The following is a 72,089-nucleotide window of genomic DNA, read 5'->3' on the forward strand; positions in this document are numbered from 1 at the left end:
TCAGAAATCTGATTAGAGGGGCGCCTGGGTGGCTCAGTTGTTAAGCATCTGCCTTCGGCTCAGGGCGTGCTCCCAGCGTTCTGGGATCAAGCCCCGCATCAGGCTCCTCTGCTGGGAGCCTGCTTCTTCCTCTCCCACTCCCCCTGCTTGTGTTCCCTCTCTCAGTGGCTGTCTGTCTCTCTGTCAAATAAATAAATAAAATCTTTTAAAAAAAAAAGAAGAAGAAGAAATCTGATTAGAGAGATTTTGGATAAAGACCACAGCTCATATTTGGCCCTTCCTCTTGATCTCCCTAGAAGGTGCATGCTCGTAAGCAAAACACACTGTCCTCAAAGCCAAGGCGTATCCATTTGTCATTTTTTATTCCCATCCTTCGTGCCATGCAAGACATTTACAATTTAACTAGATATTTGTTTATTGCCTTTCCCTGCCCTTTAAGAATGCAGGCTCCCTGAAGGCAAAGATTGTGTCATTCTTATTGACTGTTTACCACAGACACTAGGAGAATTCTTTTTTCATACTACACAGACGTAGTACATTATCTGTTGGATGCTGAATATAATCCTCTTATCCTATGCTTAGTTAATCCACACTTTTGGCTATCCCTTAAATATTCTCTAGGTTTTCCCACTGTCATGTCTTTGTTACGCTATTTCTCCTTGTAAGGCTCTTGCCCTTTACTTCCCACCCTCAATCTCATTACTTTATTTCTGAAACCTTATTGATCCCTCCAGGTCTAGTTCCTTCTCAAATATCCTCAGTGATTCCCCTCCTGATAAACTCAACCAAATATGATCTACTCCTATAAACACTCGTAACATTTTTCTTCTATTTCTCTGAAGGACTTTATCATGTTTTGTCTTAAATTTTATTCAATCTCATGCATGTTTTCTCCCTTCCTTTGGATTACAATTTTTTAAAAGATTTTATTTATTTATTTGACACAGAGAGAGAGAACACAAGCAGGGGTAGTAGGAGAGGGAGAAGCAGGCTTCCTGCCGAGCAGGGAGCCCAATGCGGGGCTCAATCCCAGGACCCTGGGATCATGACCCAAGTTGAAGGCAGATGATTAACGACTGAGCCACCCACGTGCCCCTTGATTACAATTGTTCTGAGGATAAGGACTGTGTTTTAGTTATCTATCTCCAGAAACATCTGGAACCTAGTGGGTGCTTTATAAATATCTGCTGTGCTGGCATTGCCAGCATAACTCTATTATTTAAACTTATTGAATCCACGGAGTCAATAGCAAATATAACTGGATACTTAAATCATAATTTGATTTACTTACATTACTAAACAATTTGTATTGATTTTCACTAATTATGAGACTTGTGTATTTAATAATTTACAAAATGTGACTTCTAGCATGGTACATGTATGTTCAGTTTCCCAATTAAGGAAGTTGTCTAACAATTTTGTTATGACTACAGAGTGGCTGGGCTGTTACCCTAATTATAAGAATCTTTACATAGGCAGGTTTACTCTTCCACATTATTGAGAGTTATAGTTGATCTGTTATGTCTTTTTTTAATTTCAAAAACTTCTTAAAAAGATGTATTCTAATATTAAAATGTGAGAGAATTATGAAGGAAAAGACTTTCTTTTCTCATTTACGAGAACTTGGACTCTATAAGGCATCTGGTAAATATAAAAATGACACTTTCAAAAGCTATAAGAAGATGAAGATTCCTAATTGCCAAGGATTTTATTTTATTAAAACACATAGCACCAGATAACGTAAGGAGAGTCTTTATCCTGCTTAAAGCTGGGGACATTTGATTTACTGCTCCCTGTCAGGGGAGAAGCTGGCATCCTCCACTCACATAGGTATGTTTCACCAATACTGTAAAACTGCTCAAATGGGCTATGCTTGTCAAATCGTTCTGCAGTCTTATTGTTTGGTGATTTATGACAATTATACCCAGTCATTCAATGTTAAGTCAATTTAAAATGCCAAAAATACAATGAATATTTGTGCACATGCCTTTCTACTTAGATATGGGGTACTTATTTCCACTGCGAACTATTCATCCAGAAAATGATCAAGATGATGTAATAATTTTACAATTATATTGTAAAATTTCAATTGCATTTAGGATCTGTGCAGTGTTTGGGGCTGCTCTTTCTGAGAACTAACATCCTACAATCTGGTAAAGCAGCATTCATCTAAGCTGCCTGCATGTTCTCTTACTCACCTTTTCCTACTTACAAATGGCGATCTATTTTCTCTTTTGAGGCTGGCACATATTTTATGCTCTATCTTCTGACCTTCATTAAAGGAAGTTTGTTTTCCGTATCACATAATGACATTTGTATACCCAGCTCCTAGTGTGCTGTGGGAGGATACTCTATTCAACAAAGCTTTGCTGTTCTCCGTTTTATCTTGCCATGTCAGGAAACATATGTCATATTAAAATTAAAATAATTCATAAAAGGTGGAGAGAGTTACTTAGTACAAAGGATTAGTTTGGGTGTAGGGGAACCACAAGAGATAGGGCAATAGCCTAAGTTTAGCAACAGTGGAGCTGTCACCACCACTAGGTCCTAAGAAACAAGGGAGAAGTTACTAAAAGCCAGAACATGAGAAAGGTGTATAGAGTTGGGTACCTCAAGAAGATAATTTGAGGGACAGAGCCAATCCAGAGCAACACTGTAAGAAAAGATCTTGAGAAATAAATACCCTGTTTGCTCTCTCCTTCTTCCCTTCAGGCTCCCAAGCTCCCTATAGGTCAAATCCAATCAGAAGCCAGAAAGTGGATGAGCCCAGCTAATGTGATCTATAGGAGCACCACAGCAAGGAGTAGGGAAGAGAAAGGATGAGAGTATATCTAGAGAGGAAAACAGCAGAAATCCAATATGGCTCCTTACTACATGGGACACAGTAAACATCACATGTCCCTGACCTTTCAACCTTTCTTACAGGCAAAGCCTCAATGAGATGTATCCGTATAATAATGGGTAGGTGTGTACAATATTTTTCAAGACCTGGCCAACAACTTTTGTTGATGAACTGGCATAATTTTGTAGTGTTTAATTATTCCCATCTGTGCTCATTTGTTACTGGGTGCTACTTAACTACCTAAGAATTTCTGTTGAGGATTTTTCGTCTTTGAGTCCATAGCTTTGGAAAATTTTGGTTTTCACATTAATACTGGACTATCATTTTTTTCAAGTGGGGCTCAACTACATCTTGAATTCCAAGTCAAAGTCAAAAACAAAGTCTGGGAACTAAAATTTTTAACACCCTCAGTTTAGCATTTTCACCTATAATATCTCCTCTGTGTAAATTCATGCCCACAAAGCTGAATAGAACATTAGCACTCACTCTTGTGGATTGCTGGAGGAACATGATGAGACCCAGCAATCTGTGCAATATTCTTATATTTTTAACACCACTTTGTGCATGGAGCCTTTCAAGACCTGCTTTCCCTCATTCCCTGGCAATCTCCTTATAACCTTTTCCTTTTAGCCAAAAAATAGAAGGAAGTGCCAAGGTGATTAGCATGCCAGCGTCAGTCGAGGCTCTGCTGCCAAACCCTTCTTCATTTGAATTAATGAAAACATTGTCAGCTGTGTCAGCAATGGAGTTCTCAGCACTGAGAGGACACAGCCCAAGAAGAAAGGTCAAAAGGCTGGAAGAAAATGGCCTAATACCACTTTTAAGGGTGTGTCACTGAAAAGCAACCTTCCTTAAGAAATGGACAGGGTTTGCTTCCTCATACCCTTCAGGTTCCTTGGGGATTGGAGGGGGGCAAAGTCTTTTCTGATCACTCTGTTATAATATTCTCCACAGACATGTGACATGCCCTCAAGCTATTTCACTCAAGTCAATGTGATTTACACTAATGGAGCATTTAATATGTGCCAGGCTCTGTGCTAGGTGCTAGTGGAAACAAGACGAATATCCCACTGCTAATAAGGAGCCTGATGCATAAATAGACAAACACAAATGACTGGTGCTTGTGGAGCTCAGAAGAGGGAAAATAGAGTCTTCACTGGAGACAGAGGAGTTGTTTCGGCTGGATACTGAGCAACGAATGAATATGGCATGATCCCACAGATGGAGAAGAGAGGAGAGGAACTTCCAAGCAGAAGGAATAACTACTACAAAGACTACAGTTACTAACAGAGTAAAGACAGAACAAACATCACAAACCCAGTAACTTCAGTAGGTAATGAATTACCATGAAAATATATTGATACAGAAACCATATATATAGCATATATATGGTATATATATATAGTATATATATATATAGTATATATATATATATACTATATATATATAGTATATATATATAGTATATATATATAGTGTATATATATATATATATATATATACACCATTTTTTATAAAGTGTCAGTGTCTAGCACAGAGTCAGCACTTAATAAATGTTGATATAAATGAGTGGTCATTTAGCATCCTATAAAAAATGTTTTTATTTCTCTTAAGATTGAAGCACACCATAAATGTTTTTAATTTAAATTCAGTTAATTTTTTTTAAAGATTTTATTTATTTATTTGACAGAGACAGCCAGCAAGAGAGGGAACACAAGCAGGGGGAGCGGGAGAGGAAGAAGCAGGCTCCTAGCGGAGTAGCCTGATATGTGACTTGATCCCAGAGCACCGGGATCACGCCCTGAGCCGAAGGCAGACGCTTAATGACTGAGCCACACAGGCGCCCCATAAATTCAGTTAATTAACATAGAGTATATTATTAGTTTCAGAGGTAGAGTTCACAATTCATTGGTTGCATATAACACCCAGTGCTCATTATATCACGTGCCCAGCTTAATGCCCATCACCCAGTTACCCCATTCCCCCACCCATCTCCCAACAACCCTCAATTTCTTTCCCAGAGTTAAGAGTCTCTTATGGTTTTTCTCCCCCTCTGATTTCATCTTATTTTATTTTTCCCTCCCTTCCCCTATGATCCTCTGTTTTGTCTCTTAAATTCCACATATAAGTGAAATCATATGATATTTGTCTTTCTCTGAGTGACTTATTTTGCTTAGCATAATAGCCTCTAGCTCCAAACACATCATTGCAAATGGTTAAGATTTCACTGTTTTTGATGGCTGAGTAATATTCCATTGTGTATATATACCACAACTTCTTTATCCATTCATCAACTGATGAACACTTGGGCTCTTTCCATAGTTTGGCTATTGTGGACACTGCTGCTATAAACGTTGGGGTGTGGATGCCCCTTCGGGTCACTATGTTTGTATCCTTTGGGTAAATACCTAGTAGTGCAATTGCTGGGTTGCAGGGTAGCTCTATTTTCAACTTTTTGAGGAACCTCCATACGTTTTCCAAAGTGACTGTACCAGCTTCCATTCCCACCAGCAGTGTAAGATGGTTCCCCTTTCCCCGCATCCTTGCTAACATCTGTCATTTCCTGACTTATTAACTTTAGCCATTCTGACCGGTGTGAGGTGGTATCTCATTGTGGTTTTGATTTGTATTTCCCTGATGATGAATGATGTTGAGTATTTTTTCATGTGTCTGCTGGCCATTTAGATGTTTTGTATTTCCCTGATGATGAATGATGTTGAGTATTTTTTCATGTGTCTGCTGGCCATTTAGATGTCTTCTTTGGAGAAATGTCTGTGCATGTCTTTTGCCCATTTCTTGACTGGATTATTTGTTTTTGGGGTGGTTAGTTTGATAAGTTATTTATATATCTTGGATACTAGCCCTTTTTCTGATAAGACATTTGCAAATATCTTCTCCCACTCTATAGGTTGTCTTTTGGTTTTGCCGACTGTTTCCTCTGCTGGAAACACACCATAAATTCTGAAGTGACCAGTATACTTTGCAATCTTTACTGAGTTGGACTAAATAAGAAACATGATAATTTACTTGATAGTGAAAGAATACTGAAGAAATGTAAGTGAGGATTTTTGATGTAAGACTCTCACATCTTAAGTCTAAACATTTGGGATTAGGAAACATCAAGTAAACTTTACATCCCTATACATTTTATATTCAACCATCTCTTTCATATTAATCCACAAGTGTTCTATGGGGCCAGGCAGACCTTACTCTGGGACGACCCTGAGTTCTCTCTACTGTACCTGAGGCCGGCAAAGGGAGAAATTATGAGAGCCCCTTGGCAACTGTGCCTGAGCTGCACTGTCCTTGTCAGAGAGTGTGCTGCGTATTTGAAGAATATACCTGATATCTCTTGATATGCACAAGCTTCCACCACGGAAACACTAGTCTGTGCACATACAGTGTTATATTAGGTGGCTCTGCTTCTTCCTCTTGGGAGAGATGTCTTTTGGAACCACAGATGCTGAAGCTTAAGAGAAAGGCTAAAATGCTTCTCCATCTGACACAAATCTACCTTCCTGGCTGACAGTGCCATCAATAAAACCTAAGACTCCGCTACAAAGGGAAAGAGGAGTGGCATATACAAAAAGAATATGCTATCAGCAATGCACTAAGAAAAGCAACAAGCTTGGTATGTTTTAGAGACTGAGTAATGAGAAGGCCACAGGAGCAAAATGAAAAGTGAACTGTTGGAAGAATGTTCAATAATGCATTTGCTCAGATCCACAGATTGGAAGCTCTCAAACACTATGGTGTGAATTAAAGATATGCCAAGCAAAGGAAATTAATTATTAACAAAGTCAAGGCAATACAGGAATCATAAGATTAGTGACTTCAATTTTAAAGTAAAAAATTACAAATAAACTATCTATAATGTAAGGAGAAGAAGTTGTAATTTCATAGCTCCTACAATGCCACCCCACTGAGCACCCAAATTCCTCCAAATTGTCCTCCCACTTTCCTTCAAAAATCAAAACGACTTTGTTGTCATTGTTTCTAAATCATAAGTTTTTAACAGTAACTTTTATATTTCAAAGTCCAAGGAAAACTCTTTATGTGGACATACAGTAAACTCCCTTATAATCTGATAGCTTTAAAAAAAAGAACACAGAAGAACTCAGTTTATCATAGAAGCAATTCAGCAACATGATGTGGTTTGAACAAGAATTTTAGGAATTACAGCACAGGTTCTTTAGGCACTAAGGCATGGGAAATGTGTACTCCCAATGGGAACTGGAACCAAAAAGGAGGTACATCAACTGCTCAAGACTTTGCCTGAAGCAGAACAAGAAGAAATAACGATCTTGGCTTCCTCCGTTATATTATCTCCCAATCTCTTCTCTACGCTGCCCCTAACCAGAAGCCAGGAGGCAAGGGGTCCTGATGGGTGTAGTGTGCAGAACTAAGTTCCCTAGAATATAGATGAGAGGAGACAAAGAGCAAGGGTTGGATCTGAACAAACAAGCAAATGACTAGAGGAGGGAAACTACAGTTGTTTTAAAACATGTTCATAAATTCTTTGGCACTCTTGCTACAAAAAGTGGAATCTAATTCCCCTCTTCTTGAATATGGCTGGCCCTAATGACTTTCTTCTAAGGAACAGAATGTAGCAACAAAGTGACTACATGAATTCATAAAATATACAGCTTCCACCTTGTTCCTTCCACCTTGCTCCTCTCTCTCTCTCTCTCTCTCTCTCTCTCTCTCTCTCTCTCTCTCATCTTTGGAATCCAAGTTCTTTGAGGTATAACCCAACAGAGTGAATTTAATACAGGGAAATAATTCCAAACTGTAGTTTGTTAAAGACTTGAAAAATTAAATACAGGTTAGACTGGGGATTAGCAACAGCCAAGCAGAGATGAATAAAGGACCCATATAGATATTCTGATCACAGCCCCAGGTGACACTCCAGCTAACAAATGAAGGAGTGGACCTTTAGATGATTCCAACCTCAGCTTTCAAGTCACCCCTGCTAATGCCACATGGAGCAGGAACATGCTGTCTCCACTGAGTTCCTGCCCAAATTGCAGGTCCATGAACAAAATAAATACTACCATTGTTTAAACCACTAAGTGTTGTGGTGGGCCATTCCACAGCAATAGATAACCCCAACAGGATCTGAGAACAAACAAGCCAACGACTCGCACAACATCATTCTCATTTTCTCATTTCTGCTTCAGCTAACATTTGAAGGTCTGAGTCAGAGCCAACCACACTCAAATTTTATGGCCATTTTAGATATTTATTGGCCAGTGTTACTGGCAGTAAAAACAATTTTTCAACTCATTAATTCTGATTATACTTCCAAAGGATGAATGATTGTTCATGGATTTATTTATTCCTCCATTTAGAAGCATTTCCATATGAAGTTGTTAACAGAGCTTGGTCTCCTCATATGAAATAAGACTCTGAAACTTTAATTATACACATGAAATTCAAGTTAATTTACAATTATTTACTATTAATCCAAAATGAAGACCAATTCAATGACTAAAGGAATACTTATCTATCTGAAGGGTATTATTGTATAAAAGATTAATTCGATAATTTGATAATTGTGGCATTTATTTTGTATGCTACCCTTTTATGGTCATGGGGAAAGGCAGTGCAAAGGGAGATGGATGAGAGGGAGAAGAAATAGGGAACAGAGTGGAAGAACGAGGAGGAAGCAAAGAGCGAGGAAAAAGTGGAAAGTGAGAGCCAAGGAGAGAAGCATGGTAGTGAAGAGTAATTTGAAGACAGATCTACTTTCCCAAGCGTGCTGATTCAATGACCCTTTCACACAATGGAAATGTTTTGTCAATGAAAGAGAAGAAAACAAACATAATTGATACATTTCTCAACGTGTTTTTGAAGACAAAAGATTCAGGGTGGTTTGCTGGAAAACAGAGCAGATGGAGGGAGGGGACCGGGATGTGCCACTAACAAGTCATGACAGTAAGATCACTGTCTTTGTGGCTTAATTTCTTCATGCATAAAATGCATGGATTATACCAGATGATTTCTAAAGTTTCTATGTTACAGCATAAAATTCTAAGACTATTATTTATTTCCTCTTGCCAGATTCTGATGCTATGTTTAATTCTAGAGCAAAAGAAATGTGAGACTGAGAAAAGTGATACGTAACAGTTTGTCCCAGCCTCATAACTTGCCACACACCTCACTGTAAGGTCTAGAGTAGTAATTCTGACATTGTTTCTATTGCATTTGTTTTGGTAGGTATTCACATAAGAAGAGAAGGAAAGCTGTCTTCCATGTTTTTGTCCTGAATATTTAAAAAAAGAGAGAGAGAGAGAAATGAAGAACCTAATTAACCATGCCCTGCTTCCATCCTATAATATTCTCACATATTTACCTATGAATAAAAATTAGTAAAATTATCTCATACAGGTTGGAATTCTCTGAAAGGAGTTCCTTGTCTTGACACAGAGCTGCTGCACAGATGGAAGGAAACACCAAGAAGAAGTCTTATAATTTATCTTCATTCTTCTCCATTTCATCTATGGAGAACTGAATCATGTCCGGGCACCATTTTCTTCTAGTGTCCCACTGTTTCTGATAAGAAGTAATTTATCATTATCATCTTTCCCTTTTATGTATGGAGTCTACTTTCCTTCAGCTGATTTTAAGTTTTTCACATTATCTTTTGTTTTGAGCAGTTTGTCTGTGATATCTGTAACTATGGTTTTGTTTTCATTCATCTCGTTTGGGATTTACTGAACTTCTTGAAATTTGTATATTGGTATTTACTCTTCAACTTTGGAAAGTATGGAGCCATTCACTTTTAATATATTTTTCCTGCCCAGTCCTTTCTCTCATCTCCTTCTCAAGATCCAACTACATATATGTTAGTACACTTAATATTGTTCCGACTCACTGATGTTCTATTTTCTCATGATGGATGACTTTGGATCAGTTTTCTACTAAGAAGTGTCAAATTTGCTGTTCCTTTCCTCTACTGTGTCCAATCATTTTTTTCACTTCATATATTTTGTTTTTATAGTTCAAGGATTTTTCATTATGTTATTTTTAGAATTTTAAACTTTCTCTTGTATTCTCCCACCTCATCATCCTTTTTTTCTACCTTTTCTTGGAAATTATTTAACATTTTATGGTTATTTAAAGTATTTATCTGCTAACACCAAAATATTTGTCATCTGTGTGTCTGTTTCCATTAACTGTTGTTTTTCTATTTCCTAACTATGGATCACATTTTTCTACTTAATTTTTTATTGCATGCCAAACTTCACATATAAAAGAATACAGAAGACTGATTTATAATATTTTTCATGTTTCATGTAGTCTTTTTCCTAGAAAGGGGAACTCATCTCATCTAAAAGGCAGATAGGATCAAGGGCTTATAATTCAGATTCCACCAAGTATTGAGTTGAGCTAGGGTAGGATGCAACTTTGATTTGATTTTACCTCTAGCTTCAAAATAAAGAGATTTCTTTTTGTTTCAGCTCCACCCTCAAAGATTAATATCCTTGATATCATTAAGACCTGAGCTGCAGGGGGGCACTGGCTTGCAACTTTGATTTTTTTCTTGACCTTTAATTTTTTATTGACCTCCACGAGGTCCCTAATATCTGAACACCAAAACACTACACAAACTCTCTCTGCTTTCTGGTCTTATCTCCACTGCAAACTCTACTACATTCTCTGCTGCTTACTCAGCAAAATGCTTAGGGCATGAAATGGAAATTCTTATAAGACCAAGTGATTTATTTTTCCATTTGGGGCTCTTCCAAATTCCAATCCATCATGCTAGCCAACTGTGTCACTAAAGTTCAGACATATTTTCTTTGTCCTTCAAAGTGTCTCGTCTCTATCAGGCCTACTCCTCTGACCACTTACACTCTTCATGGACACTTGCTTCCAAGGATGGAAGTGTCTGTGGCTCTTCATTCATCAGTGAAGAGGTCACCCCTCCCTGGAATTTAGTTAAGATTTCTCAGCATCCACTGTTATTCAACAGACTTACAGGTGTGTACAAGTATGATTATTTTATTGCATCCACTTTGTAATAGTTTTTAACACGTGGTTGTTCACATCCTTCTACATTCTGAATAGGATTAGCATACCAAAATAAATGTTTGAACTTTTAGAAGAGGCTATAGGTTGAGGAAAAAAAAGCAGTTGCAGGCTTACAAAAATCTGAAAATATAGTGCTTTTTTAAAATAATAATTTTTTATTGTTATGTTAGTCACCATACAGTACATCCTTAGTTTTTGATGTAGTGTTCCATGATTAAAATATAGTGCTTTTGAGCATCAAAGTCAAAATGCATTCTGTAAGGGGTAAATTTAAAAAGAATGCATCATGATGACTTAAAGAACTACTATTCCTGACTTAAAATTTAGGATTCCAAATGACGTTGAGAAAGAGGAAAGTCAGAAGGGAAGCTAAAGAGTTTGACTCTAAGAGTGTCCCTAAATAAGGTCTAAGTCTGCTCTAACACAATCTTCTAGAATCCCAGATGGGATAATAAATTCTCTAGACTATATGGAAACCTGAATACCAAGGAGACTAATCCATAGTTCTCATGGAAAATTTCACAGATATTTGCCAAGGCCAGAAGAGGATTGCAGTCTTTGAGAAGAAATGGCAGTGAGCTGTATCTAGGCAGTTAGGACCTAAGACAGGCAACGTGAGTCTCACACAGACCTTGTAAGTTACATTTTTTTAAAATTTTATGTTATGTTAGTCACCATACAGTACATCATTAGCTTTTGATGTAGTGTTCCATGATTCATTGTTTGCGTATAACACCCAGTGCCCCATGCAATACATGCCCTCCTTAATACCCATCACCGGGCTAACCCATCCCCCCAACCCCTCCCCTCTGAAAGCCTCAGTTTGTTTCCCGGAGTCCACAGTCTCTCATGGCTCATCTCCCCCTCTGATTCCCCCTTTCATTTTCCCCTTCCTTCTCCTAAGTCCTCCATGTTATTCCTTATGTTCCACATATAAGTGAAACCATATGATAACTGTCTTTCTCTGCTTGACTTATTTCGCTTAGCATAATCTCCTCCAGTTCCAACCATGTTGATGCAAATGGTGGGTAGTCATCCTTTCTGATGGCTGAGTGATATTCCATTGTATATATGGACCACATCTTTTTTTTATAATTTTTTTTATTATATTGTTAGTCACCATACAGTACATCCCTGGTTTTTGATGTAAAGTTTGATGATTCATTAGTTGCATATAACACCCAGTGCACCATGCAATACGTGCCCTCCTTACTACCCATCACCAGCCTATCCCATTCCCCCACCCCTCTCCCCTCTGAAGCCCTCAGTTTGTTTCTCACAGTCCATAGTCTCTCATGCTGCATTCCCCCTTCTGATTACCCCCCCTTTCTTTATCCCTTTCTTCTCCTACCAATCTTCCTAGTTCTTATGTTCCATAGATGAGAGAAACCATATGATAATTGTCTTTCTCTGCTTATTTCACTTAGCATTATCTCCTCCAGTGCCATCCATGTTGCTGCAAATGTTGGGTAATCATTCTTTCTGATGGCTGAGTAATGTTCCATTGTATATATGGACCACATCTTCTTTATCCATTTGTCTGTTGAAGGGCATCTCGGCTCCTTCCACAGTTTGGCTATTGTGGACATTGCTGCTATGAACATTGGGGTGCATGTGGCCCTTCTTTTCACTACATCTGTATCTTTGGGGTAAATACCCAGTAGTGCAATTGCCGGGTCATAGGGTAGCTTTATTTTTAACTTTTTGAGGAACCTCCACACTGTTTTCCAAAGTGGCTGTACCAACCTGCATTCCCACCAACAGTATAAGAGGATTCCCCTTTCTCCATATCCTCTCCAACATTGGTTGTTTCTTGTCTTGTTGATTTTTGCCATTCTAACCGGTGTAAGGTGGTATCTCAATGTGGTTTTGATTTGAATTTCCCTGATGGCTAATGATGTTGAGCATTTTTTTCATGTGTCTGTTAGCCATTCAGATGTCTTCTCTGGAGAAGTGTCTGTTCATGTCTTCCACCATTTTCTGACTTGATTATTTGTTTTTTGGATGTTGAGTTTCAGAAGTTCTTTATAGATCTTGGACACCAGCCCTTTATCTGTAGTGTCATTTGCAAATATGTTCTCCCATTCCGTGGGTTGCCTCTTTGTTTTGTTGACTGCTTCCTTTGCTGTGCAGAAGCATTTTATCTTGATGAAGTCCCAAAAGTTCATTTTTGCTTTTGTTTCCCTTGCCTTTGGAGACGTGTCTTGAAAGAAGCTGCTGTGGCCGATGTTGAAGAGGTTACAGCCTATGTTCTCCTCTATGATTTTGATGGATTCCTGTCTTACACTGAGGTCTTTCATCCATTTTGGGTTTATCTTTGTGTGTGGTGTAAGAGAATGGTCAAGTTTCATTCTTTTGTATGTAGCTGTCCAATTTTCCCAGCACCATTTATTGAAGAGACTTTTTTCCATTGGATATTTTTTCCTGCTTTGTTGAAGATTAGTTGACCATAGAGTTGAGGGTCCATTTCTGGAGTCTCTATTCTGTTCCACTGATCTATGTGTCTGTGTTTGTGCCATTACCATGCTGTCTTGGTGATCATAGCTTTGTAATATAGCTTAAAGTCAGGCAACGTGAAGCCCCCAGCTTTGTTTCTCTTTTTCAACATTTCCTTGGCAATTTGGGGTCTTTTCTGGTTCCATACAAATTTTGAGATTGTTTGTTCCAGCACTTTGAAAAATGCCATTGGTATTTTGATCGGGATGGCGTTGTCTATGCTCTGGGCAGCATAGACATTTTAACAATGTTTATTCTTCTGATCCATGAGCATGGAATGTTTTTCCATCTTTTTGTGTCTTCTTCAATTTCTTTCATAAGTGTTCTGTAGTCTCTATAGAATATAGATCCTTTACCTCTTTTGTTAGGTTTATTCCAAGGTATCTTATGGTTTGGGTGCTATTGTAAATGGAATCGATTCCCTAATTTCTCTTTCTACAGTCACATTGTTAGTGTATGGGAAAGCAACTGATTTCTGTATATTGATTTTGTATCCTGCCACATTACTGAATTGCTGTAAGAGTTCTAGTATTTTGGGGGTGGAGCCTTTTGGGTTTTCCACATAAAGTATCATGTCATCTGTGAAGAGAGAGAGTTTAACTTCTTCTTTGCCAATTTGAATACCTTTTATTTCTTTTTGTTGTCTGACTGCTGTTGCTAGGACTTCTAGTACTATGTTGAACAACAGTGGCAAGAGTGGGCATCCTTGTCATGTTCCTGATCTTAAGGGAAAGGCTCTCAGCTTTTCCCCGCTGAGAAGTTACATTTTAAATACCAAGAGAACATTTGAAAATTGTGCATACTGTGAGATGGGTATGGAAATGGGAACAAGGAGATCACAGAATATATGAAGTTACGTATGTGAGAGACTGCTAGAGTTCATCAATCAATACTTGTGTGCTCCTTTACATTTCCCAGACTCTCTTGCAGTTAGTTTGGTCATGTGACTAGTTCTGGCAAGAGGATATGAGCTGAAGTGGTGACAATCACTTCAGGACCAGGTGACTTAGTGTTAGGTGTGCCTACCCACATTCTCCTTCTGGTAGGACTTTAAAGACTACATAGTAAAGCAGAAGAGGGAAGGGAAAAGGATTCTTCCATCACTATTTGAAAGAGAGCTTCCAAGCAGAGTCCAGGCCAGGAATAATCACAATAGACTTTACACAAGCAAAATATAAATTTCTATTCTTGTAGGCCACTGAGATTTCATGTTTTATTTATTAATGAAGCATAGCTTAGCCTAGTGTTAATCAAAATGTGGTCCATGCTAGTAAGTTCTAGTCTGCATATTGTTTGATATCTATGATGAAATTAAGTACAGAAATTGAAAGTTTTTAGAAATTTTACAGCAATTTGAAAGAGAAATTTTCTATCTGTTGGATTGAATAAAAAACAAATCTAGGCTTTCTTGCCTTTATTTTTTTAAATTTTCACTCTTTTGGTAATTTATCTGTATTGTATTTTCCAAAAGTACTGGTCTGTGACAGATTGAAAATAATAGAAACTGGTTCTTTACCACTGAGAGTTTGTTAAATACTGGCTATCCTACCCTAATACACCAAAGCAAAAACAAGACTATCTTAGAAGGATACAAAAATAAATTGAGGACTAAACATCAGAAATTTTGCTCTGAAGGAAGGACACTAGGTAGAGCCTTTGCAAATTAGATGCCTCCTACAGAGAGAGAGAGAGAAGGAAACTATGAAATAACTATTTTTAATCATGAAATAATTGTGTAGCCAGCATTTTTGAAAATTCTGTGTTCTGCTTTAAAAGAAAATAACTCTGTAAGATAGAAAATAAGTTCGGTCATAGATAAAACAAATAAAATGTCCACATCTCATCCCACCATTTGGCTTTAATATTGGAATTGTGGTAGAGACAGTGAGATATGACTTTCCTGAGGGGGTATTTCTTCATTAATAAGTTATTCAAGCCTCTCTTTCTCTCCCTTCTCCCAAAAGGCACCTCTCATTGTTTGAGTGCAAGAAGGAGGACAATGATCTTCCCCTGTTCATTTTCATTACTGACGACTTCTTATGATAAGGCACTTACAACACTGTGAAATCTCCTGAGATTTTAAGCTGTGCATCCCCACCCACATTCCCTTATGATCAGGCAGTTATAACACTGTGATTTCTGAGGATTTAGATACCCATCCTCAGCTATCTTTATGAAAATACAGTTATAACACTGTGTAATCTTATGAAACTTTAAGCTGCCCATCCTCACCTACCCTCAACGATGAGTGTGATTCATCAAGGAGGAGATTCTCATTGTGTTAGACTGGTGGTGGTCACCCTGACGTCACCGCTTCCAGTCCCTTTTATGGCTGGAAATATATTTCTTTCACTCTACAGACCCAGGCTACAATATACTATTGAAAGGAACTCTTGTGAAATTTGGAAGGTGGAAATGAAACAGAAGTTATTATTGCTCAATACATTATCACAATCAGAGGAGCAGGTGTCTAGTTTCAGACTACTCTGCAAAATCCCACACTTTGTTGTAGAAGTTTGTTGGACTTCCCCAGGACTGGCAGCTTCTTCACCCACTCCAGGGCTTCAGACTGATGTTATAGTGACTCTTCGCTGATCCTTCAGCAGCATACTTCCAGACCTTCAGTCTCCCAATGGCTATCTTAAACCTCTTATTTCCTTAATTCTGAGACTTTATTTTATTCCAAAACCAAACTGATAGAGATACTCTCAAAATTTCTAAGCAATATCAGTAGAAGAGTGAAACTGGACCCTTTTGTTATACCACACATAAAAATAAACTCAAAATGCATTAAAGACCTAAATGTGAGATCTGAAACCATAAAATCCCTAGAAGGAAACACAGCCAGTAATCCCTTTGACACCAGTCATAAAAACATTTTTCTAGATATGCCTCCTTTGGCAAGGAAAACAAAATCAAAATTAAACTTTTGGGACTATACCAAAACAAAAACCTTTTGCAAAGCAAAGGAAACCTCAACAAAACAAAAGGACAACCTACCAAATGGGAGAAGACATTTGCAAATGATATATCAAATAAAAGGTTAATTAGCAAAACATATAAAGAACTTACACAACTCAACACCAAAAAAACAAACAATCCAATTTAAAAATGGGCAGAAGACATGAATAGACATTTCTCCAAAGAAGACATACAGATGGCCAAAAAACACATGAAAAGACACTCAACATCACTCATCATCAGGGAAATGCAAATCAAAACCACAATGAGATATCACCTCATACCTGTCAGAACGGGTAAAATCAACAACACAAGGAATAGCAAGTACTGGTGAGGATGTAGAAAAAAACAGTCATGCACTGTTGGTGGGATGCCAGCTGGTGCACCCACTATGGAAAACAGTATGGAAGTTCCTCAGAAAGTCAAAAACAGAACTACCATAAGACCCAGTAATTCCACTGGGTATTTACCTGAAGAAAATGAAAACACTAATTTAAAAAGATATATGTATCCCTATGCTTACTACAGCATTGTTTACAGTAGCCAAGATATGGAAGCAAGCCAAGCGTCCAACAATAGATGAATGAATGCTGAAGATATGTTATATATGTACAATGGAATGTTACTCTGCCATCAAAAAGAATGAAATCTTGCCTTGTACAATGATGTGGATGGAGCTAGAGTGTATTATGCTAAGTGAAATAAGCCAGTCAGAGAAACATAAACACCATATGATTTCACTTAAATGCAGAATTTAAGAAACAAAAGTAAGAAAAAGAGAAACAGGGGTGCCTGGGTGGCTCAGTCGTTAAGCGTCTACGTTCAGCTCAGGGCGTGATCCCAGCATTCTGGGATCGAGCCCCGCATCAGGCTCCTCTGCTGGGAGCCTGCTTCTTCCTCTCCCACTCCCACTGCTTGTGTTCCCTCTCTTGCTGGCTGTCTCTCTGTCAAATAAATAATAAATAAAATCTTTACAAAAAAAGAAAAAAGAAAAAGAAGAAGAGAAACAAAATGCCAGACTCTTAAATGTAGAGAAATGGTGTTTGCCAGAGGGGAAGTGAGTGGGAGGATGGGTGGACTAGGTGAATGAGCACTGAGCAATGTATGGAATTGGTGAACCATTATATTGTACATGTGAAACTAATATAACACTGTATGTTAACTATACTGGAATTTTAAAAAATTTTTTAAAATTCCAAGCATTATCAACCGTCATCTCTGTAGTTCTGAAAAAAATTATGTCAACCAACCTAAAGGATTTTGTTAAAAGTCCTTGCAAAAATGCACTCTGAACACTGTGTGTTCAGATATCACACAGATATCTTAATTATTAAGATATCACGAATGTATTCGGAGTTCCACCACAGACGTTACAATAGGTCAAAACACAAGTGAGGCACACGAAGGAGGCATCCTAACATCTCTCTCCCAAATGGGAACTTCTGTCAGATCAAGATCATCTGACAACAGATTACACAGTAGAGTTGAACCATATGGTATCACTGACATGTGACAATTTCGACCTACAGAATCAATAATGTCTTCTGGTTTAACATAAGGCTATGATAACCCCTTCATTCCAATGTTTTTGTTTTTGTTTGTGCAAAGTATACATTTTTTCCCATCTCTCTTCATAGAATCTGTATTGTATAAGCAGAGAGTATTTGCTAAGGGTATGCATGAAGTTATAACTCCCTGAATTCAGATGAGAAGTCTATATATTTGAACCCAAAGCAGCAGTGCCTATAAACATAGATGAGTGCGTTCCTGAAATATATATTAGGGCTCAAGAACTGATGATGCTAAGAAAAGCTATTCCTCAAAAACCGTTGGATTTCATCAGATGTCTTTGTCCTAGGTCAGGGTTTCTATACCTTGGCACCATGGACATCTTGGCCCACAACTTTCTTCTTGTGAATGGGGGGAGGCGGCGGGGGGTGGGGGTGGGGGGAGCTGTCCTCTGCGCCGTAGGATGTTGAGCAGCATCCAGGCTTCTACCCACTAGATGGCAGTAGCACCTCCCACTTGTGACAACCAGGATTCCCCAGACATTGCCAAATGTTCCCTGGGGGGCAAAGTCATTCCTGGTGGAGAACCACTTACTCAGATAAAACAGAAATATGATGTTGGCAAGAGTTTAAGGCCTCTTTGCTATCAGCTTGTATTTCAACCTTCTACCTGACATTTGATTTTCCCTCAAGATACAGTGAAATTCTCTCTCGACATCTCAGTAAGGAGACTGAATGGTATCAAACTGTGCAGGGTATGCCAAAGACACTAGTTTAAGTGCATTGGCTATTAAGAATCCAAGGCAAGGCCATGTTTAATTGCTGATGAGTAGCAATTTAGAGTGAGTTCACACTATATGCTGATGATGTGTGTTTATTCTTCTTTTAAATTAGTCTTCATCACCAGAAGATATTAGATTGGGTATCGATAAAATAGACTATACAACAAATGAGCATATAATCAACAAAACATCCCTTTTTTTCAAATTCACCTATTAACTATTTTCACCGTGATTCACTGGAGCATAATTTACAGTCATTCAAATCAAACAAAATGCCTAATATTGAATCACTGTGCTCCTAAAACAGAATAAACTTCAACTTCTTTTTTCTCTCTCCTCTCCTCCTAAACTTTGTCTTATTTTGGATGAATTTCAGACTCACGACACACAACACATAGCACAAACGAACAGGGAGAGTAATTACTGACCAAGCAAGCGGACAGCAACACAGCCCTAAACTGACCCTTGTATGTAGGGCAGTTCCCCAGGCCGGAGAAAGCAGGCTTCTGACAGGCCGGCTAATCCTCTCACTACAGCTATCTCAAAAATGAATACTACTACCATAGCAGAACACACTGTCAGTGGTTCTTCTGGAATGTACTTCAGTCTTTACATTTCACAAAGACCATATGTACTGTCCTTAAATAAATATAATCTGTATTCTAATATTTCTTAGACCTATGTCTTTCTAAAATACTATGAAAATACAAAACAACACGAAAATCTAGCAAATCCAAGAGTTCAGACTACTTTACCTAGAGGATATAATCCTTCTCATCAACTCATTGTCCTGATCACCCTGAAATCTGATCACTATTATACAATGCCATTATCATCATGAATTTGGCTCACCTGACTGGCTGATGAGGCTGAATGTCATTACACCGATCAACAAAAACAGTTTCCTTTATATGCAAGTAAATCTATGGAGGTTAGGCCTCCGTGGATTTGGCAATTTTGTTTCTTTAGGAATTCAGCCACAGGCATTTCCTTGACCTTTCTCTTGAACTTCAGTGCCATGATGCTGACTTCCCTCCACACTTGCCAAACAAAAACAAAAACAAAAACAAAAAACCCACAAAACTTTCCTATGGAAATGTCTGGGTTGACAGGAACTTCAGGGAGATCATAGTCAACTAGAGAGTCTTTGCCATACTATGTATTATCCTAGTATAAGTAAACCTCTGAATCAATGATGAGAGAACAGTATTTCTAATTTACAGATGTAAAGAATAAGTAACTATTTGAGGTAAAAGATTTAGCAATAACAACAAATGTGCAAAAGCCCTATGAGATGGGGTAGAAGATACTATTATTCCTATTTTAACGATGAGAAAAATTAGTTTGTGAATGTTGTAAATATGAACACAATCACATAGCTAATGGGTAGGTGATGGAACTGGGGACATACACTTAGAAATTCTGGAAATGAGTCTAGTGCTATTTCCTCCATATTAAGCAGCATAAAAATGAATGGAGAAGTATGGTGCCACTGTAAAATAAATAAAGACTGTGTATAGCAATAAGTGTTCATACAACTCACTTACCACAAAAGAGAAAGAAATATAACCTGTTTGGATTTCCAAGGGGCAGTATCTGAAAGAAAACATCAATTATGCTTGTTTTTGTAGAGAAGAAAAAACTGCATTCATGTAAGTTTAATTCTTTAGAGTCTGACAGGGTATGAAGGTCATGAACAGACCAAGAAGTCAAAAACACAGTGATAAGTGAGTCATCAGGGGTACACACACACACACACACACACACACACACATCATTTTCCTAGTCTGTAAGGCAAATAAAATATCAGAGAATATTTTACTTTGGAAAGAAAGACCGAGAATAAAAACAATTTCTAAATAAAGTTGTTGCTGCTCGCCTTTGGAACGTTCTAAAAATCTAAACTCCAATAAACCTATGAACCTTTAATACTGCCCTCCTCCATCAAAAGATGATGAAACCTACAGGAAATGGGGACACAAATAAGCACACACCCCTACGGCCCTCTGTGAAAATATAAAGTACCTGTTATTTGAACGGGATCTCTCTCAAAAACACTGAGATTCTTTCAAGAGCCAGACAAAACTGGTTTGTTGCTTTACTTGAGGTTTGAATGCACTCATTAATAAGCCTTAAAAGCACTAAAAATATGTTAACATAAGGCCTTATGCTATTATTCAATGACATATTCAGTTATCTGTGATCCTTGGTGATCCTTGCCCTACTCAGGAAGCTAGAAAATGGAGCATCTGTATCTCAAAAATTGGATGCTACAAAAGGAGCTGAGAAAATTTTTTGGTTAAGAGAATTCATGGCAGAAAGATTACATAATGGGGCAGAGCAAGGCTATCCATGCCAAGACTATAAAAGATACCCCAGATTAATGGGATTGCCAGCTCTCTGGAAAGTGTTGACTAAATAGTGTGGAACCCTCAGAGAGGTCAGACTTGAGTCTCACACTTCTACCGAGCACAGCCTCATAGTGAAAGTGGATAGTGAAGGGAAACCCTGATAGACTGCAGATCCGAGAATACGGGAACCTGGACTCCCTTTCCCAGGTTACTCAAGAGAGGCAGCAAGCCTAAAGAGATTTAGAAACATCTTCACTGGGTGTCTAAACAAATGGGACTCAGAGAGCCCTACCAAGTAACTACACCAGAGAGTGGAAAAGAACAAGAGTATTTCCCTGTATCCACAAATGGCAGAGAAAGAGCCAAACTGAAAGTGGGTTGTAGTTCGGAGTGTAACTTGGCTATGACTCCTGGGGACCAATGAACAGATGAGAACAAGGACAACTTGGAAGATGCCAACGTGCACAGATTACTCAGGCCAAAGTCCCTTTCCTGTGCCTTACTGGTATGTAATCTCCCTGTAATTAGATTGAACTCTGAAGGAAAAGCAAGGATGGGAAAAAAACTGAATGGATTAAGATTAATTTCCACTACCCACTAGAGACAAATAAATAGAAATAAGAAGTTATTTTACCTTTCTAGCACACCTGAATATGTGGATTCAGATTTTTACCTGCCACACCAGCTTTATCACAAAATTGATTAGTTGTGTGCAAACCGCAAAGCTGCAAAATAACAATCATCAGCGGCAAATACAGTCACATCCTTATTTCTAAGCCCAGAAAAATGTCTTCAGACTGACATCAAATTAGGGAAACTTTAGGGAAAAAGTCTTTAACAATAATTTCGAAAGTTAAGAATTTTACAGTTATTTGTGTGTATTAATAGTGCTGAAGTATGCATAATTATAACTTATAAAGTCTCCATCTCTAAAATTATGTTGTAGCATATCTTAAAGAAATGTACTATACTTGTTCGGTTTCTTAGTCACAGATCCAAATTTTCACAGAGAATGAGAATTTTGCAGTAGTTAATGTGAAAACAGACTTGCAGCTTCAGAAACAGGGTTATTATAAAACCTCTTGGCAGGTATGATTAACTGAGAGACTGATTTAGGTAAGCATTCATTCTAATTTGGAGTAGGATTTAGTATAGCCATATTCCAAACACTAAATTACTTCGCTGACCCCCAGTCCACATCTGCTTTCTTCATGACACATGGCCGTAAAACTCTGCTTCTTTCCATCAGAGTAATTATTCGGTGAAGGTCTGCACCCCATCCTAGGCTGTCATTCTGTTAAAGCAGAGGTTTTATCTGATTGTGCTCACCCTAATAACCCCAAGCCTAAATTAGTTAATATTTGCTACATCACTTAATATGTTCATGAACTATTCATCTTACCAGTTTGCTTTTCAAATACAGACAGTCCCCAACTTAAACTTACGATTTTTCAGCTTCACGATGGTGCAAAAGCACATTCAGCAGAACCCGTGCTTTGATTTTTGAATTCTGATCTTTCCCCAGGCTCATGAGATACAATATGAATGATACTCTTGTGATGCTGAGCAGTGGTAGCGAGCAGCTCTCGGTCAGCCACCAATGACACGGGTAAACAACCAATCCACTTAGAACCATTCTGTACCCATACGACCATTCTGTTTTTCACTTTCAGTATAGTATTCAATAAACTGCATGAAATCGTCAACACTGCATTATAAAAGAGGCTTTGTGTTAGATGATTTTGCCCAAGTATAAGCTAATGGAAGTGTTCTGAGCACTTTTAAGGTAGGCTAGGCTAAGCTGTGATATTCGGTAGGTTAGGTGTACTAAATGCCTTTTCAAACTTATGATATTTTGAAATTACGAAGGGTCTATCAGGACACAACTCCATCACCAGTCGAGGAAGATCTGTATAGTACTTGGCAAGAGATTATTCTACCTCCACTTCTTCCCCCATTTTGTGCTCTTTGGTTCCTATTGGGGGAATAGATGTAATGATAGCAAAGTAATTCCACAAACCTTTTGCTTTCTGACTCATTTCCTTTCCTTTGGGCTAAGAAGCCAGAACAATCAGAGTAAGAGGAATGTCTTGTGTCCCTGTCAATGCCAGTTCTAAGTCTCCGCAAGCGTTCTCAGCTCGGATTGCTCTTTCAGGTGTCTTATTAATATGGCCATTTGGTGAAGGCACCTATGATGGAGTTCTGAACTTTAACGGTCATCTCAAGGTTGTGGGGCAGGATACACACTCTACAGCTTGTCTTAGAAAAGGACAAGAGTTCCCTCAGGGTCCAGATCTGATATTAAAAATTACTCCTGTCTGGCTGGCTAATGAGGTAAGAACAAATCCATCCGTACTGATACACCATAACCTCTTTATGGTGGTATAGCTACAGAAATTGCTCCCAGAGTGAACTCCTTACGATAATGCAGTGAAAGAGGCTGTGACAGCACCTATGTAATGCTATGTGAGAAACACACGGCAATGCTCAGAAGAACCAAAGATGCGGTCATCTGATTTCCTAAATGTAGTAATAGCATGGAACTATCAGAGGGCCTGGATCAAGCTGGTCAGTTCAGGCATAAAACAAAGCAAAGCAAAACAAAAAAAACTCATTTGGCCACTTCGTTTTTCTTACTGAATTGCCTGAATGCACCAGAGGCACTGGGGTTATATGACAATGTATATTCTACAAGGTTTGCAATTGTATTCTAAGCTTTCTTTGTCCTTTTTCTTTTAATGGAGTTGTTCAAATGTTGACTGAAATGATCAAAATGACTAGGTATTATAGAAATGAAATGGACATACCTGTCCATATCAATTTCTATCTCATCCATTCAGTGATACATCTTTCTCTATGTGTATCTATGTATGATCTCCCCAGAAAAGATATGTGATTTAATTACTAGTCCCATGCCTTCCTTCCAATTACCTCCAGGCTGCTAAAGATTTCATCAGGGATTTTTATGATCCCTGTGTGGACCATTTAGGGCACAAGACTGTGGCCTTTTAAATAGCTCACTTCACTGCTCTCTAGCAACGTTAGGCCTGAGTAAGATGAAGCTTTGAAAAGCAGCTAGGCAACACCATCTTCATTCCAAGTGTTAATTTGGTATCTGCATAATTTAATCTCCTGCATTCTAAATACCAAACCGTGTTTCCAGAAGTTAATTGGTTTTCTTTCTTTTTTGTTTTTATTTTTTTTTAATTTAGATATATTAACAGATTTTCCTTGCATTTTAATTTTCTCAGTTTTGGCAAGGTCCACATTTCAATTATAATTATTTGGGTTCACCACGGGATTTATATATTTTAAAGATTACATTAATTAGCTCTCAAGCAAAAAATAAATTTTATTCCTCATCAAGAGTATTATCAGCAAGCATATCCAAATGACTTTCAGACAGTTTCAGGGCATTAGTAATTCAGAGAGCAGCCAAGACCATTGTGTGTTTTATTAAAAAGCCATTGCATTGGTGTTAATTTACTTAATTTGTAAGATCAAAGATGATTTAGACCTAAGTATACACATATACAGCCTTTTCCTCCCTCCCTTCTAACACACACACACACACACACACACACACACGCGCTCTCTCTCTCTCTCTCTCTCTCTCTCTCTCTTTTACTCAGGGGGTAACATTGGCCCTAGTGCTATAATGGCTATAAGCCATTATTTTGATACTAAGCAGTTATTGAGATAAAAATGGGATAACTATAACCTGCTACCATAAAAAAAAAAACACTTTAACACTATACAAAGTCCTCCTGACCCAATTATTTGGGGCCTTCTGGAGTGTCTCAGGAATACTCACAGGCATCAATATGGCCCTCTCCATGACAACATAGGAATATATTTTTTCCCTGTGGTAACACCTGCTACTGAGACCTCCCAGAATGCCTTTCACTCCCTCAGCTGCAGCTGTTCGGACCATCCACCGCCCTCCTGCTGCAAACACTGACAGTCATGTCTTATTGCCCATGCTCTATGTTGCCTGTCACACATGATAATAATATACCCCTGGCCCTGGAGAAACACTGATGGCTGTGGATACCAGCAGTATTGAGGGGTAACCTCTCTGCTGGTGCAATAGGGATCCCTCCCAACCTCTACCTTTGTCATGCGCTATTACCAAGTAGTGCTCCCTGTGCTCCTGACGTCTGAAATTTCTGTGAGAAAATTACCCTTTCATACATTTTCAATAGAAGCCTCTCTCTGCTAGGGTTCAGATGTCTGTTCACAGGAAGCAATATACATTGTGCTCTAAGCAATACCAATACCATCTCTCTCTCTAATGGTAGGAACACCTATAGTGCAGGAAGCTTCTTTTCCAACTTTCTCTTTCCTTATGATCTGCCGTTTCCCATTAGGCATCCCAGGGTCTCATAGCGATATGCCTCTAAGGACTTGTGCCGTGAATAGCCCAGTGTCATTTCAGAATGGCAAAGTCAAGAGACCTAAGCTCAAAGTATAACCTGTTTTACAACAGAGAAGTTGTGTAATATGCAAACTATGTGTGTGTGCATACGTGTGTGTGCATGCGCGTGTTTATGCAACACATCAGTGTGAGAGATAGCTATAGTGTAGTACGGATTCTGGAGTCAGACCGCATGGACTCAAATCCTAGCTCCGTCACTTGCTAGCTCTGTGGTCCTACACAAGCCACTTAGCCTCATGGTTCTCAACTTTTAAAGTGTGAATAACAGCACCCTCCTCCCAGGGTTGTAATGAGATTAGACACGCTAATCCATGTAAAGTGCTTACAATAGTCCCTGGCACAGAATAAGCGCTATGTAAGTGTTGGCTATGATGATAGTAATGGCACTCTCTGAGTGGTGCAATTATCCATTCTGGTTCTCTAGGTGATGAGGATATAGCTGTGACTAAAGTAGATGATGACCTTGACCTACCGGGAGGGCATGACAATAAACAAATACACACACACACACACACACACACACACACACACACACACACATATATATATAATCTCAGGAAGTAATAAATGCAGCAAAACAAAGGTGAAAAGAACCAAAGAAGAAAAAAGAACAATATGGGCTAAAGGGATAATTCTGAAGCTATACTCAGCAAGAGAAACATATTTTTAAGAGAAACAATTATTTTTGTTGCACATTATCATTTTTTAAAATTATATGAGCTTGAAAATATAGATAACACACAGCAAAAGTGTAGTTTTAGTTTCAGCAGGTCATCCCATAAAACTACTGGTCTGGTAATCAAATCATTGTTTCGGTATATTTTAGATAGCTCAGAAAATAAACTCCATAGAAATGCTGATGGTGTTCTTCAAGTCTGGGATTTTCATATTTATTTGCTCTTTTACCTGTTTTCTTGAAAATGGTTTTGCTTCTATTGAAGATTCAAAGTACAGTGCTAAGACCAGAAAACACCTACTCACACACTTAAACACTGGGAACTGGGAGCACCCACGCCATATGGCGTACTGTCTCCCTTAGGGGTCAGAAAACGACAGCCCACAGGCCAAATCTTGTTCCCTGCTGGTTTTTCCTGCTTGTTTTTGTATCTAAAGTTTGGAACACAGCCATGCCCATCCATCCATACTCTCTGTGACTCCTTTTGCACTACCACAGAGTTGAGTAGTTCCAACAAAGATTGTATGGCGCAAAGCTATCTGGCTTTTTACAGACCTCTTGTCTACACTGGGATTTCTCACCCTGAGCACTCCTGACCTACTGGGCTAGATGATTCTTCCTTGTGAAGGTTGCCTTCTGCACTGCAGGGTGTTAAGCAGCATCCCTGGCTGATGCCCGTGACCACCTAGAAGTAGCACGACAGTCCCCACTCCCCTTGAAACAATTGAAAACGTCTGCAAACTTTGCCAAAAGCCCCATGGGAGGCAAAACAGCCACAGGTGAGAACCACTGACATGACTTCACTATTCAATTGTCCACATTAGTCTAAATTTATTATTCTAGAAGACTCTTGCCCAGGCAAATAATTGTATCGTTCATTACAGGACTTCCCCAAAACACTAACAACTCTCCAGTAGAAAACATAAACAATTTGTACCCTCACTTTGCTGTGCCCCCAATCCTAAACTAATAAGCCATGATCCTTAATCATAATCAAGCTTCCACAATGAAAGACCGTCTTAAACCAAACTGAAAATTCTTAACAAAAACACAACCTTGCCCTTCTCCGAGACAAGAGCAAACACTGTCAAGGTGGTGATCTCCCTTAAAATAGTTAGCAGTACGCGTACGTCTGACTTATCAACAGGCCGTATGTCTGATATTTGGGGTGCCAGCATTCAATATTATATAATAAGCACTAAAATTTCAATGCTTTGTATATATAAAAAGGACTTCTCTTAAAATACTTGATTTCACGGGGCGCCTGGGTGGCTCAGCCGTTAAGCATCTGGCTTTGGCTCAGGGCGTGATCCCAGAGTCCTGGGATCGAGCTCCACATTGGGCTCCTCCACTGGGAGCCTGCTTCTTCCTCTCCCACTCCCCCTGCTTGTGTTCCCTCTCTCGCTGGCTGTCTGTCTGTCAAATAAATAAAAAAAAATCTTTTTAAAAAATGACTTGATTTCTACTCAGATAATTATACTTGAGGCATCCTTTTCACTTACTAAACACTGTGCTGTGTCTAAACTATTTTTTACATTTTAGATTTGTAATTACCTCTGGTCTCACTGCTTTTAGAAGATCTAGAATGAATTTAGAAAAAATACAGATGCCATATTTCCAAATGGAGTATTTTAATGTTATTGGGATTTCCCCAACTAAGTATAATTAAACATATTATGGAGTAAGTTATCTGCATATTGAATTGGCATCCACCCTAACAAAGAGGGAATTGCTGAGATCTAGTCAGGAAAGTTGTCTTCCCCTAAAGTACACAAAAAGGCAAGGAATCCTTTCAGTAAAAAATGCAGTTTGACTGAATAAAAAAATAATGACTCGAACTGGACATACTGGGTTAAAATAAAGGGATTTTTCTTTTTTTTAAGATTTATTTATTTATTTGACAGAGAGAGAGAGAGAGAGACAGCCAGCAAGAGAGGGAACACAAGCAGGGGGGAGTGGGAGAGGAAGAAGCAGGCTCCCAGCGGAGGAGCCTGATGTGGGGCTTGATCCCAGAATGCTGGGATCATGCCCTGAGCCGAAGGCAGACGCTTAACGACTGAGCCACCCACGTGCCCCAAAATAAAGGGATTTTTCATCTACCTGAAGCCAAATAATCAGCATGTTTGTGTTTCTAAGCTTTCCATTGGCTGTTGTAGATGCAGCTTTATGAAATGCATTCCTTGTTTTATTCACTGTTCAACCCTCAGAGTCAAGAAGTTTCTGGCACATAATAGGTGTTCAATAAATATTGGACAAATAAAATAATAAGGTAACTAATTTACTTTATATGTAAAAAGGAATATATGAAATCATATCTGAGAAGCTGTGTAAAGGGTACAGCTCTTAGTTTCAACTGTATTAACATCTAAAATCAGGCTCTCCATGAAGAAAGCCCGTGGTAATGGGATATTGTCTCAATTTCTTACTTTTTTTTCTTAGGCAGGAGGTGTCATACACTTCTGTAGAGCCATCTTAGGATGTAGTGAGTATTTTTTCCATGAATAGCTATTGAATTTTGTCAAGTGATTTTTCATATGGTATACATTTGAGTCTGTTAATATGAGAAAATACACTGGTTTTGAACGTTGAACCAACTGCATTCTTAGGATAAAGCCCACTTGGTCATGATGTAAAAAGCACTTTGTATGTTGTGTAAATTGATTTTCTAATATTGTATTAATAATTTTTTTGCATTTATGTGTGAATTCTTACATTGCAAGCAGTTTTCCTCTTCCTCTCCCAGTGACAGCGTTTCAATAGTGTAACTTCCTCAACCTAATGAAGGGACTCTATAAACATATAGCTAACATCATACTTAATAGTAAATACTGAATTATTTTTCCCTACAATTTGAAAAAAGTCAAGAGTGTCTGTTCTCACCTCTTCGATTCAACATTAACTGGGTATTCTAGCCAGCACAATAAGGCAAAGAAAAAAAGAAGGGTACAGATTAGAAAGGAAAAAGTATAACTGCCTTTATTATCATATGTCATGAGTATCTCTGAAGAATATCCTTAGAAATCTACAAAAAAAGTGATTAGAGTGAGTTCACCAAAGTCACAGGATAAAAGGTCAATTTACAAAAATCAAATGTTTATTTATGAAAACCAAAGTTTTAAAATACTACTTTCATAACATCAAAAATATGAAACTCTTGGGGCACCTGGGTGGCTCAGTGGGTTGAGTGCCCAACTCTTGATTTCGGCTCAGGTCATTATCTCAGGATTTTGAGATGGAGTCCTGAGTCGGGCTCCGAGCTCAGTATAGAGTCTGCTTGAGATTCTCTCTCTCCCTCTGCCCCTCCCCCATGCTCCCACTCATGTGCACGTGCGCACTCTCACTCTCTCAAATAAAATCTAAAAAAAAACCTCTTAAGGATACAACTATGTAAAATACATGAAAGATGCACATTGAAAATGAAGTACTGCTGACAGAAATTAAAGCAGACCTAAATAGATGGAGATACATACTGTATTCATGGATCAGAAAATTCATTACTGGCAAAGAGTCAGTTCTTTCCATCTGATCTCAAAATTCAGGGTAATCCTACCAAAATCATAATGGCATTTTTAGGGAAACTGACCGACAATTTGAAAATTTATATTGAAATGCATAAGACCTAGAACAGCCAAAACATTTTTGGGAAAGAAGACAAAATTTGAGTATGTATGCTACCTATAAAGCTATGCATCAAACAGAGTTGTACAGACATAAGGATAAACACATAGATCAGTGGAACAGAACGGATAGTACAGAAACATACTCTCACATAAATGGCCAGTTAATTTTCAGCAGAGGTACAAAAGTAATGCAACGGGGAAAATAATTTTAAAAATTGTGCTTGCTACACTTAAAATGTATCACGGATCCACAAATAAGAGCTTAAACTATAAATCTTTTATAAGAAACATAGGAGACAATCTTTGTGACCTTGGGTTATCAAATATTCTTTAGACAAGACAAAGAAATATGAACTATAAAGGGAAAAATGATAACAGGATTTATCAATTTTTTTTAATTCTGCACTTCAAAGGCAAGACACAGCCTGGGGGGAAATATTTGCAAACGTATATCTGATAAATGTCTTGCATCCAGGATATATAAAGAATCCTTGAGCTCAATAATAAAAGACAATGCATTCAATAAAAAAATAAGCAAACTATTTGACCAAAACCTTCGGTAAATAAGACATCTGAATGGCCAATAGGCAAATGCAAGAATGCTCAACATACTTAATCAAAATGGAAATGGGAATTAAAAACACAGTGATGGGTATTAAGGAGGGCACTATTGCATGGAGCACTGGGTGTTACACGCAAACAATGAATCATGGAACACTACATCAAAAACTAAGGATGTACTGTATGGTGACTAACATAATAAAAAATTTTTAAAAAAACACAGTGAGGGGCGCCGGGGTGGCTCAGTCGTTAAGCATCTGCCTTCGGCTTAGGGCGTGATCCCAGTGTTCTGGGATCGAGCCCCACATCAGGCTCCTTCACTGGGAGCCTACTTCTTCCTCTCCCACTCCCCCTGCTTGTGTTCCCTCTCTCGCTGGCTGTCTCTCTCTCTCTCTGTGTCAAATAAATAAATAAAATCTTTAAAAAACAAAACAAAACAAAAACAAAAAAAACACAGTGAGACACTACATATTTACTAGAATGGCTAAAATTGTTTTAAAGGAAATAAAAGAAAAAAAGCATGGATAACATGGAAAAATTGTAACACTGCTAATTGGAATGCAAAATGATTCAGTCACTATGATCATTTCCTATAAAGTTAAAAATATATTTATCCAAAGACTCAACAATCCTCTTCCTAGGTACTTACCCAAGAGAAATGGAAAAAAAAAAATCTATGGGGGAATGTTCCTTGAAGTTTTATTAATGATAGAACAAAAAACTGGAAACAACACAAATTTCATCAATTGGTGACCTAAAAAGCACACTGTTTTAAATCCATACAACGCTACAGTACTCAATACTAAAAAGGAACAATCTATACTGATCCATGTAAGAACATGGGCAACTTTCACATCATTAAGCTAAGTAGAAAAAGCCAGCCACGTAAGACTACATTCTCTCTGATTCCATTTAAATGACCTTCTAATAAAGGAAAAAACACAAGGACAGAAAACATAGCTGTGGTTTCCAGAGAACTGGAGGTAAGAGGAGGCATAAGGAAACTTTGGGGGAATTATGAAAATGCTCTATGTTTTGACTGCAGTCATGACTATACAAGTATATACTTTAAAAGGGTAAATTTTATCATATAAAGTCATACTTCCATGAAAGTTGAAAAAATGTGACAGCACCCACTGTGGAGTACAGCCAGTTTAGTTCCACTTGACTTTGTGGGTACCGACAGTGAAATTATGAATTCCAGGATAAAGAGTTACTTTAAGAAATTTTTTTCTTTCCAAGTTACAAAGAACTCTTAGATAATACCACAAAATGTTACATTTTATACTGGAAGTGAATTTAGAGATTATCCGGGGTGAATGAATACCTCATTTTACAAGTAAGGAAACTAGGACCTAAAGAAGCTGAATGACTCGCCCAAGAAATGTCAAATCTAAAAGCTGGGGTAGACTGGCCCTCAAAATAATCCTACTAGATTTACCCCAGAGTCGATGTTAAAACTTTAATCTCACTAAGAAACAAAAAGACCACAAAAGGCCTTTGAAACAACGTACGAAAATATGACTACAATTCTGCAGCTTGGGGAGAGAAACAGTTGTATTTCTAAGAAAGGTGCCCTTAACAGGTCAGAGAAATTAAGAACTGGAACTTTTCTTATCTCTCATTGATATGTGTTCAAATGGCTGACTTGATCTGTCAATGCATTTTGCCTGATCATTATAATATTCTCATAATAACAAAATGGGGAAAGGTGAGGTCAATGGCTATTGCACTGTCCATCTTGATGGGTCAAGAGATTCCAAACTTTTAGATTCAAACCCTTTGAAGTCTACAAGGTGAACATCAGCAGATGTGAACAGAAGCTAAAATGATGCTAGCAGCTAAGAGACTATTTATTAATCTATGTCCTCCCCTCCCCCATTCTTACTCCTGCTCATTCTCCATTTTTACCACCTAGAACTATTCATGTTCCCAGGTATATCTTTCCTTTGCCAATAATAATTAACAGGTTTTGTACTGGTGTTTGCAATAGAACCCAACTAACCAGGGATTCAAACAATTGAGAAGGGTGATGGTTAATTTATGTGTCAACTTATCTAGTTCATGGCGACCAGTTGTTAAACAGTAGTCTAGATGTTGCTGTGAAGGTATTTTTTTATATGTGACTAGCATTTACAATGAGTAGACTTTAAATAAAGTAGATTGCCCTGCATAAAGTAGGTGTGGTCTCATCTAATCCATTAATGGCCTGAAGAGCTATGTTTCCTGAAGAAGAAATTCTGCCTCAAGAATGCAACATAGAAACCCTGCCTGAGTTTCCAGCTGTCCGCCTGCCCCGAAAATTTCAAACTTTTCATCCCCCACAAGCACATGAGAGTCGATTCCTTAAAATAAATCTCAACCTGTGTCTTTCTCAAAATCTGCATCTCTGTATCTCTCTCTCTCTTTCTCTCTGCCTCAGTGTGTGTGTGTGTGTGTGTGTGTGTGTGTGTGTGTGTGTTCGTTCGAGTTCTCTGGAGAATAAAAACTAATACAGAGGGTTCTTATTTTCATAAAACAAGAAGTCCAGAAGTCATCATCATTCATGGCATCAGGCTCTCTAGCTTCTTCTAGCTTTCTACTCCTCTAATCTTACCTAGCAACTTTTGTCCTTATGATCATGGTTGCAAGGTAGTAATTCCACCATCGATATCATAACTCTGTTCCAGAAAAGAGAAAAAGTTTAAGACAGATGATGTAAGTCAGTTGAGTCAATCCTTTTAACGAAATTTCCCAGAGGCGCCATCCAGCAACTTTCACTTATATTTTATTAGCCTTTACTATGTCACATGGTTATCCTTAGCTGAACAGACATCTGGGAAATGTAGTTCTTTTAGCTGGGCACATTGTCTGAACACAGTTGGGGTTCTATTCTGATAGAAAAGATGAGAATAGATATCAGATAAGCTACCAGCAGTGTCTGCTACATCTCCTTAGCTCTGTGGATTGGTCCTTGAACATACTCTGGTTCTTAGGTTCACAGATCTTAATTTTAGTACTGTGTTAGCTCCTCTTCCTCTTAGATACTGTTTTGGTTTTTCTCTGTTCAATGATTATTCATTTTCCGAAGTTCACCATCATATCTTCCCACTCCCTACATTCCCTCTATCCCACAACTCATCTCATAGAAGTGACCCTTTATTCAAAATGACTGGAAACATGGCAGGTAACTAGTATGTCATGGTTGATGGGTCTACTAGAAAACAGATGCTCTTTTAACAGTAAAGATTCAGGGTTGCAGCTAACAATAATAATTAACTTGGTTGGGAAACATATTTTCCAAAGACAGAGGATGTCTAACTTTAGAGGACATATGATTAGCTAGGAAATTCATTTCCCAAAAGACCAACATGATGAGTTAGCTCAAGTCTATTAACTGCTTGAGATCACAAGAAATTAATACATAAGGCACAGCTGCTTATCTCTGGGTTATGGTACTACTGGGACTGATTCCTATCTGTCAGAAATAATCAATAATTAGGAAGTCAACACAAAACCAAACAAAGAAACTTTTAAAAACTGCCCTAAAGGGACATATGTAAGAGATGTAATTGACTATTTTTTTACTATAAATGAAAGCCCATGTGGCAGAAGATTGCTGTTAAATCTATTATGTAAATTCTCTATCCTCAATATTTTAGTATCCATCTTCTTCTCTGAATCTCATTGCCACTCCTTCAGACCAGAACCTTCCCTATGCCTACCAATAATCCTCATTTTGATCTTATTCTATCCTCCACTACTGTGGCGATCTTCCTAAGTGTGAATGTGATCATGTCACTCCAGTGCCTTAATTCTTCTATACGTCCCTTTGGCTTTCAAAAATAAAGTAAAATGCTTCAGCTTAATTTACAATGATGCTTGTGCTCTATCTCCTATCAGCCTCTCTAGGCTTATCTACTATTAACCCTACCTTTCTTGCTCTCTAAACATATAAAAATAATCTATTCATTTGCTCATTCACCAAATAGCTATAAATTGAACATATACCATGTGCCAACCATTGTACTGGGTACAGGGGATGCAACAATTATGATAGGCCTGGGCCCTGCCATCCTGGAAATTACAGACTAGTAAAGGATTCGGTCAAGTCAACAGAATGTTAGAAAACAGTCCTAAGGCAGACACGAGGCAGGAGGATAACCAAGAAAGTTGTATTAGCTACTTATTGTTAGATAACAAACCATCCCCAACAGTAGGTTAAAACATTAGCTATCATTTAATACTATTATCTCCCATGGCTCTGAGTATGGACTGACCCAGCTAGCTGGTTCTTCAGAACTGCTCATCCACTTACAGTCATTTCAGTGCCTAAGGTTTCGTATCATCTCAAAGATGTCCCCACCCATATGTTTGGTCTGGGAAGTACTGAGTAGCTGGGAGCTGGAACAGCTAGAACTCCTCACGCATCTCGCCCTGTGTGTTTGCTTCAGCATAGTACCTTCAGGGAGCCTGGACTTCTTACACGATGGCTCAGGACTTCAAAGGCACATTTTCACGACAGAAGTGGAGGGAGCTGCATCATCTTTTAGGACCTACCGTTGGAAGTCACAAAGTGTCATGTCCACCACACTTTATAACTGAGGCAGTTCTCCAAAGCCTGCCAAGGTTCAAGAGGAAGGGATATAGACTCTACCTTTTAATGGAAGAAAGGCAAGGTTCTGGAAAGCATGTGGGTCTGGAAACATTGTTACAGATATTTTGAAAAACACAATCTGCCACAGAAATCTTTCCAGAAGAAGCATCTTGTTTCTTCACACTCCTGTGCTTTCATAAATGCTGTTCACACTTTCTCAAATGTCTCCTTCCCTCTTACTGATTTAACTTACTAATACTCATTTGGTAAAACTTATCCCATTTCTTCTCCTTTGAGAACACTTCTTTGACCACTCCTCCTCATGTCATTAGATATCCAGTGTCACCTCCATGCTCCTCTCCATATCCTGTTTCTTTTATAGGCTGTACATGATCTTAGTCTTCTTTTCATAGTACATAGTGGTAGGGATTTCTTGACTCCCATCACTGAACCCAAACCTTCTGAAAGGCATAAATCTCTGCTCAATTTTCCATCCTCAGAAGCTGACATGGTAATTGTTACATAGTAGGTACTTAAATGAATTAATATGAAGGCAAATCAGTTTGTCTATGAGAATCTATGGCTATGTAAAGAAACGTTTGTTATAAATTTTGCTCGAATTTTAGGTATTCTAGATAGGTAGTGGGAATAACAAATATAAAGGAAGGAAAGAAAGAAAGAGACAAAGGGAGGGAGGGGGAAAATGAAGGGAGGGAGGAATGAAAGAAGAAATCTAAGTTCTATGTCAAAATTAGATGTACTTATTCTAAGTTATGAATAGATCATTTTACATGGAATCTACAGCTAGAACAAATGGGCATGTATTGGTCAAGTGTTATCAATTTCTTAGCCAGAAGGAGAAGAAAACAAACTTTATTGAATCTTTACTGTATGTCTGGCAGTTTATGTACATTCACATCAAAGATATGAGTTGGTATTACTTCTGTTTTGCAGATGAGGAAACTAAGACTCAGAGATTCAAGTTATCAAGTTCTAAGACACAATAAACAATTAATGCTAATTATTATAGTCGTACTACCTGTAAAGGATGAAACCAGGATACAAACTCATAGCTGTCTGAGAGCAAAATTCATATTTTCTCCCATATTATGAAGTTTCCATAACCATTAATATCTAGTCTCAAATGAGGCTGGATCTTCATGGTGCCAAATGTCTACCTATTTGTAGGTGCCCTTAGAGAACTTGTAAATTCTTTGAGAAAATGTAACTTCCATAGAGGTACAGACCATAGACTCTATCTCTTCTCTTTTTGTTCATTTGTTTGTTTCTTACTCTTTCTCCTAGATTTTTAGGTGCTAGAGTGGAAGACAAAATGCCTGGGTGGAAATGCTGAGAAAGATTCTAGAACCTTCCTTACAGATGAAGGACTCTGACAATACAATTAGATGTGCAGTTCCACTATTTATCTAAAGTATTACCAGAGGCATTCTGGTTTAGTCTCACTGTTTTTCAACCATTTCTAATATCTCATACTTTTCAACTGGAATTGTAGTAATAACATATAAAGAACCATTATCTTGGTTTTACTGATTCCTTGAAGATAACACTACTAGGATAATTAAAGAATACTTCTACACAGAAAATGTTAGAGAATTTATCATTAGGATGCAGCTACCTTAGTGTATGTGAAATTCAATTACCATCTTCTCTCCAACTTCCACTCTTTCTAAATTCTGCAAGATGAGACCACAAAATGATTTGAGTGGAATGATTCATATTTTACAATGGTTATAATCAAAACACTAAATAACCAATCCAAGTTGATGTCTCTAAATCATTAACATTGCTTATTAACAATTTCTATATTTAGAAGAAAAATGTGGAAAAGGAAGTAACTTTTTAGTTTTGTTGCTCTTTGCTGGCTGATGCCTAAGGAATTAAATTTTTTCACCATATAAGTCAAATCTAACTAGCCACATATAGTTGATGCAAAAGATCATATGAATAATTCCTAAGATGAAAAATATGTTTTTATTATCATCTATTTAAGGTAATCTTTGTATTCATTTCCATACACTAACAAAGGTAATTGAAAGCAACTATATTAAACCTCTTTCATCCTGCCATCCTACCATCTTTTCTGGTGGAAAGATCATACTTAGTTGGCATCCTCCCATAGGAAATTATTTCAAGACCAAGAGATGTCATAAACCCTGAACACATTCAGTGAACTTATTTGGGAAAGGACAACAAATTTATTCCAAAACTTTTGAGAGGATATGAGGCTTGACTTTCATAAATTAGAATCATACTTAATAGCCAGTTATGTAGAAGAATTTGGTGATCATCCATTGAGAACATGAAGGGTCCTCTTAACCACTCCCTACTTTTAAATTAAGTACAGATATTCCTGTTCTGAAATTTCCTAAATCATGAACTAGCCATTTTTAATTTTTTTTCTTTTTTATTGAAGTACATTTAACACACAGTGTCATATTAGTTTCAGGCGTACAATATAATGACTCAAAAATTCTATATATTACTCAGTGCTCATCAAGGTAAGTGTACTCTTAATCCCCTTTATGTCACCCATCCGTGGAATTAGCAATTCTTTTTTAAAGAGCACCAGTGTCATTTGTTTTTAAACAGTATGAAGAATTCAACCTGCCTCATGAATAAAGCAATTGCCTGAATTTCTTTCCTATTGTGAGTTTCTATTTCTTTATTTTTTCTTAAAGACAACCATGAAATCAATGTACTAATTACCTTTCCAATACCCTTGTCTCTGAATTTTGTTCCACAAATGTAGCTACATAAAAGACCAAAACAGCCAGTCAATGAACTGATTACTGTTGAATGCCACACTTCCTAGCTACTTGATCATAATTCAACGTCTATTAAAATGAAATGTTTTTCTGGTTGAAAACATGATTCTTGACTCCATAATTTCATATTTACTGCTATATTTACATATTAAGTTACCTTCAGGTAACTTTGCAATTATTTAAAAACAAGCAATATTATTGAGAAACACCAATTAAGCTGAGTGTGTAGTAAAGACTTACTTGGATGCAGTCCCAGATAATGTCCTTGGCTAATGGGAAGAAGGAAAATGAAGCATATTTCCAGTAAATATGATTCGGTCCTGTAAAGTTCCCTCAGCCAAAAAGACTCCCTGAATATATAGTAATCCAAAGCCAGTGTCAGTGTTCAAAATGCACAAAAAGGTGTATGAGTGAGCACGTGTGAGTGTGTATGTGTCTGTCGGAAAATGCACAGAAAATTAAATGTCAGGTAAGATAAAGAAATTCTTTTTGGGGGCCATAAACATCCAATTATCTATAGAAGCTAACGACTTTAAAAAACTAAGAAGTGTGGTTCTCACAACTAAACAAAAGTATCTGTTTTGTTAATAACATCAAACCTTCATTCAGTGTTCAAATCAGAAACTTTTTTTTAATGTTTTTTTATTATGTTAGTCACCATACAGTACATCCCTGGTTTCTGATGTAAAGTTCGATGATTCATTAGTTGCATATAACACCCAGTGCACCATGCAATACGTGCCCTCCTTACTACCCATCACCAGCCTATCCCAATCCTCCACCCCCCCTCCCCTCTGAAGCCTCAGTTTGTTTCTCAGAAATCAGAAACTCTTACGATAGTTGCCATTGGGGAAGGGGCCATTATTTTCATTTAGATAATTTTTTTACTATTTAAACTTTTATACGAGATGCATATATTACTTTTCAACAAATTTTTAAATCTAATTTGAAAGTAATTCTACAACATTTTTTTTTAAGTAGGCTCCACACCCAGAGCAGAGCCCAACTTGGGGCTCGAACTCACAACTGTGAGATCAAGACTTGAGCCGAGATCAAGACGCTCAACTGACTGAGCCACCCAGGTGCCCCTAAAATTCAACATTTTTAAACATAATTTTAAGGTAATTTTTTTGTTATAATGACTACTCTTTTAAAAAGGAAGGCTTGGTGGATTCTAGGAAAAAATGATTAGATCTAAAGCCATCTCTGCAGGATGTGAAACTGGAATAGGTATGCCAGTTGCTTCAGCTCCATGACCAGTTTACTCACTGAGGAAATTATGCATATACAAATTTCACATTTTAGGGTTTTCTGTGGCCCACAGAGCCAAAGTGGGATGATCTGGAATTTGTGAAGAATCAAGCAAGAAAGCTTTCTCAAAACATCTCCTCCAGTGCCTGTTTGGGTTAATCTATTTTAAAGTGCTTTCCAGGTTTTGAGTCTTCTAATAGGATGTAAATATGAAGGAGAAGTCTGCAGCTCAAACAGACCAGTGCCAAGGACAGATGCCCTAAGGAGCACCAACAAGGACAGAGAGACGCTGAAAGTGTAAAAGCAAGACAACTAAGACATCAGACTAAGTAGGCAAGTCTGCTGTGAATGGCCTTATTTCTCTTTACAGCAACATCTCCTCTTTGTACCCATGATCTCATCTTTCCTTTCCGTTTCAGAGGGAGATTTACCCCCTCCCGGCTCTTGAGAATTTATGATCCATGAATTCTTCCTTTCTGAAATCTATCTTGCCTTTTTCATCAACAACATGTGCATCAATGGTCACAGTGATTACCTTCCTTTTATCGAAGCCTTGGGCTCTGCCTACCCACACTGACTCTTGACCCGGCCATAGTTCTTGCTGTGTTCAATAACAGCAGATATAATGCACAGAAACTTGAAAAGGGCTTCATTATTGGGGTTTGCCCTCTCTTGCTGCACTTAAGAAAGTCTGTGACCAAGCCCACTCTAGTTTGCTAGATGACAACAGACACATGAGCGAAATATCCCCTCTGCCCTGCTGAAAGACATCCCACCATTAGACATCTGAGTAAGACCATGGACCATCAGATGAGCATAAAATCATGAGTGAGCCCAGAAAACACTACATGCAAAGATGTGCCATCCAGCTGAACCCAAAGAATAAAGAAAGAATTTGTAGTTGTTAATAAATCTTTACTTAACTATATAACCATTCTAGCTATTTCTCTAATTATTTTCTTCCATTTATTGTCAAGTATTCTATTTGCTATCAAAAGTTCATGTATTACATGATAGTCACATAATAATATAAACATGTTATGTGATAGGGAGTGTGTTAAACAACAATGCAGAGAATAACAAGCAATACCAGACAAGGGACTACCTATATGGGATGATAAAAATGATAGGTAACATTTATTAAATGGTTTCTTTACCACTTATCATGCTAATCTTATATATTAGCTCATACATTATTATTGACCACATTTTACAGATAAGAAATGGAAGCCTGGAGAATTTTTAAATATTTGCTTAAAGTCACAGTAAGTGGTAGAATTCCACTTTCTCCAGAGCCTGTGCTCTAAGCCATTATACTTTATTCAAGGTCAGTTATCAAGAGACCCGGGATTTAGTCTTAATTCTGCCAGTAACTTCGGCATCAACAAGAAGGCAAGTCACCTTTCTTTACCTTAATTCATTACCCCTTTACCATGATCCAAAATCGTCTTTAACCTGACTCCAGTCCCTTGCTGTCTACACTTTGTTTAATGCCTTGTCCATCAGTATTTGTCCGTCTCTATGTGGAAACTGAACTCTTGAAGGTCACCACTGTCTTCCTTGCCAAATCAAACAGTATATCAAACTCATTCATTCTGAATTCTAGCTTGACTCAACTGGCCATTCCTTTATTTTTAATTAGTCCTTCCACTTTCCCAATTTTAAAAATTACTTTCATCACTTTTCTACTTCTCCAATTCTTTAGTTTTTAAGTGGAGCTATACATATATGCATTTAGGGGTGTCCATACCCTTCATCAATTCTCAAAGGGTCTGTAACCTAAAACAGGTTTCTCACTCACTCATTTACACTTATGGGACACATTCTATGTGCTAGGCCCTGTTCTGGGCACAGGCAGGAGCTCAATGATTAAAACAGATAAAATCTTTTACTTCAAGAAACTTAAGTCTACCTCGGGAGGCAGAAAATAAAAACATACATAATTATAGGCCATATTGTCTGATAGACAAAAATGCTATGAAGAAAAAATAAGGCCAATTGAGGGGATAGAAAAGGGACAGGATTAGTATTTTTACATAGGGTGGTCAGGCAGTCTTCCATGGTGAACCAGTATATGAACAGAAACCTGCATGAAATGACAAAGTAAGCCAAGGGCATATCCTGGCAATGAGGATTTCTGCAAGAGATGTTGGCAGTAATTGACTGACAAAGGAACGTGCTCTGTGCCTCCACATGACACCCGGGAGTCATTATGGTTGACCAGAGTGAATAACAGGTGAGTGTTGGGGAGTGAGATTAGAAGGGGCCACGTTAGGGGCCACGTTAGAGGCCACGTTAGGCAGTCCCGGTAGGTGCCATGGTTAGACCCTCAAGAGCACCCAGACAGTATCCCTTGCTCCTCTGAAATTCAGCACAGAAATCCTGCCAGCTTTTCAGCTGGATAGGATTGGGCTTTAGAGTATCACACACCTGGATAACTATTGTGACATCTCAGGTGAAATTACTGGTTCTAGTTGTAGAACACTGAGCAACCTACTTTACCTTTCTGAGTTCCAATTTTCTGATCTTTACAACTGGAATTCAATTACCTAGCTGATAGGATTGTTACAATGTTCTAAGTTAAGACAGCATACCAATGTACCCACCTTAGTGCTGGCATGAAGGGGGTGCTCGATCATTATCAGTTTTCATACCTTTTTCCATATCTCTTTGCTAACAGTATGTATACATCTTCTTGATTTCAACTACTACCTCTATGAATTCTTGGATGTCTCATGTTCTATCAGTCACTTTTCAATAATGTGTTTTCTTTGATCATTTTCCTATATCTACCTAGATGTTCCGATAACACTTGAAACTAAAAATCATTACCTTTCCACTAACACTGCAATCAAAATCTCAAATTTCTCCAGAGTAATGTAAGTGAATAAGAAGACATGAGCTGCTGGAAACTGCTCAGGGTTGGCTCTCTGGTAATGCTGTGCCCAGCCTTTCAGATCTTCCCCCTACATACCTGCACAGTACTCAGCCAAAGGTCCAAGAGAAGCCATAGGAAGTTTTCTAGAGCTCTTTCTCCATATAGCTTCCCCCTTTCTGATACTCTGCCCTGAAATTCTAGCTACCTCAGCCTCTCTAAACTCCTCAACTCAAAGAAACCACCATGCTCAGCTTGCATTTTCCTTCCAGCATCGCATCCGAGAAAGGGGCTCCCGGCAGAAAGGTGAGACAATCTAGGGGTTCACTTCATTCATCTTTCTTCTCTTGGGGATCACTGTAATATACTGGGTTGTCCAGCATCTGAAAGCTGCTGTTTCATATATTTTATGCAGTTTTCTGGTTGTTTACAGCAGGAAGACAAGAAGGTCTCCAGTAACTTCACAAGACAGAAGCCCATTGCTATTAACTTAGTGGTAACCCACTATAGTACATATAGCAATCAAACATTTTACACATGGATTTCTTGCAGGGTTCTCAAAAGAAAAATTTTGTGTTTGGAGACAGGACCGCAGGGAGAGCAATTTATTCCAGCTTCTGACCACCTTTATAGAGACCATACATTGTATTCTGACAAATCTGCCTGCCTGACCCTTATGCCCATGTCTTGTTCATCCAGCACTGGGGTACGCGGAAGATGCCTACAAAGTATGCAAACGATAAGTCTCCACTTCTTTGTTCTCTCTTCTATTTTCCTCCTTTGGGCTTATGAGTACGTGTCTGCCATTATACAATGCTTTCCCACCTTTAGAAGCCCACGACATTTATGTTTTCCATCCATTTCATTGTATTTTGTAGTATTATGATTCAAGGATGGCTGGCTATCATTTTCTATTAAGTGGATAAAGCTTATTCAAGTCTTACCTATAATTTTGAAACGTAAGTTTGATTTTTTGAAATCCTGTCAAATTCTACTCACCCAACTCTACCTGTATGACTAAGAATGCAACTCCAGTAAAGGGACATTTTTCAGGCTTAGAAAAGCAAGCATGAATGTGAGGGCCCATGTTTTATATTCCTCATGTCAACCTGCCTGCATCTTTAGAATGAGTTTATTCCCTTCACATTGTTACATATAGTCCGGTGCTTGACAAATATGCTTCAAAAGCTTATTTCTCTTATTATTTTTCAGGTCTTAAATCAGGGTCTTGTGAAAAGGAAAAAACGTGCCTACGATAGACTCAGGTGCTGATTTTCACGTTGTTCACAGAATGCTGGTAGTATTAGAGTCCTTTCAAAGAGCAGCCTGAGACACAGTCATCACGAACAATAGCTCTGAAGAGCCTCTCTACTGCTAATGCAATTGTTAAGTGTATTGTCTTGAAAATGAAAATTTACGATTTGCACAAAGTTCTCCAATCTGCACTCATGCCACTTTTGAATTGCATAAAATAACAGAAAAATGATAGCATGAGTCTTTCGTATGTGAAGTTGTTATTTTCCTTCCTGGAATGCAGTATGTGTGTCTTTTTATTCACACTGAAGTGCCTCATTCAAAACACAGAGGCAAGGGTATAATAATTCTCACCCAGGATGAGGTTTCATACAATTGAGTAATAGCTCTGCTTCTCAGCACGAAGTTAATTTATGTAATTTGTTACACTTCAAGATAAAACGATGTATGCACATATCTACCATACCCACACTCTTCTTAAAAACAAAATGTTACTCCTCGGCAGAACAATGTCCAATCACTTTAATTTCCCAGGGATACACATGCCAGCAGTGCAGCGCCATCAGCGCAGACCGTGGCCTCCTGCGGTGCAGGACGGAAAAGACAGAGCAATTGTGTCTTTTTTATCCTCAGAAAGTCTCAGAGACTTTTAAAAAATTCCGGAGACATTTTACAGACGTAGGAGTTAAAGGAAAGAAATAAAGACAAACTCAAAGGCAAATAAGATCCTTAATGCTTTCACTTTTTAGTTTCTTTTTATAATCTGTAGATCTTGCAGATCAAAGGAAATGATTTCTTTTTGGTTTTGCTGAAATAATTCTCCATTGTTTCAGCACCTGAGCTACCCTATATTGTGTTTCCTCTTGAAATGGGGTATTTCAATAGAGTAAGTAAAGAACATATTTTGTTTTTAAAGTTAGTCATAAAACCCTGTTAAACAACGACCAGAGTGCACCTCACCCAGACAAGCATGATCCCCATTTCTCACAAGGCCTTGAAGACTAGAGAGAGATCCATTCAAAAGCTTCTTACAAATATTTAAGCAGCCAGTCTGTATTTTTTCATACTTGTATTTAGCATTATTTAAAAATTATCAATTTAGTATTTTTTTAAAAAGGAAACAATTTATCTCGTCTATTACTTCTTTCAAATATATGCCATCTTTACTATTTTGTTTTCTGTTCTGTTTCCTCTAATGTTCTGGAAAGATTAAAAACCAAGATATGACCCTACTCTCCAGCTTTAAAGACCCAAGAAAGCCAAACAACATGAACTTAATATTAATTGTTCCCAAAAGATTGCTTTTCTAAATATATCTTTACTATAAGAGTGAATTTTTAAAAACTTACCAGTGGGGTTTTGTCTCATGCCATTATCCATATGTTTACTTAGCCTATAAGAAATCTTGAATGTTATTTCCTCACAGATTGCTTCCTGCGCCCCTTTGATAACTCTATAAAAATGCTTATCATATTACATTATTGGTAATTGAGTGACTGATTGCTTTTCTGCTCAATGATGGACATCCTGAAGTTCAGGCCACTGTCTCACGATCACTGTAAACAGGTCCTAAATCACACCTTCTGCACAGTCAAGCATCTCCAAGTATGTGTTAAATAAATGAGTATTACCTAATCAAATCCATCCACAATTATTGCTGCCTTTTGATGCATTCCACCATCTATCCTAACACATGAAAGCAGCCCCATTCCTTCCCAGTCTTAGAAATTCTGTGATTCTTTTGAAGTTTCCTTTGAAAAGTTCTTGCTAACATTTTTCCTGTAAAGAGAGAAGTCAATGAGAAAATATGTCACCTTTCTGGAGCACTGAAAATAGTGAAGAATTTAATGATAGTTTTCACTTTCTTTAGCCTCATAGAGTAGCTTTCTATCATGGAGGAGGTAGGAGAGTATACAAGAGAGAAGCTATGCATCAGACCTGATATTTAAAAATCCTTTTCTGAGAAAGATGCATCATCGTTATCCATACCACAGGAGTATTAATCATATAACTTTGAGGAGCCACGAAGTCTATGTAATTATCTTGAAAGCCACTGCCTGCCACGGGGAAATACATTATCAAGGGAGTTATATTCAACTGGAAGTTAGGAGGCTATGATGATAATACTCATCCTCTCTCATACCTCCCATTTTCTTCACTCTCCATCTCTTGACTCCACAGTGGGAACCAGAAATGGTCCAAGTGGAAAGTAAGTTTTAAATAACAGTGGCAAAGAATTCACATGCTCTCAATCCTGTCTACCAAAAATGTGACTCACGGTTTCCAATTAACTTTTAGCCCTGTGTATTAGTCAGGGTTCTGCAGAGAATCAGAACCCATAGAAGGTATAGGATGTTAATAGATAAAGAAAGGGGGGAGAGGGGAGTGAGGGACTGACTGACTTGAAGGAACTGGATCATACCACTATGGGGGCTGACAATTCCCAAATCTGGAGGGTGAACCAGCAGGCTGGAGACCCAGGGAAGAGACAGGTTGTAGTTCAAATCAGAAGGCAATCTGCTGGCAGAATTACTTGTTGCTCAAGCTGGGTGAGACTTTTGTTCTATTTAAGCCTTCAGCCGACTGAATAAGACCCATGTACATTAGAGAAGGCAATCTGTTTTTCTCAAAATCCATCAATTTAAATGTCAATTTCAGGGGCGCCTGGGTGGCACAGCGGTTAAGCGTCTGCCTTCGGCTCAGGGCGTGATCCCGCCGTTGTGGGATCGAGCCCCACATGAGGCTCCTCCGCTATGAGCCTGCTTCTTCCTCTCCCACTCCCCCTGCTTGTGTTCCCTCTCTCGCTGGCTGTCTCTATCTCGGTCGAATAAATAAATAAATAAATCTTTAAAATAAATAAATAAATAAATAAATAAATGCCAATTTCATCCAGAAAATACCTTCACAGAAACACACAAAATAATGTTTGACCAAATAGCTGGGCATGGCCCAGCGACGTTGACACATAGAATCAACCATCACACCACATACTATCTACTGGGCCTTGGGCCTCTTAAGTTCCCCACTTCAAGTATGCACGGAGCGGGGCATGCTGCAACCACAGGCCAAAGTGCAGCTGGTCGAAGCAGGGCAAAGGGAGGCCTGATGTGCGGGACTACGCTGCCCTGGCATTGTGCCTCTAGTCCTGTCGTTTATAGTTCTGTTCACTTTTTGTATTTACGAGCGAAAATGTCATGTTGGTTCAGAGTCTCCTACCTCTTCCCATCTCCAGTCAAAAAGAGAGAATAGTACAAAAAATATTGAAGGACAACAGTCGTTGGACTAAATCATCTCTAAGATTTCTCAAAACTCCAAAATTCTAGGAAAGCAAAGGAAAACATCGAGCCAGGGCAATCTGTCTCCAAAGCCTGGGTTTGGAGGTACTAGTTCTTGTGATGGTGCCTGGAGGGTGAACGCGTGTGTGGAGTTGGGCAGGCAGGCAGGGTTGGAAAAAAGGTAAGTAGAGAATAAAAAGATCAGCAGTTGCCAAAGGTTCAGGGGGCAGGATCGGGGGATGAACAGGTGAAGCACGGGGGATCTATGAGCAGTGAATCCGTTCTGTACGATACCGTAATGGCAGAAACGCGACACTATGCGTTTGTGAAAACCCGGGGTCCTATCCAATGCTAACAGTGAACTCTAATGTAAATAATGGACTTTAGTTAACATTGATTTATCAATATTGGTTCATCAATTGTAGTAAGTGTGCCACAATAATGCAAGATCCTAGTAACAGGCGAAACTGTGAGGAGAGGGAATATAGGTGAACTCTGAATTTTTGCTCATTTTTCTGTCAACCTGAAATTGCTCTAAAAACAGTCTATTAATTTTTTGAACAGTAGGAACAATTTAAATGATCTGAAACAAGAAAATAGTTAAAATATGTATAACTCTAAGATAAAATGTTTTGCAAAAAACAACCCAGCCCCAGCCTACACCTGGAGGAGCACACTCAGGAAAGAGAGGGAGACAGCATCTGGAACTAACTGTTCTGTGAGGAGATCCACTCACTTGGGACAGAAAAAGAATCTCGGCAAAGAGCTAATGAATGTGTTCTTAACAACAGTCTAATGAGAGATGGACCTGTGTCAGACCAGTGGCAACGGATGAGAAAGAAGTACACAGACTCCAAACACTGTGGAAGTCGAACGGCCCAGACTTGGTGAATAACTGGATGCAGGGGTGCTGAGAAAGAACGGTGTCCGGAACGACTGTGAAGTTCTTCCTCATCTCATTTTCTGAAGATGTTAGAAATCCGTTCTTTCTTTTTTTTTTTAAAGATTTTATTTATTTATTTGACAGAGATAGAGACAGCCAGCGAGAGAGGGAACACAAGCAGGGGGAGTGGGAGAGGAAGAAGCAGGCTCCCAGTGGAGGAGCCTGATGTGGGGCTCGATCCCAGAATGCCAGGATCACGCCCTGAGCCGAAGGCAGACGCTTAACGACTGAGCCACCCAGGCGCCCTAGAAATCCATTCTTTTAACAGCCTAACTGTGACCTGCCTATGAAGCACTGATGTAGGAATTCCAAATATACTTACAGCATCTCATAAGCGTAGCCTGGACTAGAGAGAAAAATGTCATGGTCCTCTGGATACAGATGGCACTGAAAGACCATGAGGATAGACGAGAGTACCGACAGAAAGGGTGGAATGATGACAAGAGATATAATAAGCCATTACTGTGCTAGGCAAGCAGGAGCTAGTACAGGAAACTAGGAATGAATGATAGAAAAGGAAGGGAAAGACCCCGAAATTGTGGTGTCACAGAAGCTCAGAGTTTTCAGAGAAAGAGGTCAGCCATGCCAAACGTCGCATGGAGGCCTGGTACGAGAGGTTGTGTAGTGGACTAAGTAGGAGTTCTGACTCCAGTATTTGGTGTCTTGGAATCATATACCAATTGTACTCCTTACTCTTTATGGGACCTTGAGAAAATAATTTGTCCTCACCATGCCTCAGATTCTACATGAGTAAATTTGATAAGAATATTACTTATTCCATTGGGTTTTTACAAGAATCAAATACAAGACCTAAATTGCATGGAATAGTACCTGGTAAACAGCACTCGACAAATATTAAAATGTATTTTTTTTTTATTTAGCAAGAGGGAGGGTATTAGTGACATAGTAAGGGCAGGGTTAGCTGAAGAGTAGAGGCAGAAAGTGGATCGGAGTGGATTAAAGATCAACTGCTCTGTTGATACAATTGTTCTGTTGGACAAACCCAGTGACAAAAAGATATGCATTACCACCAGAAACCACTATTCCACTGTATATGTCCATATATGTAATAACAATTTGCCCCCCACACTTATCACCCTATCGATCGATCATCATCCTTCCTTTTTCACTGGTTTTCTGAACTCCAAATTTAGAGGGTTCCTCCTTGTGTTGGGACAGTATAGGCCTTCTAAGAACTTCAATTCAGTGACCTTATGTCATCTGGGACCAAAGTACTACATAACCCTAAAACATAATGAATATTTTGCTTCTTAAACATCTGTCTTTCAATTCTTTATATAAACTGTAGGCCTCCTTTCAGGTCATCTATTTTCAAGGTTCTCAAAACTGCCCATCAGAATCACCTGGGGTTAAAAAATAGATTCTGGGGGCGCCTGGGTGGCATAGCGGTTAAGCATCTGCCTTCGGCTCAGGGCGTGATCCCAGCGTTCTGGGATCGAGCCCCACATCAGGCTCCTCTGCTATGAGCCTGCTTCTTCCTCTCCCACTCCCCCTGCTTGTGTTCCCTCTCTCGCTGGCTGTCTCTATCTCTGTCGAATAAATAAATAAAATCTTTAAAAAAAAAACAGATTCTGAATCTCGGGCCTAGCAATCCAGAAATGTCAAGAGGTAGGACCCAGGAATCTGTAATATAAACGTTTCTTTGGCAAACTCAATGTACAGGCAAGTAAAGGAACCACTCATCTATTGTCTACGTGACACAAACACCTTCCATGACCCATTTTTTTCTTTTTTTCTTTTTTAACTTGGAGACCAAATGTCACTTTAACTGGCACCTTCACTTTAATATTTGACATTTCCAAGTCGCAAACATATTACATTTTGCAGAGATACCAGTTACTCCCAATCTCTGAACCTGTAACGGCAAACTGCAATACACAAGCTCTGGCTCTCAGCGGTCACGTGGCCGGGCATGCCCACTTAGCTACAAACCCTCTCGGCCACTGCATCTCTCCGCCAGATAGACGCGGCGTCTGTTTGGCGCAGGGTACTGCGCAGGTAGTGGCCACTGTGCCTTGGCAAGGTATGCAGCGTTCACAGTGACATGCATTTTACCTCCCTACCACCACCAACTCCTAGTTTTTGCAGTGGGCTTTGAATCAGCTATACCTGGCTCTTTCTCACCAGCGGCAAGGTGGTGGCGGAAGCTGGCAGTTGGCGGAAAACCAAAGTCGGAGCTGAGTTCACACTTTGAAATTGGCTTCCTGCTTTTCTTGATATAAGAAGGGAACTGCGGTCGGCTCCCTAGTCCAATTCTTGCTGCTCAGGATATCTTCTCCATGGATATTCTGACAGTTTGGGCATGATCCCCAGCATCACAAAATAACACTGGAAACAAGGGAACCAACCCATTTCTCCTCCTACTGTGACTGGCTTTGACTTTTATTTATGATTGAACATATACCACCACTGTCCCTTGCATCCTTACTTCTCGTAGCCTAGACCAGCTTTAAGTGCTCATTTTTTTCTGTCTTTGCACACTCTCCTATTTCCCAGGCATGTTTTCCCTCTTAGCTACTGCTGTTTTGGTTCCAGTATTTGCTTGTAACTTGCACCTTCATATGTTCTTTTCAGCAGGGCTCAGCATCTGGAACTCGACCTTTTCAGTGTCCTTTCGCTAGAACAATATTCACACTTGCAACCTCATACACGACTCTAGAAAACATCTCAGGATGATCCAGGATCCATCAATCGTCTACAAGAAGGTAGCTTATGCACTGGGACAATTAAAACTACCATACGGCACCAGGCCTTAGGTCAAGTCAAAATTAATGATTTCCTTTCACCTCTCAGCCTCTGGGGAAAGGGGACCCTGAAACCACTGCTCTTGAAATGACTTATTTTCCGTCTTTGTTTTGAGACGGTTTTAAACTTCCAAGGGCTTGTCTTCACTCAAACACTAACCCTAGCTGCCCTGGTTTTAATTTGTACTTTCTGATGCCTCCTTTAAATTGTTCCAGATTGAGTTTGATTTTAAATGTCTTTTTGCTCCAAAATCTTCATTGTCAGGCTCAAGTTTCTGTATTCACCTAGCAAACTCTTTCACAGCGGAAACCATTCAGGTCCCCAGAGTAATTGGCACTACCTTTTACACGTGGTAGGTGCTCAGTTAATGTTTATGCAGGCATTCGCTCATTTACTTAGCAACTATTTATGGAGTTCCAATAAATGGCTAAGCACTGTTTTAGGTTTGGGGATTTCAACAGTGAATAAAACAAGGGGCCTACTCTGACAGAGCTTACACTGAAGGGGAAGGCACAGCAATGAACAAAGTAGTAAATATATGTATCAAATGTGTGTAAGAGTTACTGAGAAAAATGCAATGAGATAGTCAATTCCAGGGCCCAAGATTGGATGGGTCTTTTTTAAAGATTTTATTTGTTTGAGAGAGAGAGAGCACGAGCAGGGAGAGGGCCCAGGGGAGAGGGAGAAGCAGATTCCCCACTAGGCAGGGAGCCTGACAACAGGCTGATCCCAGGATCCTTAGATCATGACCTGAGCGAAAGGCAGACCCTTAACCCACTGAGCCACCCAGGTTCCCCAAGATTGGCTGTTTTAAACAGGCTGGTTGAGCGAATCCCTCACTAATGAAGTGCCGTTAGAGCAGAAACCTGAAGAAAGGCAGAGGACGAGGTGTACAAATTTCTGGGGAGGTGTCCCAGGTAGAGAGAAGAGTAAAGGCCAAGGTGCTAGTGAATGGACGGATGGATGGATGAATGGATTAAACAATGAATACTGAATAAGTGAAACCCGGGGGGACAGATCCTCAGGTGATCCCAATGTTCATACCCTGCATAATCTCCTTCCCTTGAGTAGGGTAGGCAAACCATGTTAACTTGCTAACAATATGGCAAAGGTGAGGGACGTCACTCCCTGATTACATTATTATATGTGTAATTATGCATATTAGAGAGCGAGAGAAAGAGAGTTGACCATTGAAGAATGGCAGGGTAAGGGGTGTGCCCCATGCAGTCAAAAAATCCCCTCCCACCTTTGACTCCCCCAGAACTGTAAATACTAATACCACCTGTAGACTAAAAGCCTTACCGGTAACATAAATGCTGATTAACACATATTTTATATGTCATATGTATTACATACTATATTCTCGCAAGGAAGGTAAGAAAAAACATAATTTTAAAAACCATAAGGAAGAGCAAATACATCGAGAGCACGGTAAAAACTGTGTACAGGCAATTAGCCTGCCGTCCCACTGACTTGCCCCTTGCTTCAACAGTACTTGCACGGAACACACCAGGGACTCCCCTTTATCCGGCCTCCCACCATTCCCCCCCCCCCCCGCAACCTCTTGTCCAGTCACAAGTTCCAGAACCATCTTCTCAGCCACCCTGTGCCTTCCAGAGAAGCCAACACCATTTTGTGAGCTTAGTCCCTTACTGCCAACCAACCATACGCTCCCAGGTTGGTCAGAATTATTTCCCCCACCCCAGCCGGTGGCCTCGTCAACCGCCTGGTCAACATGCAGCCGGGGGCCTCCCGCACCTACCTCTCTCCGGGCTTCCATTTCCCCCGCAGGAGGTGGCTCCAGAGGCGTGGGCCGCTTGCGGGCAGGCTGAGCAGAAGCACGAGGGCTCCCAGCGTCCCCAGAAGATGCAAAGCCGGGGGGCGCGCCCTCTCCCAGGCCCCGCAGCAGCCGGCCCAAGACCAACAAGTAACACCCGCTACACCACCGGCGCCGCCAAGAAGTTACCGACGCCCCTGAACGGCGCCCTTTTGGACCTGCCCACGTGGGCCCCAGCGCCGCGACTTCCTGGGGAGACACTTCCTGGAGCAGCAGGTGCACGGCATCAGCAAGCTGAGGACCACTGACGCCCGTCGCAGGCTCGCCTACCCCCGGCTGGACTGGCAACTAGCTCTTCCCAAGGCTCACCCTCTAGACCCGCCAGCAGCCTCTCCCGCCCAGCAGCCCTTGAGGGGGCCCTCTGGCACCCCCTGGTGGCAGGGCTTCTGCGTGAGCCTCTCCCTGCAGCCACTACGCAGCTTTTTAACCACTCCGCGGTCTTTTTTTTTTTTTTTTAAGGAAAAAAAATCCACATACAGGTGGATATCTATATATATCTCTCTCCATATATATATAGATATAAATATGTATGTGTGTACACATATATATACATGTACATGTACACATTATTATACATATATAATGTGGTAGTGGGAGACATATGTATATATGTCTGTACTGCTAGCATGCATTAGAGAGACTCTTCTACTGGCCTTGAAGAAGCAAGCTCCTGGGATGTGAACTGCCTGTGGAGAGAGCCGTGTGCCAGGGAAGTGGCGATGACCCGTAGGAGATGAGGGCCACAGCCCTCTAGCCACAAAGAACTGAATTGTGCCAACAACTATGTGAGCTAGGAAGAGGACCTCAAGCTCCAGATGAGAATACAGTCCGGCCAACACTATGACTGTAGCCTTGCAAGACTCTTGACTAGAGGATCCGGTGAAGTTGTGCCCAGATTTCTGACTCACAGAAACGAAGGATATAGGAAATGTGTGCCGTTAAGCTACTAAGTGCTTAGTAAGTATTATATGCAGCATAAAAAACTAGGACAACTAATACAGCAGAGTTAAGTAACCAGTACACAATTTCATGTTACTAAATTATCTAACATCCTCTACCCCAAACTTAAGAGTAGTTAATGCATTGTATGGTTAGTTTTCTGTCGTCCTTCTTCCCCACACCTAGACCTGCCTAACCCTTCTGTCCAGGCTCAGTCTCAGCTCAATAGCTAGGACCACATTTTACCTTGTGAAGTATCCTAATTTTTTTTACTGCAAAACAAATTATCCCAAACCTTAGTGGTTTGAAAGAATAGTATATTATTAGTTCTCACGGTTCTGGGCTCAGCTAGGCAGTTCTCATTTGGTTGCAGTTATATAAATGGTGGCTGAAGCTGGAATCATCTAAAAGCTCGGGTAGGCTGGATATCCAACCCAACCCTCCCTAACTGGCAGTTGATTCTGGCTGTCAACAGGGAACTAGCTGGAGCTGTCAACTGGAGCACTTACATGTGACTTTTCCCGTGTGCCCCTAGGGTTCTCGTAGCACGGTGGATCTGTTCTGAGTTGGAGCACCCCAAAAGCACACATTCCGAGAGGCTATAAGTGGAAACTGCCAGGCCAGTTAAGGGCTGAGTCTTTAACTGGAACGTCACTTCTATACCATATACTCCTCATTGTGGGAGAGTGGCAAACTTACAGTACAGAAAGCCATGTGGAATAGGAGATAATACTGCAGCCAAATTTGCAAAATACTCTTCGGCCACTGTGATGATTGGGGAAATCAAGCTCATGTCTATGTTTATCATTGAGTTATAACTGAAATCAGAGAGTCTTGAAATCAGTTTATGGCTCTGTCCCTTACTAGCTATATGATTTTGATCCCTTAACTCCCTGGCGTTCAGTCTCCTTATCTGTTAAATCAGATAATAATGCCTACCTCACTAATACTATAATAATGGAAGGAAAAAGATGAAAAAAGCATGGCAGAATTCTTGGAACCTGGATATATCCATATATATGATAGCTATCATCATTATTATTAGTTGTTCTTATTTCGATCCTGGCTTATTGCTGATTCTCATAACTGGAACTCTTCTTTATTTTCAGGACACCTTGCACCCTTCGAATCTTAAATAAATTATGTTACAAGTCTCTGAACCAGTATCCTTCCCTATACCATAAACATCTAGGCATGGCTTTCTGCCTTGGTTATGCCTGTCCTATCTTTCCAAAGATTAAAATATCAGTCCAAACCCCAGCCAAGGGGTTAGAGTCCTATTTTCTACCAGTGGACTTCCTGGATGGGCATCACCTACCTACTTCTGGAGAGTTCTGCCTGTGGCCTGTTCTGTAATTCCCAGCTGGAGTGTTTACTTTATCCATCAGGATGTCTTCAACAGGGTAGCGTTAGACCGTATGAATTCCACTGCCTAGCTTCAAGTTCGAGCTTGGTCTTAGAGTTGATACTTGTCCCATTCCTGTAAATCAACCCAGTTTTAAATCCTGAATTCATTTCCTTTGTCTCCTCCTGCTGGAGGTAGTAGGACAGCTTGGGTCAGGTACCAATGTGTGACCCTCCGGGATCTAATTCTTCATACATGGATGCTCCTTAGCCTCTCACTCAGCTCCCCTAAGCGTAATGTCTTCCATGCCCGTCCACTCCTTCCTGCTTGCAGACTTGCTCACTTCCTCACTCGCTCTCTCCCTCCCTCCCTTTCTCTCTGGTCCCCACCCTGACCTAGTACCACACCTTTTCTGCAGGAGCGCTAAGAATCCCTCTGTTCTTTCCCAGCCTTCACATCCACAATGACCGCTCAGTTAGGTGGCCCAGAACGTCTACCCTTACACTTGCATCTAAAAACATCACTGTATCTCCTCTCATAGTCGTATGCAGAGGTCACGGGGCTTTGATTTCATCCTAATGGGATGAGCATAAAGCCAGAATCCATCCTCATTTAATGGCAGTTTAGTTCCAGGAAGACAGACACAGCCCTTGATCCACAATGATTTACCAAGAAGAGTGCTTTTCATTTCAGCATCTACAGGAAAAGACAATCCTCTAGCAAGTGTGGCAGGTTGATTTATTGCAAATTCGATGTGACGGGGTGACCTACAGAGCAACAGCATTGTGCTCATTGTGCTCGCGCTGCTGGAGATTCAACCGGAAAGAATGAAAAGTGCTTTTTACCCCATTAGGGGGCCGGTCGGGCTTTTACCTCCCTAAGGTCTGGGGTTCCCTCTCCTCCACTGGAGACTAATCAGCTTTTGGGTTTCAGGGCTCTGAAGGAGCTGTTTTCATGTGGGTGGCAAAAGAAGTCTATCTTAAAACAGACTTTTGTGTTGAGAAGGCTTAGAGGCCCACGGATGCAATTAAGCTCTATTGTCTCAAAAGCAGTCAGAACAAATCATTGTGCTTAAAAAGTTTTTTAAATCCAGCATTACATGTAACTCCATGAGAGGAACAGAAAAAACAGTGGAGTATTTTAGATACTGGTGAGTAGGGGTCGCAGGCAGCCAGAGTGCCTTTTCATACGGCAGGTGAGGGTCAGGACTAAGTAAGGGTAGAGCCTAACTGCAGCCCAGGGAGCTTGCAAGGTGGGCCACCTCCACGCTTAGCCAGGAGTGAATTCAGAAACACGCATCCTCGTAGGCTAGATCTTGCTCACCTGAGAAGGGATGTGGACCAGGTTCTCCAAGCCTGGAGAAAAATGGGCTTGTAAATGGGTTCGAGCTTTCTGCAGCTGCAAATCATGACAACGCGCAATAGCAGTGAGGATGTGAAGCCATGGCCTATCACGATGAGAATGAGAAATGTGGGAAACCGTCTTCTTGGGGCTCTTTGTGCCCCTCAGGGCTGGGAGACTGTGATCCCGACTCTATCATTTCACCCTTCTGTGTTGGCCCAGAAATGGAAATCCTAGAAACACACGTTCGGGATCCCCTTGCCAAGCAGTTCTCCCGCTTAGATGATGCCGCAGAAAGGGTCTTGTGTGAGGCTGGGAAAATGTAATAGAAGGAGAAGCCCTCATCTCTCCTCTAGAAGTCGTAGGCAAGGGCTGGGCTGAAGCGGGCAGGGCTTTGTCGACCACTGCGCATCTTCCAGGAATCTCCGGGGTGGCCCCTGTAGAGCCTCAGGCGATCGGCGGCAGTCCCTCTGATCCCTGCATTGTCTGCTTCCCTGATGTTGGCAGCACTGCAAAGATTGTGGGAGCCTCCTTTTCCCTGTATTAAATCCCTTCCAGCTAAAAATATCTACAATGATTTCCATGTTCCTGACTGAACTATGATTTAATAAAGGAGGTGAAGGGATGTTCCCCCAAGTGAGTGATATTGAAATTACAGGTGAGAATCACAGTGAATCTTAGGCAACTTGGGGAAAATAATTAAATGTAGCATTATTCACACTTCATATGCTTTGGAGTAATTCACATGTGTTGCATAATCAAAGTGATATTTGTAGGAAATTTATTAAGGGAACTGAAAGATACAGGTGATAGTCAACCATGCCAATCCTAACGTTAAACATCTTTAAAAATGTCCCCCTATTATGCAACGAACACCAATAACTGAGTTTTGTGCCCCAAGCGGAATTTCAGGGCTGCCGGAGGACAAGGAATGGCATAAACAACAACAACAAAATAAAACCAAGCATGCTATCATCTTAGTTGCAACCATGTAGTGATTTAAAGAGAGACTTTGTAGAGAATCGTTAGAGATGTAATTAGTCTTTGTAGCGACCAATCTTCAGGTTATTCATCTTTTGACCTATCATTTTTTCAGTCCTTTTCAGCTGAGATGGAATCCAGCCTAGCTCTCAGAATGCAAAGTGGATACTTTCAGAAACAATTGTTCCATTGTGTTTAAAATGAGTATTTCCTGTGATGGACCTTTGTAGCTTTCCTTATTAGATTTTGCCACGGCAGGGCAAATTGGAAAGTGTGGAGAAGTGGACTCAAGCAGGTTTTCTTTCTTTCAACCACAGGCAAAAATCCCAAGATGGTCTCGACTTGTTAAAAGAAGCAAATGTTTTAGTAAAGCTACTTAGTGGATTTGTGTTAAAAATTATGAATAATGTGAAAAAAATCTGTAATGCATATCAGAACATATCCTGGTATAGAATTTTGTAGTGCAAAAATATACTATTAAAACTTATAAGTGAAAAAAAATGGCGTGGTCCACTAAAATCCTTCCAATTCTTCTCCTAAGAAAGACAAATGTTTTCTGGTATACCCCAGGCACCTGTGGGCTTTCAAGCTGTCGAATATAATCTAGCTGAAGTCAGCAAGAAGCGCTGTGGCTGCAGCTGCCCGGAGAGATTTTCCCAAGGGAAGCATGTCATCCCCACTGGAGGAAGTATCTGTCACGGTAGACTAGCTATTATGAATACTCTTTGTGAACTAAAAAATCAAGGAAAAACTGATCTTCCAAATTAGCCTTTTAGCCAGTAAAACACAATGACTTGACCTAACATGTTACCTGAGTATTTACTGTCTTTTGTCCAGTTCCTGAGTATCTGACACTGTACTGAATTCAACTCAATAAATATTTCCAGAATTAAATAGGTACATGAATGAAGGCGAATATCATCACCTCGATGGATATGTTGAGCTATGTTGGAAATACATGGAAGCATTTTAAACTTTAGACATTGAAGGAATTATAGATGTTTATCAGCATCACTAGGGAGACCATATAATGTATGGTCTCCAAAGTATTTTTTATGGTGGCAGATGTTAGGTCAGAAGGCAAGTCCGGACAACAGGTGTCAAACTGCTGCTGTTCCAGGCAAACCATTCCGCTCACCTTCACCAAGTCCCCTGCTAAAACGCCAAACGTGAAGATAAGAGAAAGCAAATTCACTTCTAACATGATCTTATGTGTTAAAAGATAATTGACCTGGAATAGACCCTACAGCATGTATTATTTAGGTCAATCAGGAAGCAGACTTTGAAATGGAGTTAGGAGTGCAAGGGGTTTATGAGCAGGAGAAGAGGATAATGCCAGTGACTGATGAAGGAGGGAGGAAGGGCAGGAAAGCTTCCAAACTGCATTTTGGATCTGACGCCCCAGAAAAAAAAAGGAGAGGAAACAGAACTGGGCAAGATGGTGGTCACAATGCAGCTCTGACAAATTCTCAGCCAATCCAACAGGGGACTCTGGAGCAAAGTTTGTGCAGTAAGGAGAAATGGCAGGCTCTAGAGCCCCTGACTGTGGCCACCAGGAATTGCGTGCCTCAGATCAAAAGCTAAGGCAAATAGGAAAGCTGCACTGTCTGCAGCCGAACGCTGAGCAATGGCAAACATGGCCGGGCGCCTCCCATGGCTGCCTCCCAGCAGATCCAGCCCAGTCTTGGGCAAATGAAGACCCTGAAGTTCAAAGGGAACTTTAAGGCATATGCCAGGGACTAAAAGCTCAGTTTCTTGACTTTAGGGCTACTGAATCACCACAATGATACATATTCTTCACAGAAACTTTGGGGTAATAAGACTTCCTGAGACCCCAAAATATTAAAAGAATATTTGATCACACAGCAAGCTAGAGGCACAGCTGAGAGGCGAGCCTTGGTCTCCCTAACTTCAAAGCCCATCATTTTACCATGAAGCATGCAAGGTGGGAGGAAATCTGATTTGCGGGGAAAAAAAACCTTTCAAGAATAATGTCCAGCCCTTAAATCCAGTAAGATGCTGCTCATTTCTTCTTACTCTTTCAGTTCAGACTAGTCTAGGAGAGGAGTAGTAAAAACACTTTTTTGGGGGAACCTGGATGGCTCAGTTGGTTAAGCATCTGCCTTTGTCTCGGCTCAGGTCGTGATCCCAGGACCTTGGGATCATGCCCTGAGTAGGACTCCTGCTCAGTGGGGAATCTGCTTCTCTCTCTCCCTCTGCCCCTCCCCCCAGCTTGTATCCTGGTGCACGCACTCTCTCTCTCAAATAAATAAATAAAATATTTAAAAAACAAAACAAAATTTAAAAAACCCACCTTTTGGATTGGCGGGGAGTAGAATTGTAAAGTGCTGGGATATAAATATCATTTCTCATACAAAATGGTCTCTACCCTAAAAGGGGGGATAATATCCATCCACTCAGTCTGCCTTGGAGTACTGTAAACTAAGGGTCTGGTTTTGGTGACTCGTCAAACACTCACACATCCACCAGTATGTGTTTTTTCGGAGTTGCTGGAATGTGGGCAGGATGATTTCCCGAGTCTAATTCGGCCTGGGTGAGGGAAGCAGTAGAGAATCTAAGAGCTGACTGTGATTCTCTCGTTCAACCTTGACAGAGCTCATAGTTTGCTCACCTGAGTGGATCACAAGGGACCATCAGTAACAAATATAGGGCAAGGGGTGCCTGCCTGGCTTAGGCATTAAGCATCTGCCTTCGGCTCAGGTCATGATCCTGGGGTCCTGGGATCGAGCCCCATGTCAGGCTCCTTGCTCTGTAGGGAGCCTGCTTCTCCCTCTCCCTCTGCCCCTGCTTGTGTTCCCTCTCTGTCTCTCTCTGTCAAATAAATGTTTAAAAATCTTTTAAAAATAAATAAACGTGGGGCAAGTAATCTATGTGTAAGGAAGATGTACACTCGTGTGTGCGCACACGTGTGTGTTTGTACAAAGTCTCTCACAGATTGGAAATAAGCTTCATCTTCAGTGCAAACTCTGACTTCTACTGACATAGTGACTTCCCAGGGCTCTGTACTGAGAACTCTTGAGGCCAGCTTCAGGTTTATCAGGAAACAGTGCTGCACTCGATTAGTCGTGTCTCCGTGGGGCTAGGAGGGGTGACAGCATGCCTGCCATGTATTAGCACCCGTTAGTGCTACAGTGATAAAAAGAACAGGGTCTTCAAAACTGGCACAGTTTATTTAAGGCAAATGTGCCTTCTTTCAAAATGTTTCTGTTAGTTTTAGTTTGGTTCAGGCTGAGTGGGTGTGGCTCTGAACACTGCTCTCAATTTAACCGGAAAAATTCACTTTTATTTATTCTAAGTCATGGACCCTGCTAAAAATTTCACTTGGAAATTTAAAGAGGGAATTCCATCACTTTGTGATGAAAATAGGAAGAAAAATTTTGGAGATGCCTGAACTAGAAGATCCTATGTGTCTTCTGGCTCTAAAGCATTAAAACATTCAGCAGTCTCTCTGTAAAGCTGAGACATGCCCCTGCATTTTCCACCTGACCCATTCAATATGAGAAACGAATTTTGGAATTTGAGGCAGTTGCAGAAGTATTACAGCAGGTAAAGAGCTGCTGACTCTCTCTCTGAGTGGGGTCAGGTCTGGAAGGAGAGAGAAAAGGATTGAAGGTGCATTGGGAGTAGGAGACCGTGCTGAACGTGGCTGCTGCTGCAGGAGCTCTGCGAGATAATAGAGCAAAGCGGCTGAACTGCACTACAACCCATTTCCTGCCCTTATTTTGCAGGTGCCGATGCCTGAATATTGAATTTGGGGAGTCTGAATAGAAGACATCTTATACCGATGTGATTTAACACAAAGGTTTGATATACAATTATAAAAAAAGCTGAGGTGACTGCTCTATTCATTTCTCAACGACAAGCATCCCAGCATAGTGCCTGGCATACAGTAGGCAATAAATATTTCTAAGTGAATGAGAGAATAAAGGATGACCACATTCATTGTCAGCCAGTACATCTAAATAGAAATTGCATTCATTTTTTTACGGATCAGCTATTTCCCTTGAAATGGTGCTTTGGGTTTGGGAGCGATGAACACATTAGAAACGTAAAAACGGATTAGATTAGTTTCGATTAGATGAGATGAGATTAGGGGCAGAAAACGTAGGTTGGTGTTCCAAGTAAGAAATATGAGCGGGCTCATGTTTTTACTCCTACCTTCTTTTTGATTCAGATTATGGAGTTCGGACATGTGATATGCTGTGGCCGATGGGATGTTATCCGAGGCTTGCGAAAGCACGTGTGTGCCGTGTCTGCCCTCATCGTCCGGGTCTTCTGCCGTTACCCTGTGGACACACTCAGGCTCATGAGCCGGGAGACAAAAGACATGGGTGTAGAGCTTTGCCTCTCCAGTCATTCTAGCAAATGCTGTCCTAGATCAGCCACTGTCAGCCAACCCCTAGACATGTGAGGGAGCCGAGCCAAGATCCATAGAGCTGCCAAGCCAATCACCCCAGTTGTATCAGCCAGAAATGCTTGGTTTTACGGGCTACTAAGGTCCCTCGGTTGTCGGTTACACAGCACCGCTGCGGAAACACCTCGCTAACGCGTTCCAGCTTCAAGATCGCTACTTGTGATATCTTAAGCTAGCCTTTTACTTTTATGAGCCTTACTTTATCCAGCTGTAAAATGGACATAATATCTTCCCCTCTTGCCTCTTCACGTTTGGGTTGTGTGGATCAAATTAGAGAATGGGATAATATAAGTGGAAGTTCTTTTCAAAAAGGGAAAATGTGCTCTAAATTTCGTTTAGTATGGCTTATTTTATTACTTAGTGGCAGTCATGTAGTCCTACCTCCCTCTCCATCCAGGGATGATCAGAAGCTTCTCTTAATACCTTGTGCACGTTCAGGACATTTCCATCTCTCTTATCTGACAGGCGGCAAATTGCGTAAGTATACTCTTTTACCAGAAGCCAACCTCAGCTCTGGAGTTTTCCCAGCTTCTGAGAGTCAGTGATGCTTTACCATATATTGGAATTGTTGCCCAGATTAGACTGCAAATGGTGACCTGCTCATCAGGCATTAGGACTGCACTAATTCCACCTGGATCCATTTTGACCAGAAGTAGTTTTTTTTCATAAAGGGCCCCTTTTAATATTTTCAAATGTCAAAGAGTCACTAATCCCAATCAGAGCTCCTGATCCACATGAGAATATTCTATCCCTGAATTAATAAGATTTCATCACCAAATGAAGAATATTAATGTTTCCATTGCTCTTTCAAGCACTTTCCTGAATAAAGGTACCATTTTAATTAGATTTTAAAAGAGTGAAATATATTAAAATATTTTTTAAAAACCTCAGGATCTCCATTACTACGTCCGCATAACTCCTTGGGAATTCAGAGTTTGGGATCCAGAGGCGTAGATGCAATTTTTCACAGTTCCCTTTTGGGATTACACAGGACCGTTCTTAGCATAAAACAAAATCACTGAATTTTAGACATACAGGGAATTTCAGACCTCACTCAGCACATAAAGAGACTAAGGTTCCAATTTGAGGAATGACATTGGAAAGTTCATACAATTAGTGAGAGAACTAGTCAGAATTGTAATTCTGGCCCTTTTTCTTTCTTTCCAGTGTTTAATGCCACTTTTAAGGGTGCTAGAGGTGGGCCTTGAGGCTCCTTCTAGTCTCTGTTAGCTGTTATCTGATATTCTGCCACTTTAGAAATTCATTTGCTAAATTCTCATGTCTAATTCCTGAAAAAATCAAAACAAAGACAAAATCAGTACAAGTCCACGAATGACTTACCACTTTCGACTCAGCCGTCATTCCGCTCCGGAATGAACAACAGCTCTGACGTCTGTAATTCTAAACAATCCTAATCTTCCAGATTTGATATTCTTTTCTTTAAATAGGCTTGTTCTCCTTCCCGATTTCCCATAAGCCCCCTTCTCCCCATCGCTCCAGCACCGCACCCAACAGCTTCTGTCCTCAGTTTGTGTTTCTGACTATGCATTTTCCTTTGAACACCCCACCCATTCCCTTGGCCCCTCACTCTCCCTTCCCTGAGGAAATTCCTCCCGAACTTTCCCTCTTGGGCAAGTAGGTTCCCCGAATCCACCCCAGCATTCCCAGCCGCCTGCCCGATCTCCCGCAGCTGTTGCTGCGAACCCCTCCGGCTCACCTGATTTGCAAGCACCTAGTCACTCGTTCCGTTTCTGACAAAGAAATCTTCACTCCCCAGTGTCTCTGACTTGAGTTTTCTGTGTCAGCTTTTAACAGTTGCTCTTCTCCTGCCTTATACATCCGATCCGTTGAGAAATTCTTCTTTGGCCATTCTGAACCGCCTGATTATCCCTTCAAAACTAACTGGTAAAAAACTCACACCTAATTTTGCTCTCTCTGCTCTCTCCCTCCTGTACCTCATCTAAATCATTCCTTTCACATTAATCGTCTTTTTAAAGATTTTATTTATTTATGTTTGAGGGAGAGAGAGAGAGCACAAGCAGTTGGGAGGGGCAAAGGGAGAGGGAGAAGCAGACTCCCCGCTGAGGAGGGAGCGAGACACGGGGCTCCATCCCAGGAGGCTGGGATCTTGACCTGAGCCGAAGGCAGACGCTTAACCGATTGAGCCCCAGGTGCCCCTCTTTTCACATTAATCCTATGAAAGCCTTATGTCATTTAACAGAACCCCATCCCCCGTGGATGCTTACACTGAGGTCTTACCTGTCTCCGTGCGTGAGTAGGGGATGAATTAAGACCACGTATTTCGTGGCCCCCTACGTCTTCCGCTATTTTATTTACCACTGATTTCAAGCACCAACTCAATGCGTCCCGTCCCGTAGCCTCTTAGGGCAGCAAACTATGATTCGCAGATCCAGTCTAACCTGCCGCCTGTTTTTATATGGCCCATAGAGAGGTTTTCACCTTGCTGAATGGTTGAAAAAAATATCAGAAGAATATTTTGTGACGTGGTAAAAACGATAAGATGTTCAAATTTGGGCATTCACCAAATACGTTTGATGATACTATAGTCCTACTCATTTGTTCGGCTACTGTCTACGGCTGCTGCAGTGTTTTCTTTAGTGACACAGATTTTAATGGCCCCCAAAGCCCAAATATGTACTTTCCTGCCCTCTGCAGAAAATCGTGCCAACCCCTTGTATGCATGTCATTCTCTAAAAATGTACCTCCGTGGCTGTGTTCATGCCATTTATCCTTGTTAAGGAAAAGTATTCAAAACTTAGAAATAAGACCAAAGAACGCCTGCATGTCAGTTTGGTAGCATAATGAAGCCTTGCCTGGACAGGCCTACCCTAGGATTATTTAATTTCCTGGAGGATTTACCTTTGTTTGATTTACTCTTTATTACTGATCACAGCCCGGACTCTGAAGTTAATGTTAACATGAAAATTTCTATTTAGGAGGAAAGATTACTCCCAAAGATACTGTTTTGTTACCCTATAGGATATTAATTTTTCATCTATCAGCAAATTCATTTCAACGTTTCTTTGACTTGGTGTCTGTATAGATCTTTGTTTCTTAAACTCTCCATTGAATCACTTCTATCATCCTGTGGGTTCTGTCACTAATGAGTTAAATTTTTGACACGTGCTCATTCTATATTTGTCTGAGTGTCATGTTCTTAGCATTTTGAGTATTATACTCTGACTCACTCTTCGTAATTCCCTGTGCACATCTCAAGCATTGGCCTTCAAGTCTCATGTCAAATGGCACTTAATGTTGCTTTTGGTGATCACACTAGTTTAAACCAATCACTTACACAGCGTATATCTAGTTAATGGACAGATAATTTCTCTCATAAGTCCTATGATTCTTAAAGTCCGACAGTACCTTTTTTAAGACTGAATTTCAAAAAAAAAAAACCTTGCTCATTGTAAAAACTCCGTAAATTTAAGCTCATTGAATGAGCTTAAAATGCATTTAACATAGAGATTGTTGTAAAAAAAAAAAAAGCCAAATTGTCATTCTTTATATTCGAAGGGAAAGAATAGAGAAAGTAGTGCAGGGCAACAATACAGAGCAATTTAAGTGTGTGCTTGGCATAAGTAGAAAATTAGATAAAAGAAGTGTCCCTAGGTTGCAGTGAATCAAGACAATGATAAATTGCCTGCATTTAGAGTATTCAGATTTCTCCTCTTAGCTGTTAGCAAGACTCTTGTACATGATGGGGCAGGTCTCATCCATGTAAATATAATTACCAGCTACTTGTATACTGAACATTGATGAAGCAGATTCCCAATCTGCATAGAGCACTGAGGAATGAATTTGTTCTGTCCTCATTTTTCCTTTATTTCGAAGTCAATCACGGTGGAATGATTATTTTGTCGTAATTGACTTGTAAATAAAGGAGAATTAAGGCCCCATCAAATCTGTAACTTAAATATACTTAGTAGTTCAGATTTAGATCTAAGATATTCTAATATTGACTTGATACCTAATGTATCCTAAGTGGTGTTTTTGCATGTTTCTACATTTTTTTAACTGCACATATGGTTTTTGAAAAATGTGAAGGCATCAACAAACTTGCAGAGAAAAGAAATTACCCATCACCCTACCTCTAAAGCTGTTGTGTTAATCCTCGCTGACAGGCCAGCAGAGCAGGCGCTATCATCCTGATTTTGCTGATGATGAAACTGAGAATCCTAGAAGCTTCAGATTTCGTTCAGCTTGCGTTCTAATGATTTCAGGATTATGGTGCTAGAATCATGATATTTGAGAAATCACTGGAGCCAAATTCCAGCAAAGACAAGATATGTGACTTCAGCCAAGTTTGCTGTCGGAACCTCCATTCTCCTTACTCTGCAGCCCACTACCTCGTGGTATGCATCTTCCAACAGGACCCACAATAAGCCCCATTTCCTGGTATTTACTCCCTGCGTAATCCCCTCCTTGTGGGTATGGGCTGGACATAATCACCAGCTTCTAATGAATAAAATACAGCAAAGGTAAAGGAATGTTACTTCCATGATCAGGTTATAGAGGACTCTGACTTCCTATTTTCTGGCAATTTCTGTTTCTCTCTTGCCGTCCAAGTGACCTCACTTTGATGAAGCCAACTGCAGTGTGGGAAAGACCTACATGGCAAGGAACTGAGGGAAACCTCCGTTCAATAGCCAGTGAGGAACTGAGGCACTCAGAACCAACTGTTAGGAGTCCAATACCGCCAACAACCATGTGATGGAGCTAGGAAACGGATTCTTCCTCAACTGTGCCTTCAGAGGAGATCCCAGACTTAGCAAACACCTTCACTGTAATTTTGCGACAGACCCGAAAGCACTAGAGCCTGCTACGCTTTTCCTAAGTACCACAGAAACTGAGAAGTAATAGAGGCATATTATTTGAAGCCTCTAAGTCTTGGGGTAATTTTTATGCTGTAAGAGATAGCTAATAGATCCTCCCCGTGCACAAACTTGGTATTTCCCTTCCTCTAAGCAATATAATTGGCATTCAGGCTCGTCTTGTTTGCGTGAGCTCTTTCATGAAACAATCTGATAGATTTATTTAAATCAAGGTGTTAATAACTGATAAAAGCCACCCTTACTGCAGCCAAGGCATTTGTATTTAATGGGGGGGGGGGGCTCCTGCATACTCATAGCCTAAGACCTAGGGGATGGTAGAGCTACAAAATGGAAAAATCCCAACACCTAGGATTACTTCTCGGCTGACCAGGAACACCTATAGCAATGAAATTCTAGTGAGTTAGGCCCCTGGATATTTTAAAATGTTGCAGCACCTAGCATTACATAATCCACCTAGATACGGGCTATGGGTCCTATCGATACATATAAATTTAATATTCACAAAACACTACAGGGGAAGTATCTCTTTTTTACAGATGAAAAAGCTGAACCTCAAATAGATTAAAACTAACTTGACAAAGGTCCATAAAAAAGTTGAGGAACTAGGATCAAAAATTATGTTTCCCTGATTATAAAGCTCATACTGTTCTCTTCATATCATGCCAGTTCTCATTTAAAATGTCAGAGAAAGAGAGGGAGGAGGGAAAAATATAATTAGGAGGAGATAGAATTGAATTAAAGAAAAGGAAGGTGGTTCTGTGTGTGAGGATACCAACTTAAAATGTGTATCTTCAGCAGTGGAGTGTCCTAGAAACCCTGGATCGGGGTTCAGTAGACTGTAGACTATTAAATAGACCTTATAATGAAGAGAAAGAGAGGTTACAAGTGAATGAGAATGAAGACCATCTTTTCAACCTAAAGGAATCCTTGTCCTAATTTACCTTTTAACCCATAGTAAATAAGCATACCCATTTCCTAATCTCATGACCTAACTTACACTTGGTGCATCATTTAATTAGTATCTATAGATTAATTTGCATTTGTTCATTTTCTTTTAAAAGTATTTCAAAATCTTAGTGAATTTCACTCTTTCTTGAATTGGGCAGTTTCCTCGGAATAACATACTGTGAGTGGATTATTCCCACAAGCCTCTACCTTCATTCTTTTATATTCATAATCCATATTTACTTTGAAAATCATCCCCAGAATGACATGACTGAGCCCAATTTCAAACAAAACTTTGTATTTGATCTGTGTGAACACAGATTTGGGCCACTCTCCTTAATAGGTGTCTCAATTTAACTGCAATTGTATTCCATTCGGAATCTCTCTGGGGCACACGTGGCATTTTGTTAAGACTTCTGGCAGCACAGGTGCTTATAGTTCAGTTGATAATACATACTTCTTGATGGAGGAGTTCAGAGGGACTCTATTTAATTGTACTTTCTGCTGCTTGCTGCTGTGTACAAAAGAGCCAAGTACAGAAGGTTCATCTTTTCCTCTCTGAGGTGTTGATTTGCATATTTAAACATTCTGTGCATGCTCTCCCAGTTGCAGCTCAGTGGCTAATGTTTAAGCATATATTTGCATTTGAAAAAAAAGTTGTGAAAAGAAGAAAATATACATTTGATCAAAGAAATGCTAATGAGAATTTAACAGAGCTTCAACTTCTCCATTCTTGCTCAAAGTGTTGGTGTGACCTCTTGGCTAGGGAACCATGTCTATGGTTTATTCCCAGTTCTGGGGACTTCGTGTGAGAAATAAAGGAATTCTAGGTGTTTCAGAATCTTTATTTATCTAGGGATTGATCCCTGGGGACTTTGCTGATGGAGGTTTAGCATTTGTACATTGCTAATGACTTAATCCTCAATATTAGGCCTCCCCTAGCTGTTCACTTTCTCCTCTAAACCAAATAAGTGAGGTTTGACTAAGATAGGAAAGAAACACTTATAGGAAGGGGGAGAAGGAAAAGAGGATTTTCTGCTTGTCTGTTTTGTTTTGTTTAAATTTGGTGGTAGTAATGAACATGCAAGATTAGACGGTGTTGGTTACATACTGAAGGCAGCAGTGAACTTCCTGCCTTTCAAAGGCCACCCATATGGTGTGGTTCCATGAGGTGGGGCCGTGCGCTGGGCTCTGAACAGAGGTTTCAACGCACACATCCAATCTTTCTCATTGATTCTGTGGCATTCTCCGAAGATGGCCTGTAAGAACCATGCCTTCTGGAATTCATGCCTGTGCGTGGTCCCCTCCCACAATCAATCACAATGTATCTGACTTGACTCACTTTAACCAACAGGTTGTACTGGAAGTCAGGCCAACCCTTAAGGCCTGGCTCCCTTCACTTTGGGACTTTTGGGAAATCTGAGCTGCCATGTAAGAATTCTAGTACCTAGGTAGAGAGTCCGAATGGAAAGACCTTGTGGAGCGGCCAAGTGGAACGCAGAGGCCCTGAACTGTACACATAAGGAAAGACAGAGGTTCAACCGTGCTAGCATTCTACTTTACCCTCTCTCTGACCACAGCTGCGTGAGAGACCCTATATGAGACCGGTAAAAGAGGTGCCCAGCTGATCCTTATTTTAAATCCCTGGCGTTCCGGGTGGTCTGTTATGCAGCAGGACAGAAGTAAACCAGTGCCTCTCTCCCAGGCCTCTTTCCCAGGTCTCTCCTTCTCAGTGCTTTCCTTGCAATCATGAGGAGGTGAGAGGTGAGAAACTATTCTGTTGGTTCTTGCCCCAGTTTGTAGGCATTACACATCCGTCTTCAGCCTTCTGCTGCCCTCCCCCCAAGAACTATATAGCTCTGATTAGCCCACCGTTCTGATATAGCATACCGAGTCCATAAGCTGAGTGTATGTTTGTTGGGTTTGGTTTGGTTTTTCTTGTAGCTGACTTGGTGAAATTCTTAGAGTTTTGAGGAGAAATGCTCTTAAATGCAACCTCCTAAAGGTCTTCTTGGACATCAGTGATAAACTACCACTTAAACACGTTTTGGACAATACAAAAAGAGAATGAAAAGTAACCACAAATGTTTTCACTTATCATTAAGACAACCAGAATTTTAAAATCTAATACCTAACCTGCTTTATTTTTTATTTTTATTATTATTTTTTTTAGAGAGAGAGAGCATGAGTGGGGAGGGGCAGAGGGAGAGGCAGAGAGAGAATCTTAAGCAGGCGCCATGCACAGTGCAGAGCCCAACACAGGGCTCGATCTCAGGACCCTGAGATCATGACCTGAGCTGAAACCAAGAGTAGGACGATTAACTGACTGAGCCATGCAGCACCCCCCTACACTGCTTTTAATAACACTAGCTATCCTTTATTTATCACCTACTATGTACCATGCGTTCTATTTATTACTTCTAACCCATATTCACAGTGACCCCGTCATGGGTCTTTTCTTTTTCTTCTGCAAACACACCATGCTCAGTGCTGCCTTATGGTCTTTGTATAAGCCTGTCTTTTGGACTGAATAGCAGTGAATGCCATTCTTTTCCTAGTTGACCCCTTCTCTTGATTCTGGGTTCAGCCGTAATTTCCTTTCTTCCAAGCAGCCTTCCATAGCCACTCTATGTAAATTGACCTCCGCACTAGGCACTTTCTATCACATCTGCCTAGTTTACACTGTCATTGCAGTATCCCCGTCTGAAATTCTCTCATCGACTTGGGGACTTGCCTTTTGTCTCACCTCTTACCAGAGAGTCAGACCCATGGGTCAAGAAGTTTGTCTGTCTGATTCTCTGGTATGTCCCCAGCAACCAGAACAATGCCTGGCATTAATAAAGGAAGGAAGGAAGGAAGGAAGGAAGGAAGGAAGGAAGGAAGGAAGGACTCTTACAACTTACATTCAGGGACGGTATTATTGTTTACTTTTTTTCCCCAGCTGTGGAATATGGGGTAAAAGAGCTCATGTAACATGCTCAACGTCTCTTTCCTTAAGGTAGATGACTTATGTGTTCTTCACCCTATACCCTGTTGTCCCCTCGAGGACTTCCATGTGGCCAAGTTAGCAGATAAACAACTCTGTCAAGCACAATCTTCAAGAGGGTCTAGAGAAAACCGACCAACATGAGCTGAGCAGAGGAACCAGGAACATTTCTCTGGGGCTTTTTCCCTACACATTTTAAGAAGTAAATGAGGGCTATAACGCTTAATTCGATCCTTAAACATCATTAGCTCAAATCAATAGGTGTTCATGGTGTAATGAACTTATTTCACCAAAAATAAAATGTTACCCAAAAGTGGAAAATTAAGGACTCTGGGAAACAAACTGAGGGTTTCAGAGGGGAGGTGGGGTGTGGGAACGGGATAGGCTGGTGGTGGGTATTAAGGAGGGCACGTATTGCATGGTGCACTGGGTGTTGTACGCAACCAATGAATCATGGAACTTTACATCAAAAACTAGGGATGTACTGTATGGTGACTAACATAATATAATAAAAAAATATTATTAAAAAAAAAAGAAAAGAAAATTAGGGTTACCTTCTGAAGCTGAAAGTAGACAGAGCTTAAGGAGATAAGCTGCCCAAAGCAGATATGTGCTGACACATGGCTGAGAAGTTCTGTTAACACCCATATTGCAGGCAGCAAGAATAAGGCACGGCCATATTGTCACATTCAAAGTCGTACAATTTAATAGGAGGGTGAGGGCCATCTGGGAGTCTGGAAAAAGGAAACATCAGTAACTGGAATTTGTCTCTGTCTTTCTAGTTTTGTGTAGGGGGAAAAAAACACCCAGAACAGAGACTTTGAACGGCAGCTGTATGTCAGTGGTGCGGCCAGATGCAGCATGACGCTTGGCATTAAGTTCTTTCTACTGACTCTCCTCTTTATGGGACTACATTTTGCAAACAAACTTCTAATTATGATTTGACTTTTCTACAAGGTGACAAAAACGTTCTGGGTCTCCTTGTCCACTGTAATTAATTGCCATTTGCTTGGAAGTTGGTGTCTTAAATGTTGGATTAGTGTGAGTCTATGTAAGAGACAATGATGGTTTTAGGTATGTCAATAGATCTACACCTAGACAACTCAAGATTGTACTTTCAGTCTCTGAACCATGGAGGCCCACCCAAGTGCTATCCCCATAGTCCTTCCCGAACTGCCTCCCTGAATACATCAACATTATCACAGAAAGGTTCAATTCCATAACCACAGTACGGGCCTGGAACTATATCTGCATGACAACCTACCAGCACTAGAGCAGGGATGCTCAAACATCAGGGGGAGGAAAAAACCACGTAAGACCCAGGGTGGGGTGGGCTGGGGTGGGCTGCGGTGGAGGAGTCAAGGTTAACTTTTGTCTCCCTTTTCTTGACAGAGATTAAATAGAAAAAGAAGGAGGACTCTATATTGTTACTTTAGCCAAATTCTTACTTGAATCACAAGAAAAAACCTTACGTGTGCCAATATATTTGATTCAGCGATGTCATATACAACAACTGAGGGAGCGGTAAGACATGAGGGCCGACTCTACAGATTCCTTTGTCATTGTTGCTCTTTGTCTTTTCCAAAGTAATGTCTGTAATACTGTTTTGAGCAATTGCATCCACCCATTTGTGATTTGAGCATTTCCCCTGGGTGTGACCTAATACAATAATAACCACAAACGTGTACACAGATCCTCAAAATAGAGAATAGCTGTGCGTCATGAAGAAGCAGCTATACTTACCAGGGGTATAGGGACCTCTGTGATAAACCAGAGGTTAGATTTTCATTTTAATGCTGTTGGCCTCTTGGAAGAAATACTTTACAAACTCTAACAGAATTCTGTATTAGCCCACCAGTTTCTCCAGAACCCATAGCACTTGCAGATATATCTTATGTCTAAAACTGTGATTCTTTCTTTGGTTCTCTTGTTACCTGTAAAGAAGGCTTATTTCAGTTTCTATGTTTTGTCTTACTTAGGAGGAGTTTATAGAACCTCCTTAAAACCGCTTATTGGATAATACTTAGAAAAGCATATATGAAAAATCACACATCTTATCTGGGCCTATTACCTTCTTAAATGATCTAGCCTCTCATTTTAATCTTCAAGAGACATTTTTAGCCTTGTAGATACTCCTTGGTCCTCTAACAAACTCACAATTGTATTTCTCGATTTCAAAGCAGAGTATCTAACTAAATATAGGCACATATAAGAAGATATATATTATCATATCTATATTAACAAGCACACCATTTTCATAAATATATTCTTTCTCATAAATCCTCTAACATTTTTAGCTCAAGACATGCATTCTATAAATAGAACTTTTGACAACTTCCAGAACTTTTGTCATATATTAGTTCTGATGTCGGAGATATTTTATAAGTATAGGGTGCTATTAACTTGTCTTACTCTTAATTTTTAGA

Source organism: Ursus americanus, chromosome X (genome assembly GCF_024610735.1).
Source record: "Ursus americanus isolate L20-20 chromosome X, mUrsAme1.1.p, whole genome shotgun sequence".
NCBI lineage: Eukaryota > Metazoa > Chordata > Mammalia > Carnivora > Ursidae > Ursus > Ursus americanus.